Below are 72089 nucleotides of genomic sequence, written 5' to 3' on the forward strand. Positions count from 1 at the left end.
GGTTCGGATGATAACCTGAAGGTGGACTCTTTAGGCATAGATGCAGTTGGATGGCGGTCTATGTACTTTGTCGTAATGCCCAATTAAATCTCACTATACTCATCATGATATGTATGTGCATGGTCATGCCCTCTTTATTTGTCAATTGCCCAACTGTAATTTGTTCACCCAACATGCTGTTTGTCTTATGGGAGAGACACCTCTAGTGAACTGTGGACCCCGGTCCAATTCTCTTTACTGAAATACAATCTACTGCAATACTTGTTCTACTGTTTTCTGCAAACAATCATCTTCCACACAATACGGTTAACTCTTTGTTACAGCAAGCCGGTGAGATTGACAACCTCACTGTTTCGTTGGGGCAAAGTACTTTGCTTGTGTTGTGCAGGTTCCACGTTGGCGCCGGAATCCCTGGTGTTGCGCCGCACTACATCCCGCCGCCATCAACCTTCAACGTGCTTCTTGGCTCCTCCTGGTTCGATAAACCTTGGTTTCTTTCTGAGGGAAAACTTGCTGCTGTGCGCATCATACCTTCCTCTTGGGGTTGCCCAACGAACGTGTGAAATACACGCCATCAAGCTCTTTTTCTGGCGCCGTTGCCGGGGAGATCAAGACACGCTGCAAGGGGAGTCTCCACTTCTCAATCTCTTTACTTTGTTTTTGTCTTGCTTAGTTTTATTTACTACTTTGTTTGCTGCACTAAATCAAAATACAAAAAAAATTAGTTGCTAGTTTTACTTTATTTGCTATCTTGTTTGCTATATCGAAAACACAAAAAAATTAGTTTACTCGCATTTACTTTATCTAGTTTGCTTTATTTACTACTACTAAAATGAGTAATCCTGAAGTTGAAGTTCGCACGTTTAAGCAACGAGGGGGAGAATGTTTGAGAGATGCTTGGTATGGAATTAGCGATGCCCATAATAGATGCACTAAGAAGCACTCCACCATTATTTTACTCAGGAATTTTTATGTTGGTATCTCTAGCTGGAATAGATATGTTATAGTCTCGCAAAAGGTGACTTCCTAAGTACCCCTGCATTAGAAGCTAGTTGCATTATTGAGAGTTTATTTGGAATACCCCCCGTGGATAAAGTTAAAACTGAAATCTCTCTTGAAGATGTTATGAAAAAATTGGAAACCATAGAGAAAATTTTTCCAAGTATTGAAGCTAAATTGGAAATATTACTTGATAAAACTGATGAACTTGATAAATCCTTGGGAGGAATTGATGAAAGAATTAGTGTCCTAGGAACTAATGCTGTCCATGATGATCAAATCAATAGGATTGACGAACTTGAAAAAGCTATGGGAACCTTGGGTTCAACATTTTCTTCTCTTAAATATAAGGAGAAAGCTTATGTGGGTAAGGAGCAAAAGTTTATGTATGTCTCTAAAGTGCCTAGACCAAAGAAGTATTATTATAGGCCTAAAATTGACAAAGCCCTTAGTACCACTATGGATGGGGGAGCTCATGATAACGATGCATCCACCTTTGATAATACTTGATACACACTTTCTGCGCCTAGCTGAAAGGCGTTAAAGAAAAGCGCTTATGGGAGACAACCCATGTTTTTACCTACAGTACTTTGTTTTTATTTTGTGTCTTGGAAGTTGTTTACTACTGTAGCAACCTCTCCTTATCTTAGTTTTGTGTTTTGTTGTGCCAAGATAAGCCGTTGATAGAAAAGTAAGTACTAGATTTGGATTACTGCACAGTTCCAGATTTCTTTGCTGTCACGAATCTGGGTCCACCTCCCTGTAGGTAGCTCAGAAAATTAAGCCAATTTACGTGCATGATCCTCAGATATGTACGCAACTTTCATTCAATTTGAGCATTTTCATCTGAGCAAGTCTGGTGCCATTTTAAAATTCGTCAATACGAACTGTTCTGTTTTGACAGATTCTGCCTTTTATTTCGCATTGCCTCTTTCGCTATGTTGGATGAATTTCTTTGATCCACTAATGTCCAGTAGCATTATGCAATGTCCAGAAGTGTTAAGAATGATTGTGTCACCTCTGAATATGTCAATTTATATTGTGCACTAACCCTCTAATGAGTTGATTCGAGTTTGGTGTGGAGGAAGTTTTCAAGGATCAAGAGAGGAGTATGATGCAACATGATCAAGGAGAGTGAAAGCTCTAAGCTTGGGGATGCCCCGGTGGTTCACCCCTGCATATATCAAGAAGACTCAAGCATCTAAGCTTGGGGATGCCCAAGGCATCCCCTTCTTCATCGACAACATTATCAGGTTCCTCCCCTGAAACTATATTTTTATTCCATCACATCTTATGTGCTTTTTCTTGGAGCGTCGGTTTGTTTTTGTTTTTGTTTTGTTTGAATAAAATGGATCCTAGCATTCACTTTATGGGAGAGAGACACGCTCCGCTGTAGCATATGGACAAGTATGTCCTTGGTTTCTACTCATAGTATTCATGGCGAAGTTTCTCCTTCGTTAATTTGTTATATGGTTGGAATTGGAAAATGATACATGTAGTAATTGCTATAAATGTTTTGGGTAATGTGATACTTGGCAATTGTTGTGCTCATGTTTAAGCTCTTGCATCATATGCTTTGCACCCATTAATGAAGAAATACATAGAGCATGCTAAAATTTGGTTTGCATATTTGGTTTCTCTAAGGTCTAGATAATTTCTAGTATTGAGTTTGAACAACAAGGAAGACGGTGTAGAGTCTTATAATGCTTTCAATATGTCTTTTATGTGAGTTTTGCTGCACCGGTTCATCCTTGTGTTTGTTTCAAATAAGCCTTGCTAGCCTAAACCTTGTATCGAGAGGGAATACTTCTCATGCATCCAAAATACTTGAGCCAACCACTATGCCATTTGTGTCCACCATACCTACCTATGCTACATGGTATTTTCCGCCATTCCAAAGTAAATTGCTTGAGTGCTACCTTTAAAATTCCATCATTCACCTATGCAATATATAGCTCATGGGACAAATAGCTTAAAAACTATTGTGGTATTGAATATGTAATTATGCACTTTATCTCTTATTAAGTTGCTTGTTGTGCGATAACCATGTTCACTGGGGACGCCATCAACTTTTCATTGGTTGAATTTCATGTGAGTTGCTATGCATGTTCGTCTTGTCTGAAGCAAGAGAGATCTACCACCATATGGTCAAGCATGCATATGTTAGAGAAGAACATTGGGCCGCGAACTAAAGCCATGCTCCATGGTGGAAGTTTCAGTTTTGGACAACAATCCTCAAATCTCAAATGAGAAAATTATTAATTGTTGTTATATGCTTATGCATAAAAGAGGAGTCCATTATCTGTTGTCTATGTTGTCCCGGTATGGATGTCTAAGTCGAAGAATAATCAATAGCGAGAAATCCAATGCGAGCTTTCTCCTTAGACCTTTGTACAGGCGGCATAGAGGTACCCCTTTGTGACACTTGGTAAAAACAATGCATTGTGATGATCCGGTAGTCCAAACTAATTAGGACAAGGTGCGGGCACTATTAGTACGCTATGCATGAGGCTTGCAACTTATAAGATATAATTTACATGATGCATATGCTTTATTACTACCGTTGACAAAATTGTTTCATGTTTTCAAAATCAAAGCTCTAGCACAAATATAGCAATCGATGCTTTTTCCTCTATGGAGGACCATTCTTTTACTTTCAATGTTGAGTCAGTTCACCTATTTCTCTCCACCTCAAGAAGCAAACACTTGTGTGAACTGTGCATTGATTCCTACATACTTGCTTATTGCACTTATTATATTACTCTATGTTGACAATATCCATGAGATATACATGTTACAAGTTGAAAGCAACCGCTGAAACTTAATCTTCTTTTGTGTTGTTTCAATGCCTTTACTTTGAATTATTGCTTTATGAGTTAACTCTTATGCAAGACTTATTGATGCTTGTCTTGAAGTACTATTCATGAAAAGTCTTTGCTATATGATTCACTTGTTTACTCATGTCATATACATTGTTTCGATCGCTGCATTCACTACATATGCTTTACAAATAGTATGATCAAGATTATGATGGCATGTCACTCCAGAAATTATCTGTGTTATCGTTTTACCTGCTCGGGACGAGCAGAACTAAGCTTGGGGATGCTGATACGTCTCCGACGTATCGATAATTTCTTATGTTCCATGCCACATTATTGATGTTATCTACATGTTTTATGCACACTTTATGTCATATTCGTGCATTTTCTGGAACTAACCTATTAACAAGATGCCGAAGTGCCGATTCTTTGTCTGCTGTTTTTGGTTTCAGAAATCCTAGTAAGGAAATATTCTCGGAATTGGACGAAATCAAATCCCAGGGGCCTATTTTCTCACGAAGCTTCCAGAAGTCCGAAGGAGAGACGAAGAGGGGCCACGGAGGGGCCACACCATAGGGCGGCGCGGCCCCCCCCCTTGGCCGCGCCGGCCTGTGGTGTGGGGCCCCCGTGCCGCCTCTTGACCTGCCCTTCCGCCTATAAAAAGTCTCCGTGACGAAACCCCCAGTACCGAGAACCACGATACGGAAAACCTTCCAGAGACGCCGCCGCCGCCGATCCCATCTCGGGGATCCAGGAGATCGCCTCCGGCACCCTGCCGGAGAGGGGAATCATCTCCCGGAGGACTCTACGCCGCCATGGTCGCCTCCGGTGTGATGTGTGAGTAGTCTACCCCTGGACTATGGGTCCATAGCAGTAGCTAGATGGTTGTCTTCTCCCCATTGTGCTATCATTGTCGGATCTTGTGAGCTGCCTAACATGATCAAGATCATCTATCTGTAATTCTATATGTTGCGTTTGTTGGGATCCGATGAATAGAGAATACTTGTTATGTTGATTATCAAAGTTATGCTATGTGTTGTTTATGATCTTGCATGCTCTCCGTTACTAGTAGATGCTCTGGCCAAGTAGATGCTTGTAACTCCAAGAGGGAGTACTTATGCTCGATAGTGGGTTCATGCCTCGCATTAACACCGGGACAATGGATGTAAAAGTTCTAAGGTTGTGTTGTGCTGTTGCCACTAGGGATAAAACATTAGTGCTATGTTCAAGGATGTAGTCACTAGTTACATTACGCACCATACTTAATGCAATTGTCTGTTGTTAGCAACTTAATACTGGAAGGGGTTCGGATGATAACCTGAAGGTGGACTCTTTAGGCATAGATGCAGTTGGATGGCGGTCTATGTACTTTGTCGTAATGCCCAATTAAATCTCACTATACTCATCATGATATGTATGTGCATGGTCATGCCCTCTTTATTTGTCAATTGCCCAACTGTAATTTGTTCACCCAACATGCTGTTTGTCTTATGGGAGAGACACCTCTAGTGAACTGTGGACCCCGGTCCAATTCTCTTTACTGAAATACAATCTACTGCAATACTTGTTCTACTGTTTTCTGCAAACAATCATCTTCCACACAATACGGTTAACTCTTTGTTACAGCAAGCCGGTGAGATTGACAACCTCACTGTTTCGTTGGGGCAAAGTACTTTGCTTGTGTTGTGCAGGTTCCACGTTGGCGCCGGAATCCCCTGGTGTTGCGCCGCACTACATCCCGCCGCCATCAACCTTCAACGTGCTTCTTGGCTCCTCCTGGTTCGATAAACCTTGGTTTCTTTCTGAGGGAAAACTTGCTGCTGTGCGCATCATACCTTCCTCTTGGGGTTGCCCAATGAACGTGTGAAATACACGCCATCAATCTCCCCGGCAACGGCGCCAGAAAAATTGCTTGATGGCGTGTACAGCACACGTCCGTTGGGAACCCCAAGAGGAAGGTGTGATGCGTACAGCGGCAAGTTTTCCCTCAGTATGAAACCAAGGTTTATCGAACCAGTAGGAGCCAAGAAGCACGTTGAAGGTTGATGGCGGCGAGATGTAGTGCGGCGCAACACCAGGGATTCCGGCGCCAACGTGGAACCTGCACAACACAAACCAAGTACTTTGCCCCAACGAAACAGCGAGGTTTTCAATCTCACCGGCTTGCTGTAACAAAGGATTAGATGTATAGTGTGGATGATGATTGTTTGCAGAAAACAGTAGAACAGTATTCCAGTAGATTGTATTTCAGTATAGAGAATTGGACCGGGGTCCACAGTTCACTAGAGGTATCATCCGAACCCCCTCCAGTATTAAGTTGCTAACAACAGACAATTGCATTAAGTATTGCGCGTAATGTAATCAGTAACTACATCCTCGAACATAGCACCAATGTTTTATCCCCAGTGGCAACAAGACATCCATAATCTTAGAGATTTCTCGTCACTTCCTGCATTCACTAGAGACATGAACCCACTATCGAGCATAAATACTCCCTCTTGGAGTTACAAGCATCTACTTGGCCAGAGCATCTACTAGTAACGGAGAGCATGCAAGATCATAAACAACACATAGATATAAATTTGATAATCAACATAACAAGTATTCTCTATTCATCGAATCCCAACAAACGCAACATATAGAATTACAGATAGATGATCTTGATCATGTTCGGCAGCTCACAAGACCCGACAATTAAGCACAATGAGGAGAAGACAACCATCTAGCTACTGCTATGGACCCATAGTCCAGGGGTAGACTACTCACACATCACTCCGGAGGCGACCATGGCGGCGTAGAGTCCTCCGGGAGATGATTCCCCTCTCCGGCAGGGTGCCGGAGGCGATCTCCTGAATCCCCCGAGATGGGATTGGCGGCGGCGGCGTCTCAGTAAGGTTTTCCGTATCGTGGCTCTCGGTACTGGGGGTTTCGCGATGAAGGCTATTTGTAGGCGGAAGGGCAGGTCAAGGGGCGTCACGAGGGGCCCACACCCTAGGTCGGCGCGGCCAGGGCTTGGGCCACGCCGCCCTATGGTGTCGCCACCTCGTGGCCCCACTTCGTCTCCTCTTCGGTCTTCTTGAAGCTTCGTGGCAAAATAGGACCCTGGGCGTTGATTTCGTCCAATTCCGAGAATATTTCTTTACTAGGATTTCTGAAACCAAAAACAGCAGAAACAAAGAATCGGCACTTCGGCATCTTGTTAATAGGTTAGTTCCAGAAAATGCACGAATATGACATAAAGTGTGCATAAAACATGTAGATATCATCAATAATGTGGCATGGAACATAAGAAATTATCGATACGTCGGAGACGTATCAACTATGTGCTTTTGTTTTTCATTTTTCTGATTTTTTTTAATTTTGTGCCCATTTGTATCTTGGCCAAATCCTAGGTTTGACAATGATTTAAACTAGTTCAAAACATAAAAATTCAAAGGTAAGCATGGATCCTTCTTAGTCACTCTAAAATGAAGCTTTTGGGAGGTTTTTGAAATTTCCATGTTTGAAACCCAAAACCACTTCTCTTCATGCTTGACTTCATAAGACAGAGTTTAGGGGTTAGGGGTATAGATACATGATTTGTCTGGTTTGAATATGTATAGACCTTGTTTATTAACTTGAATGCTTACTATATGACATAAGAAAACTATGTGCTTTGGTTTTTCATTTTTCTGATTTTTTAAATCTTTGATGCCCATTTGAATCTTGGTCAAATCCTAGGTTTGACCAAGATTTAAACAAGTTCAAACATGAAAATGAAAAGGGAAGCATGTATCCTTTTTAGTCACTCTAAAATGAAGTTATTTGGGAGGTTTTTGAAATTTCCATGTTTGAAACCCAAAACCACTTCTCTTCATGCTTGACTTCATAATTCATAGTTTAGGGGTTAGAGTGTAGATAAATGATTTGTATGGTTTGAATATGTCTAGACCTTGTTTATCAACTTTAATGCTTACTATATGACATAAGAAGACTATGTGCTTTGTTTTTTCGTTTTTCTTTTTTTTTTTATTTTCTGCCCATTTGAATCTTGGTCAAATCATAGGTTTGACCAAGATTTAGACAAGTTTAACACGTGAAAACGAATAAGTAAGCCTGATAATCCCATTTGTTGACTCATTTAACTAGTTAATCCCATTTGTTGACTCTCTGTTGACCATCCACTTGAGGTAAAATTGAGTATATTGCACTAGCCAGTATTAGTACTCAAGGGGAAAACTGAGCACACAAAAAGTGCCACTCCAGGGTTGAAAATGAGTAACTAAATTTCCAGGGTTAGACTCGAGTACGCGTGTTGCGGTGCAGAAGTGGAAGACGTGCAATTGTTGATGCTTAGACACGGGTCGCGGTGCAGAAGTCGAAGACGTGCAATCGTGGACGCGTGTCGCGTTGCAGAAGCCCAAGACGTGCATACGTTCAATGGTGGACGCGTAGGACGCGGGTTGCATTAACCACCCCTCGCCATTATAGACGCCTCCTCGCACTATCTCTGTCACTCTCACTCGCTCATGTAACGCCTCCTCTCACGTCCCATCATCTTCTCCAAAGCAAAAAACCCTCTCCCTCTCTGCCAGCGAGATGGACAAAGAGAATGCGAATCCCATCGTCCAAGACGCCGTCGGCTCCAAGCGCGACACCTCCCTCTTCGACGCCGTCCCCTCAACGGTCATCGCCGCTGCCGGTGGCGGTCAGATCCCGCTGGGATGGGACCCCTATGAGGAGGTGCCGTACATCTCGCCTCCGAACCCCTACGACACCTTCATGGACGACCCATGGAACGAGGTAACTATGGTTTGCTCCCTTTTTTGTTCCCCATTCCTTTTTGAACCCTATTTTTGCTGGTTCCCTAGTAACTATTAGTGCTGATCTGTAGATGGATGAGTATTGGGTTAATATTTGCGCCGATTTTATTACATTTTGCTTTGATCCCTTCTTGATTTCGTTTAAGATTTGGAGTTCGGCCGTTCGGTTAATTTATGCAAGTAATAATGGGAACTCAATCAGTTAATTTATGCAAGTAATCATTGGATCTCAATCAGTTATTTTATGCACGAATCAAAAGATATCAACCGTTTAATTTTGCAAATAATCTGGAATCTGTTCAAATTCAGATCTCGAATCTGTTTCTTTGCCTATGATGAATCGTTGGGCAAACCATTGATGTGTACAAAGTTGTATACATATATATAATTGTGTCCACTCTAACTGAGGCTGGCTCTGTTTTTCCTTACTTTGTTATCATGCACGTTAGTCATCGTTGCAACTCATTCACTCATAGTTCCCGTTTGATATGGATCAGGTGTCTGGCAACGACGTCGGCAGCGACGACGAGGACCAGCACACCAAGACTCGCCAGGTGCTGCGGAGGCTGCAGGTCGACCAGTACGTCTCCTACTTCGCCAAGGGTGTCTACATGTGCTCCTTCTGCACTAGGAGACTCGGCGGCACTGACTTCAACTGCCTCCTCACGCATGCCGAGAACATCGGCAACACCTTCCCCAAGGTCGGCACAACGGTGAACCCCTACTCCTTCCGCGCCAAGCACAAGGCGCTCGGCTTGCACCTCCGCAGCTTCCAGCGGGTGAAGATCTCCGATGGGCGCATGCCTCCGCTCAAGCCCAAGGCTCCCAAGGGGACCAACAAGTGGAGGCAGAGGCAGATGGGGTAGGCGGAGTCCTGGACGTGTGCTACTGCTGCAAAGCAGCTTCTATTTCGTTGTTAGCTAGGGATCCCTTGTTGTTATGTTGTTAGTATGATGGTGTTGTGAAGAACCTCGAACCTGTTGGCTATTGTGTATGCAGCTTATTATATAGGGAGGGATCCTTATTATCTATCCCTATTCTACTATATTTTGTTGGCCCTACTTTGTTTTCTCGATTTACTATGACTGTGAATTTTGCGTACATTACCCTGGAGATTTGCTTCTAGATTTAACTACATACATATGAACCAGAGGGAGTACTAGATTTGCTGCCATATTGGGCAAACAACGAGGGCCAAAAGGCACAAATAATTGAAGAAAGATAGAAATGCAAGCTTCTCTAGATTTGATACTAATTTGGTGAAAAAAGACAAAGAGAAAGAGGGGGAAAAGGTGCTCTTAAAATGCCAATTTGCACCGAGAGAGACAGAACCCAGCTCCTGCTCACGTACAACCAAACGTGGTCTCGTCCTATTCCACGCGGTCCCTTTCTACTAGCCCCACGCGACGCGACCCCACACGACGCAGCCCCACACGTCAGATGGAACGTTCAACTAAAATGGGAATCCTCCCGTCTGAGCTCCTTCTGCGGGTTACAAATAAGGGCTTGGGGAAAACTGAGGAAAAACATAAGGCAATCTTATTGACTAATATAGCTGCTTAGTTAATAAAAGGATTAGCTACAATGTGCTCAGTTTTCCCATTTATTAAGGTATAAGACTGGCAGGAGAGAAAGTAATCGCTAGTTTCCTCATTTGCCCCTGAATGCTCGCACGATTAAAGCACCTTCCGCACTCGCTGGACTCCTCATTTCCTTAAACCTCCTCGTTTCTCGGGATAGACCAACAGTTTTTCAGGATCGTGGGTTAATGTGGCCCTCATGCTCCTGGTCCTGTTTAAAGTTCATATTTGTAATCTTATTCCCTTTGGAAGTTCAGCATTAAACTCTACTAGTACAACCGTGGTGGTCTTGTGACTAGTCGTAGTGGTAAGTAACATAGAGTAGTAACATGCACATGTTACTACTGTATGTTACTACCTTCATAGTGGTTAGTAACATCAAAGTAGTATCATATATGTCTTCATTAATTAGCTTATAGACTCATTGTATCTTGAGAAGTGTGATGTTACAGTAACTAGCTATGTTACTCCATCCTCCTCTCTCCTCGTTAACTCACTGCCACATAAGCAAATTTGCTGAGTTGGACACTTAGTTACTAGTGAAGTTACTCCCACTAGGAGTAGTCTGATGTAGTACTCTTTTGATGCATTTGTGATGTAGTAGTACTTTTTTGAACTGGTATAGTACTATCTAACAAAAGTACTCCCTACGATTCACATTCATTTTACACCAAGAAATATGGATCAGAGCTAGGGAGTAAATTAAACATGACATCTCGTGCATGAAGCTTGACAGATTGTTCAGGTTGGCTAGAATAGCAATACAATGCTGCTCATTAGGCAAATGCATGCCATGTACGATAGTATACATCCAGTAAAGAAGTCTATACTGACATAAAAAAAGACTACATTGGGGATGAGAGTCAATTGGGGCATCTACAATACAGAAAATCTTGCTCGTAGCTGATTTTGGCTAAGAGGGTTTTACACACATTACACGTGCCACTTTTCTTGTCTACAAAACAAGTTCCAATAAAGGAAGAGGAAAGAAGAGGACATTGTGGGCGAGGTTGAACACCTTTTTATGTGTTAAGCTGAGGCCTCGTTTAGCTGAGGATTTCTACTTAGGCCTAACAGCTCAACACACCCACAAATAAATCTCCTTGCGCGCACCACCGTCAGCAAAAATAACATAATTAGCACGCAAGATTAAGAACAAAGTGAATTTAAGTAACTTGGTTAGCTTTTCAAGCAATATATTCAAAGAAAGAGCACACATGTTCGGCTCGAAATAATCGTAAGAGAAGAACAATAAATCTAAGGCACCCCACTTCATCGGCAGAAGGGGCGCGACAACGCATGGATTCATACCTTGAGTCGACGCTGGCTCGTAGAAGGGCGGCCGCGCCTCAAGGATTCCGGCGACGTCTCCACCTCGGTCTCACATGTGACTTCTTCTCGGCGGGCGGTGCGCCGCGCCATGTAGAAGATCTATCAATAGAGGAGAGCCGGATGACGCTACTGACGCCTCAACCTTGATAGCACCGACCTGTAGCTCCGCACCGAGATGCGCCATGTGCAAGATTTAGCGGATGCGCCAATTTTAGAGATATGTCATGATCGTTGTAACAAATTTTAACGTGATGATTATTTGTTCCTGCACTCGGCCTTGAATATAAGTACTAGTACAGTCTCACAATTTTTTTATCATTATACTTTGCGAGATTTAGCGAATGCGCCAAATTCAGAGATAGATCATGATCATGGTAACACAATTTTCAATGTAATGATGATTTGATGTTGCACTCGACCTTGAACATAAGTACTAGTACGGTCTCACAATTTTGTATCATTATAATTTGCAAGTTTTAGCGGATGCGCCCATTTTCAGAGGATCATGGTAACAAATTTTCAACGTGATGATGATTTGATGTTGCACTCAACCTTGAACAGAAGTACTACTACTGTCTTACAATTTCTTTATCATTATACTTTGCAAGATTTAGCGGATGCAGCAAATTCAGAGATAGATCATGATCATGGTAACAAATTTTCAACGTGATGATGATTTGATGTTGCACTCGGGCTTGAACAGAAGTACTAGTACAATCTCACAATTTTTATCATTATACTTTGCAAGATTTGGCGGATGAGCCAATTTTAGAGATAGATCATGATCATGGTAACAAAATAACAACGTGATGATGATTTGATGTTGCACTCAGACTTGAACAGAAGTACTAGTACGGTCTCACAATTTTTTTATCATTATACTTTGAAAGATATAGAGGATGCGCCAATTTCATAGATAGATCATGATCATGGTAAAAAAAATCAACGTGATGATGATTTGATGTTGCACCCGGCCTAGAAGAGAAGTACTAGTACGGACTCACAATTCTTTTTATCATTACACTTTGCAAGATCTAGCAGATACGCTAATTTCAGAGATAGATCATGATCATGGTAGTGACCGATATTTAATGTGATGATGATTTGATTTTGCACTCGGCCTTGAATAGAGGTACTAGTACGGTGTCACAATTTTTTATCATTATACTTGGACCTTAGCCAAATTCAAAATCTCATAGCGGCAAAACTTCCCGCTCACAAAATACAAAAATTTCACACGCTTCAAAATTCCCATTCTACCCCTGAGGAGATGACAGCAAAGTCGGTTGGTGGGGGGGTCTGCCCGTCATTTTTTCGATCACCACCTCCCTAGCCCGGAAACCCTCCCAAAAAATACATTTCCCTCAGACCACCCACCGGAACTTCCCAAGTCCCTCTCTCTCCCACCTCCACGACCACCGCACCGGAACATCCCCGCCGGACTTCCCTGGCCTACCCGAGGCCTCGCGATCCTCGTCATCCGGCTGCCTGCCGGAGCCTCTTCATCGACGCCGTCATCAACCGGACCGGAGCATCCCCGCCGAACCTCGAAACCATATATCGTCCACCCCACCGGAGCCGCTTCGCCGGATCCGTCGTCCACCGCATCGGATCTTGCTCACCGACACCACTGTGCATGAACCGGATCAGCTTCACCAGCGCCGTGCATGATCTAAAATCTTCTACTGTCGCTTTTCTATTGCTTGCCTACAAGTTCTTGTTTAATCTTGGGGGAACCTGTTTGTGCTAACGACGCGCCGTTACGTTTTTGCAGATGAGATGAGTAACCATGAAATGTAATGGCCGTCTCTCCAACCCCAAGTAGCGCATGTAGTGTACTTCATCACCGGATCTATCAACCCCAGGAAGATCTGCTGTGACTCCCACAGAGTGCTTCTCCTAATGTAAGTCCCTTGTTTTAGCGCCATGTTCTGGGTTCAGATGCTTGTTTGTCTGAAGCTCTTTTAGTTCATTCCTAGCTATGACCGTAACACCTTGCTATTTTCTAGTTCATTGCTAACTTTAAGCGATTGAACATTTTGGTTTGCATTCCCTGCTCTGTAGATGTAGCCATCATAACTTCTATCTTGCTCAATCGTTGTTACAAAAATTATAGGCTGCTACTATTTTGTTCATGCCAATCATATTCTCCCTGAACATGTTGGTTTGCATTCCCTGTACTACAGGTGATGCCATGGTTATTTCTATCTACTTCTTCGTAAGCTAACAAAGTAACTGCCTGCTATTAGTTCCTGCATGCTATCGCTCTCCCATCCTGCAAGTTCACAGGTGATCCCACTATATTCCTTTTTTGGTCCATCCTAAGCCGTAGCATTAACTATCCTCTATGTGTTGCTCATTACAACTTTATATCCCGAAACAAATTGATTTGTTTCCCTCATCTACAAGTTCATGAGTGATGCATTATAACTCCTATCTGTTTTATTCCTAGCTATTATTGTAACATCCTGCTATTATTTAGTTTATGGCCAATTTTAAGTAATTGCACATGTTGGTTCGCATTCCCTGCTCTATAGCTTTTGGCATCGTAACTTCTATATTTGGTTTACATTCCCTGCTCTGTAGATCTAGCCATCATAACTTTATCTTGCTCAGTCGTTGTTACAAAAATTATGGCCTGCTACTATTTTGTTTGTGCCAATTTTTTACTCCATGAACATGTTGGCTTGCATTCCCTGTACTACATGTGATGCCATTGTTTTGTATCTAGTTGAACAAAGTAAGGACTTAATTTGACATACTATCACTCTGCTATCTAGCCTGTAGTACAAATAAACTTGTCATACTACTAGATAATAATTTTGTGTGCCATCTTGTTCTTCAAAAGCTGCATTATTGACTTGTTTCTCTGGCTTGGCATGACGCTCACATATGGAATGCTGAACATATTGGTTTGCATTCCCTCTTATAAAAGTTCACAGGTGATCCCACTATATTCTGTATCTGGTCCATCCTAAGCTCCAACATTAAGTATCCTCTATGTGTTGCTCATTACAAGTTTATATCCCGAAACATCTTGATTTGCATCCCCTTCACTATAAATTCAGGAGTATTATTTAGTTCACGGTCAATTTGAAGTAATTGCACTTGGCACATGTTAGTTCACATTCCCTCCTCTTTAGCTTTTGCCATCTTAACTTCTATATTTGGTTTACATTCCCTGCTCTGTAGATGTAGGCATCATAACTTCATCTTGCTCAGTCGCTGTTATAAAATTTATAGCCTGCTACTATGTTCTTCATGACAATTTTGTACTCCCTGAACATGTTGGTTTGCATGGGACTCGACAGTAGTAAGTCTGTTGTTTCATTCTAACGTGCTCTGTTATATTGGTTGTTGGTATGCGGCATGCACTCTTTGTTTGCTTATTGTGCGCATTACAATGATTTTGTTATAACGACGAAATGATGAGTTCCGAATTCTTTGGCAAACAATATTGTAGTGTCTTTGCCTTTCCATTGTTGCTTTCTTAACTTGTAATGTCTTTGTTTCAGATATAGGTGATGCATGGTCAATTTAAAAGATTGCCGAATCGCTTCATTGTATTGCTAGGTTTAATTACCATTTAATTTCTCTGGGATCTGTAATATTTTTTCAAAGCCTTGCAGCTGATGTAATATTTAGTTAGTTTTTATAGTTCTTTCGCGCATTTTTTCTATGGTGCTTGTGGTAAGTGAGGCTATCCGACAGAAATCATGTGTTCCGTGAATATTCTCAGTATCCAAATCACAAATTCCCATCCCTTAAACGTCCCAATTAAGCGAAATCACATATGTGCCGGCCCGCAAAATCCTAAAGCGCCTATTATGCTGGCATATAAACAACAACTAAACGGGCTGGCCCACTTACTAATTGGGCCAGCCCACTTGATACAAGGTGGACCCCACCCACTAATTGGGCTGGCCCACTTGCTTTAAGATGGACCCCACCCACTAGCTTGGCCGGCCCTATAACAGAAAAGTGGGCCCACGTGCTTATTGGGCCAATCCATTTGGTAAATGGGCCGGCCAGTTAGCAGGAAAGTGGGCCCCATAAGCTTATTGGGCCGGCCCGCTAACTCGTTGGGCCAGCCCACCAGATTTGCGGTGGACCCCACATACTAACTGGGCTGGCCCGTTAGCACGAAAGTGGCCCCCACAAGCTTATTGGGCCGGCCCACTAACTTGTTGGGCTAGCCCAATTGCTTTTGTGGTGGACCCCTCTTACTAACTGGGCCGGCCCGTCACCAGGAAATTGGGCCCCATATGTTTATTGGGCTGGCCCGCCAACCTGTTGGGCCAGCCCACTTGCTCTATGGTGGACCCCACTTACTAACTGGGCCGGCCCAGTTACATGAAAGTGGGCCCCACCTGCTTATTGGGCCAGCCCACTATCTTGTTGGGCCAGCCCACTTGCTATATTGTGGACCCCACATACTAACTGGGCCGACCCTTTAACAGGAAAGTGGGACCCACCTGTGTTCTTTGGGCCGGCCCACTAGCTTGGTGGGCGAGCCCACTTGATCTATGGTGGACCCCACTTACTAAATGGGCCGGCCAGATAGCCGGAAAGTGGGGCCCACATGCTAATTGGGCCGGCCCACTTGCTTTATTGTGGACCCACTTGTTAAATGGGCCAGCCCGATAACAGGAAAGTGGGCCCCTCATGTCTAGTGGGTCGGCCCTTTTGCCTGTTGACCGGTCAAACGAGTGCATTCGGCCCGGGCCACATGATTAGTGGGCCATCCCATTTAAATTTTGACCAGTCAACCTTAGAGGTTAGGCCCGGCCCACGTAACTAATGGACCAGCCCAGCTATATAGTTGACGGTCAAACTAAGTCAGCTGGCCCGGCCCGCAAACTAAATGGGCCGGCCCGCTTAAGTCGTGGCAGGCCTCGTGTGGGCCTACCATCTACCACGGGGTTTCAGCCGGTTAACGCCGTTAACTGCCAGTTAACGGCGTCTGCCACGTGTCAGTTTGCATGAAGTCAGCAGTCAATGGGCTCCCGAAAACACATCTGCAACGGTCCGATTTTCCGTGGCAGAAGGGCGCCCAAACGCGACGGACCGAAAAAAACGTGGTAGGACTTTTCCTGACGCAGTTTGGACCACAGAACCCATATCGCCGGGTAGGCCCATAGGCGACGAAAAATGGCCCTTAGCGGACGATTTTGGGACGTTGTCTATTTGAACTTTTCTTGTAGTGGTGGTTGTGTATTTTGATGATATATTAATCTACATCTGCAATGAATTTGATCATACTATACATATTCGACATGTTTAGCAAGTGTTGCGTGATAATAAACTCTATGGTAATCTTGAGAAGTGCACATTTTGCAAAGATAAGGTCATATTTCTGGGTTATGTTGTCTCTCAGCATGGAGTATAAGTAGATGTGTCTAAAATTGAAGCTATTCAAAATTGGCCTACTCCCATGAATGTGAGTCAAGTAAGAAGTTTTCATGGTCTAGCTGGGTTTTATAGAAGATTTGTGCCCAACTTTAGTACTATTGCTGCACCTTTGAATGATTTGACTAAAAAGGGTGTTATATTTGAGTGGGGCGCAGCCCAAGATCATGATTTTGATGAACTTAAGAGATTGTTAACTTCTGCACCGTTGCTTGCACTTCCTGATTTCAATAAGCAATTTGAGATTGAATGTGATGCTAGTGGTATTGGAATTGGTGGTGTGCTGATGCAAGAGGGTCGCCCAATTGCATATTTTTCTGAGAAACTTTCTGGTGCTAAGTTGAACTATCCTATATATGATAAAGAATTGTATGCTTCAATTAGAGTTCTTGAGGTTTGGCAACATTACTTGTGGCCAAAAGAATTTATCATACATTCTGATCATGAAGCTTTAAAATACCTGAAAGCTCAGTCTACTTTGCATAAGCGTCTTGCTAAGTGGGTTGAGTTCATTGAGTCTTTTCCATACATTATCAAGCATAAGAAGGGAAAAGATAATATTGTTGCTGATGCTCTATCTAGGAAGAATATGCTATTAACTCAACTTGATGTTAAAATTCATGGATTAGAAGTAATATGTGATTTGTATGCCACTGATCATGATTTTGCTGAACCATATCGCTTGTGTGCTATTGGTAAAGCATGGGAAAAATATCACATACATGATGGGTTCTTGTTTAGAGCTAACAAACTATGTGTTCCAGAATCGTCGGTGTGTTTGCTCTTATTGCAGGAATCACATGCTGGAGGTTTGATGGGTCACTTTGGGCGTGAGAAGACGCTACTCATGCTAGTTGACCACTTTTATTGGCCAAAGATGAGGCGGGATGTGGACATGTATGTGAAGAGGTGCATTACTTGCAACAAGTCCAAATCCAAGCTGAAGCCTCACGGTTTGTATACTCCTTTACCGGCACCTACTACACCTTGGGAGGATATTAGTATGGATTTTGTGTTGGGTTTTCCGCGTACTAAAAGAGGCCATGATTCTATATTTGTGGTAGTGGACAGATTTTCTGAAATGTCACACTTTATTGTCTGCCACAAGAGCGACGATGCGTCGCATATTGCTAACCTGTTTTTCAGGGAGATTGTACGACTACATGGAGTCCCGAAGACTATTGTTTTTGATCGTGATGTGAAGTTCATGAGCTACTTCTGGAAGACACTTTGGGGAAAGCTGGGGACAAAGCTACTTTTCAGTACTACTTGTCATCCCCAAACTGATGGTCAAACTAAGGTGGTGAATAGAACCTTGTCACAACTGTTGAGATCCATGATAAAGAAGAACCTGAAGGAGTGGAAGAGTGTTTGCCGCATGTGGAGTTTGCTTACAACAGGGTGGTACATTCTACCACGGAGCTGTGTCCTTTTGAGGTGGTGTATGGTTTCAAACCCATTACTCAACTTGACTTGTTGCCTTTGCCCATACATGAGAGAGTTAATATGGAGGCATCCAAGGGGGCAGATTTTGTGCGAAAGATCCATGTGAAGACTAAAGAGTTGATAGAAAAGAAAAGCAAGAGCAATGCTGCAAGGATGAACAAGAAGCGCAAGGAGATGTTGTTCAAGCCTGGTGATATGGTATGGCTACATTTTCGCAAGGATAGGTTCCCGAAGATGCGGAAGTCCAAGTTGCTTCCTCGTGGTGCTGGTCCTTACAAAGTGCTTGCCAAGATCAACGATAATGCATACTCGATAGATCTTCCACTTGATGAGTTTGGTGTCAGTAATTCTTTCAATGTTGTTGATTTGACACTATATGACAGAGAAGACCTTGGAGCGTCGAGGTCGACGCCTTTTGAAGGGGGGGAGATGATGAGGACATCCCTACCACACTACTACCTCCGTCATTACAAAATGAAGATGAAGCTGATGTGAAGCTCAAGTCCAATGAAGTTCGGATTGGACCTATTACAAGGGCTCGTGCAAAGCTACTTAAACAACAGGTGAACTTGTTCCTAAAAAATATTGTGATTGATGAGAACTTTATACTGCCTAAGTCCTGTTATTTATGTATAATCATGTATGAAGAGGAGACAAGCATCACACGAGGAGGAGAGGAGCAGCTGGACGTGAAGATGGACGTGAAGCTGGACATGGAGCTAGACATGAATATATTCCATGGACGCGCGAGGGAGGAGCGGGAGGCATGCGCGAGGGAGAAGCCAAAGTCCAGGCCGGTCCAGCATCCGGTCAGACCGGCCGCCACGCCGGCGCGCCTGGTCCCTGGCCCGGTCCGACCGGGCGGCACGCCGGATATGGCCCGGCGCCAACCGGACGACAAATTGATGCCAACCGGGAGGGTTACTGCGCGACACTTCACCCGCCCGGTCAGCACTCGGTCCCTGGCCCGGTTTGAACCGGCCAGCCCGGTCCCAGGCCCGGTCAACCGACCCCTAGACCGCTCATGTCCGAGTCTGTCTCGACCAGATCTATTCTGGGTCGGTTATTTTCGTACTTTTTCGACCTGAGGTCGTCCCGGACGCCTATATAAGTGCCCAGGACGCCCCCAAAGTTGCTTTAGACCACGTTTAAGATAAACCCTAGTTCTTAGTTGTTTTCTCTGCAAAACTATTGAATCCCCTACATCATATTGCTTGATATTGGTGTAGATCTGAAAGTCTTGTGTAATCTGCTGTTCCATTGGGAATTAGAAGGTTTCAACTTACTGCTTCGTGGTCGGCGGTTACGTGCGCATGTGTGTGGAGTTGCGAATATCTTGCAGGGTTGAGAGTTGTTGCATTAGCGACAGGGACCAATCGAGAGATCTCGTTGCGTCATACAAGTTATCATCCACTTCATCATCTGTGATTCTCCGCTGTGTTCATCTCGTGATCATCATCACCACCGTTGCTTATTGAGAAGATCGGGCCACCCCTTATCACGATGGCTGGTGAACATGTGTCATACGTGTATGAAAGGTGCAGTATCGCACACGTGTCCACGGTGCACTGTGCAGCAGTGTACGCGTATCTGTGGGCGGTAACACGAAAACGTTGGCAATTTCATATGAACATATAGAGACCCTCTCTCTATCCACCTCCCCAGTCCCAACCCTCCAAGGGAAACAACTTTGTTCATACCAAAAAAAGAGGGAAGAACCCTCGCCCACTCAACCGCTTCCCACCATCGAAGATGGAGAAGGAGAGCGCGGTGTCTGTCACCACTGTGACGCCCCGGAACCGGTACCATGAGGATTCCAGCGATCCCGCCGAAATCCGCACGATATCGATTCAGAGACGCCCTCCGACACGACGTGCGCGAAGAATCACACACGTGATGCCAGAGGAATTAACACGAGCGGTAACATTACAACAGGATTACAATAGAGCCCACAAGATACATATATACAACAACGACTCCTACGAGTCAAGATACAAATAGATACATACAAAGATCCAAATCATACAGAAGATCAAATACGTCCGAGTACGGACAAGATACAAATTGGACTAAGAGTCCTGAAGATAACCAGCGGCGTCCATAACCCTGCCCAGGCCAAGCCAGAAGGGTAACCTTGCTAACGTCATCATCTCGTACCTGTCAAAGTCGGGCCATCGGTTGCCGACAAAAGGGGGGAGGAGACAAAAAGAAAAGAAAGGCGAGGGTAAGTACCATTGGCACGTACTTGCGAGACAAGACCAGCTATGCTCGCTGGTGGGCGGTATAAACTTCACCCGGCTATATGTGGAGTTTAGCGGCAGCAAAGCTACTATCCAATAGAGACACGCTACAACATCCGTCTACTCAGAGAAGATAAGAGAGCGCACAAGGTAACAGATAAATACTACACAAACATAACCCAGCTGATTACACATATCCCCTTCAACAATTGCGAAGAGGCAATGTAAAAGGCACTCAACGGTGGACAAGTTTTATTAGGTATCGGTTGTAGTAATGCTAAATTACTAATCAAGTTATTAGCAAATTATTATTAACAACATAAAGGTGTAAGTTGTTCTATGATCAAGCTATACAATTCCAAGTCGTCCATAACCGCGGACACGGCTTATCGATAAGATGTACACCCTGCAGGGGTTGCCCAAATGTAACCATACGCATGCTCGAACCCACTTACTACAGGTGGAGTCTCACAACAAGACCGTTCCCAATGCAAGAGAAAGTTTAATGGGAGCCACCCAACTAAGCTACCCGTGACGAAGTTCGGCCGTACTCCGATACGGACCCAGAGGTTTGTGCCAACGGCTAAGCTAAGTGTGAACAACCTGCTGTCGCTAATCGTTCCACGATATGAGTACAGAACATAATATAAACACCCGAAGGCAACAGAAGTAAATCGTGCATCGTGCATATGAGCAAATAAAACCAAGGTTGTGGCTCCCAATAAACAGACTCGAGGAAAGGTAGTGGGTGATGGGGGTCCCACTCCCCCACGTACGGGTAGAGCGCTCAATCTCGGAACAGATAACAAGAACTCGGGTCCTAGGGGACATTAGCGAGTCAAAGTTCCGATGCTTTCGCAAAGGGACTCACAGATGCCTCTGCTTACAATTTTAGTTGTTAACAATAAAGTAAAGTGTGATTATCTCCAACAAAAGATATAGCATGTGATAACCTCCCGACAAGATATCCCGAACATCTCGAGATATCAACAAGACCCTAAACTCGCCTACGACTCGCAAAGCTGGCAAACAACAAACAATAGGTAGGGCGAGGAGGTGTATCTCGGACATATAGGTAACAGGTGGATAGGACACGTGACACAACAGAATCGCAACATAGGGATAGCAATAGATCAAAAGAGCATGTAAATGTAAAATAGGTGAAGGGGTGGGCTCGCCTGTGAAAAGCTGCAGAAGAACTTGTCGAAGAACTCGTCGTATCTCACATCAACACTTCGTGATCCTATCCGGGAAGAAGCAAATGCTGGAACAAACAACGGATGCAAGTCTTACTACTACGGATAAAGAAGATCCAGCATGATCAAGATGATATGCATGACATGACAAGGATGATGCGATGCACTTATCCAATTAATCGGAGTCGGAACCCCGGATAATCAAATTAGGTTGGAGTTGCATTCCTACCGGCAAATTTAAGTGTTTATTAGCATGGCATAACATGGCAGGGGTGCGCTACTTCAATATTAAGCGGAGCGGGGAAAACCATAGTTGGAAATCCAAAATACTCCGCATATATGTTAGGTGAACATGCATAACTATCATCGTGGGACATGATGCAAGATGTAAACAAGCATATGGATGGCATATTCATGTTCAGCACATTTTTCTGATCAATTTTCATATAGAACATATTTTTATTCGAGTTACAGATTAAAAGTTATTAACAGATTAGTGTTTAGTATTTAAAATAGGAAAACAGAAATTATTTAATTAGGATAAGGGTTCAGTTTTAATTTCGAAACAGGGGGAAGGACCCCGGGTTGGTTTTGAATACAGGCAGGGGGTTTTCTTGCAAAGAACCAGAGGCAGGGACTGCGGGTTAGGAATCAAAACTGCCAGGGGCCTCTTTGCAAAACGAAACGGATCTGGATCTGAGGATGGTTTCTCACCGGGCGGGGATCTAGCCCGAGGCGCTGACGGGTGGGGCCGGATGGGTTGACGTGGACGCCGCGCTGGCCAACCATGCGTGCACGCACACAAGGCGTTCGACGCCGTGCACGTTCCAGACGCGGGCGGTCACCGCGGGGGCGCGGACGCGCGCGTGTCGAGGCAGTGCATCCCTGGGCGCGCGCGGGTGTGCGATGGCTTCGTCTCGGTGCGCTGGACCAGAAACGGGTGGCGCCGTCGTCGGGGGTCACCGGAGAGGTCGCCGGCGACGAGGAACTGTGGAGGAGGTGGCCGGCATCAACAATAGAAGACGATAGAGAGGGATCTAGGGGTCGGGACAAGGTCGAGGAGATAGCCCTGCTCACCGTGAAGCTCAAGGAGTAGACGGCGGCGACGGAGGTTGTCGGTGGCGGCCGGAATTGGAGGAGTTGCTGGTCGGGGCCGGAGAAGGGAACGGCGGATTGGCGATGATTTGAGGGGCCCCAAGGCGATTCCTTGCACGAGGTGAACCAGGAGAGGTAGGCGAAGCTCATGGTGGTGGCGGCGCGGTGCGGGGCAGCCGGAATCGGCAGGGAGACGACGGGGAAGGTGCGGTGGTTCTCTCGGTTGCTTCACAGAGAAGAGAGAAAAAAAGGGGAGAAAGCAATTGGCGGCGCGAGGGGAGGAAGAGGGGAAAGCTAGGGTTTCCAGAGGGGATTAAAAGGAGGAGAAAGGGAGGCGCGGCGTGGTGCGGTGGTTGGAGAGGGAGGACCACTGGGAGCTCGCACGCGCCGTGCGTGCTCATCCCGTCGTTTTCCTGCGTGACGAGGACGGAGGAAAAAGAAAGAAGGAGGCCTTTGTTGAAGGGGTACGCGGGCCGGTGGGCTGGGCTGCCAGGAGGGAAACTTGGGCCACCGGCTAGAGGAGGAAAAGGCCAGAGGAGAGGGAAGAGGCCAGGTTAGAGGTTAGGTTAGGTTTTCCTGTTTTCATTTTTACAAACCATTTGAAAATTGAATTCAGTTCTGTTTTGAATTTGAACCAGAAAGAGAGTAAGCTTCAAAAACTAGTTTTCAAAATATTTAATTTATTTGTAACCAAAACAAAACACCTTCATATTCAAAATTTATTTGTTGTAAAGGCTTAATTATAAAATAAGAATTATGAGAGAGAGACTTAGGTTTTATTTAAAGGAAAAGACAAGGGGGGTTTATAAAATAGTTTTATTTGATAAAATCATGGATGATATGATGCATATGCTATGATGATGCATAAAAGAAAAAGAACAGACAAAATCTAATAGGGGTGCTACCCGGGGCCGTTACAATCGACACCACTAACAAGGAACCTCGCCCCGAGGTTCCACGTCAAGCCAAGGGGGAGTTGTTTAAACTATCGAGTCTTCTTGTACCATGTTGACAATCACCCGACCTCGAGGTGGAACCTTCTTCTGGCGAAGTGTTGATCTTCTCGACACCACTAACAAGAAGTCGTTGTTCCGGTGTTGATGATACGCCTCTGTCGGAATACTCCGAAGATCGGACCTAATAGGTGAGGCAAAGATCGTCCAACCCATGTCGGAACCTGAGACTCAATAAAACTCAGATAAGAGAGAAGACTCAAAACTCGCAAAGGTAAGAGGAGAAAGAACAGAGGTAAGGAGAAAAATCAGAACTAATCAGATCTATCCAACGAATTTTCAGAAAATAGGTTTTGACACTAACGTACGTCGGCAAGGTTATCCTACAGGTTGGACTAGTGGGGTACCGTCAACCTGGGCTCTGATACCAACTTGTGACGCCCCGGAACCGGTACCATGAGGATTCCAGCGATCCCGCCGAAATCCGCACGATATCGATTCAGAGACGCCCTCCGACACGACGTGCGCGAAGAATCACACACGTGATGCCAGAGGAATTAACACGAGCGGTAACATTACAACAGGATTACAATAGAGCCCACAAGATACATATATACAACAACGACTCCTACGAGTCAAGATACAAATAGATACATACAAAGATCCAAATCATACAGAAGATCAAATACGTCCGAGTACGGACAAGATACAAATTGGACTAAGAGTCCTGAAGATAACCAGCGGCGTCCATAACCCTGCCCAGGCCAAGCCAGAAGGGTAACCTTGCTAACGTCATCATCTCGTACCTTTCAAAGTCGGGCCATCGGTTGCCGACAAAAGGGGGGAGGAGACAAAAAGAAAAGAAAGGCGAGGGTAAGTACCATTGGCACGTACTTGCGAGACAAGACCAGCTATGCTCGCTGGTGGGCGGTATAAACTTCACCCGGCTATATGTGGAGTTTAGCGGCAGCAAAGCTACTATCCAATAGAGACACGCTACAACATCCGTCTACTCAGAGAAGATAAGAGAGCGCACAAGGTAACAGATAAATACTACACAAACATAACCCAGCTGATTACACATATCCCCTTCAACAATTGCGAAGAGGCAATGTAAAAGGCACTCAACGGTGGACAAGTTTTATTAGGTATCGGTTGTAGTAATGCTAAATTACTAATCAAGTTATTAGCAAATTATTATTAACAACATAAAGGTGTAAGTTGTTCTATGATCAAGCTATACAATTCCAAGTCGTCCATAACCGCGGACACGGCTTATCGATAAGATGTACACCCTGCAGGGGTTGCCCAAATGTAACCATACGCATGCTCGAACCCACTTACTACAGGTGGAGTCTCACAACAAGACCGTTCCCAACGCAAGAGAAAGTTTAATGGGAGCCACCCAACTAAGCTACCCGTGACGAAGTTCGGCCGTACTCCGATACGGACCCAGAGGTTTGTGCCAACGGCTAAGCTAAGTGTGAACAACCTGCTGTCGCTAATCGTTCCACGATATGAGTACAGAACATAATATAAACACCCGAAGGCAACAGAAGTAAATCGTGCATCGTGCATATGAGCAAATAAAACCAAGGTTGTGGCTCCCAATAAACAGACTCGAGGAAAGGTAGTGGGTGATGGGGGTCCCACTCCCCCACGTACGGGTAGAGCGCTCAATCTCGGAACAGATAACAAGAACTCGGGTCCTAGGGGACATTAGCGAGTCAAAGTTCCGATGCTTTCGCAAAGGGACTCACAGATGCCTCTGCTTACAATTTTAGTTGTTAACAATAAAGTAAAGTGTGATTATCTCCAACAAAAGATATAGCATGTGATAACCTCCCGACAAGATATCCCGAACATCTCGAGATATCAACAAGACCCTAAACTCGCCTACGACTCGCAAAGCTGGCAAACAACAAACAATAGGTAGGGCGAGGAGGTGTATCTCGGACATATAGGTAACAGGTGGATAGGACACGTGACACAACAGAATCGCAACATAGGGATAGCAATAGATCAAAAGAGCATGTAAATGTAAAATAGGTGAAGGGGTGGGCTCGCCTGTGAAAAGCTGCAGCAGAACTTGTCGAAGAACTCGTCGTATCTCACATCAACACTTCGTGATCCTATCCGGGAAGAAGCAAATGCTGGAACAAACAACGGATGCAAGTCTTACTACTACGGATAAAGAAGATCCAGCATGATCAAGATGATATGCATGACATGACAAGGATGATGCGATGCACTTATCCAATTAATCGGAGTCGGAACCCCGGATAATCAAATTAGGTTGGAGTTGCATTCCTACCGGCAAATTTAAGTGTTTATTAGCATGGCATAACATGGCAGGGGTGCGCTACTTCAATATTAAGCGGAGCGGGGAAAACCATAGTTGGAAATCCAAAATACTCCGCATATATGTTAGGTGAACATGCATAACTATCATCGTGGGACGTGATGCAAGATGTAAACAAGCATATGGATGGCATATTCATGTTCAGCACATTTTTCTGATCAATTTTCATATAGAACATATTTTTATTCGAGTTACAGATTAAAAGTTATTAACAGATTAGTGTTTAGTATTTAAAATAGGAAAACAGAAATTATTTAATTAGGATAAGGGTTCAGTTTTAATTTCGAAACAGGGGGAAGGACCCCGGGTTGGTTTTGAATACAGGCAGGGGGTTTTCTTGCAAAGAACCAGAGGCAGGGACTGCGGGTTAGGAATCAAAACGGCCAGGGGCCTCTTTGCAAAACGAAACGGATCTGGATCTGAGGATGGTTTCTCACCGGGCGGGGATCTAGCCCGAGGCGCTGACGGGTGGGGCCGGATGGGTTGACGTGGACGCCGCGCTGGCCAACCATGCGTGCACGCACACAAGGCGTTCGACGCCGTGCACGTTCCAGACGCGGGCGGTCACCGCGGGGGCGCGGACGCGCGCGTGTCGAGGCAGTGCGTCCCTGGGCGCGCGCGGGTGTGCGATGGCTTCGTCTCGGTGCGCTGGACCAGAAACGGGTGGCGCCGTCGTCGGGGGTCACCGGAGAGGTCGCCGGCGACGAGGAACTGTGGAGGAGGTGGCCGGCATCAACAATAGAAGACGATAGAGAGGGATCTAGGGGTCGGGACAAGGTCGAGGAGATAGCCCTGCTCACCGTGAAGCTCAAGGAGTAGACGGCGGCGATGGAGGTTGTCGGTGGCGGCCGGAATTGGAGGAGTTGCTGGTCGGGGCCGGAGAAGGGAACGGCGGATTGGCGATGATTTGAGGGGCCCCAAGGCGATTCCTTGCACGAGGTGAACCAGGAGAGGTAGGCGAAGCTCATGGTGGTGGCGGCGCGGTGCGGGGCAGCCGGAATCGGCAGGGAGACGACGGGGAAGGTGCGGTGGTTCTCTCGGTTGCTTCACAGAGAAGAGAGAAAAAAAAGGGGAGAAAGCAATTGGCGGCGCGAGGGGAGGAAGAGGGGAAAGCTAGGGTTTCCAGAGGGGATTAAAAGGAGGAGAAAGGGAGGCGCGGCGTGGTGCGGTGGTTGGAGAGGGAGGACCACTGGGAGCTCGCACGCGCCGTGCGTGCTCATCCCGTCGTTTTCCTGCGTGACGAGGACGGAGGAAAAAGAAAGAAGGAGGCCTTTGTTGAAGGGGTACGCGGGCCGGTGGGCTGGGCTGCCAGGAGGGAAACTTGGGCCACCGGCTAGAGGAGGAAAAGGCCAGAGGAGAGGGAAGAGGCCAGGTTAGAGGTTAGGTTAGGTTTTCCTGTTTTCATTTTTACAAACCATTTGAAAATTGAATTCAGTTCTGTTTTGAATTTGAACCAGAAAGAGAGTAAGCTTCAAAAACTAGTTTTCAAAATATTTAATTTATTTGTAACCAAAACAAAACACCTTCATATTCAAAATTTATTTGTTGTAAAGGCTTAATTATAAAATAAGAATTATGAGAGAGAGACTTAGGTTTTATTTAAAGGAAAAGACAAGGGGGGTTTATAAAATAGTTTTATTTGATAAAATCATGGATGATATGATGCATATGCTATGATGATGCATAAAAGAAAAAGAACAGACAAAATCTAATAGGGGTGCTACCCGGGGCCGTTACAACCACCTCCAAAACTGTCGGCGCGGCCGCTGAAATCCAGGCCGCCGTCCCAGTTTCCGACGTCTAGGCCCTCGTCTCCAGAAGCAATGAAGAAGACGATAGCGGGTAGTGGCTGCTAGATTGGGACCCGTACTTGGAGGATCCCTACATCGCGCCGCCGAACCCCTACGACACGACCATCGTCGATGATTTTCGGCCGGCTGTGCTCGGATCTAGTAACTAGACCATGCTCGCATATGGTGCCTAGGGTTTGTTGCTAGCACAGATCTATAATTTCCTTGCATCTGCTCGCATTTTAGATTTAGGGATTTAAACTCACTCAGTTAATTTGTGCAATCAATTAAACTCACTTGGTTAATTTATACAAGTAACTAATCTCATATATGCAAGTTATATATGCAAATAATTAAACTCAGGATATTATTATTTTAAGATTTGGGAACTGTCGTGCCTTTGATGGTTTTTCGCTAGTGATGAATTTTTGGGCACTCAAATGATTCATATAATCAAAGTGGGGTTAGTTATCCATTGGTATGTACAAATTCCTTATGCATTAAGTCCATTTCCGAGTGCATACATGTGTCCAATGTTAAACTGAGGTTGCCTCATTTCTTTTTGCCATGTTCATGTTAGGATGGCTAAGCAGGGCTGATGGAGCTCTTGGAAAGAAGTCAGTATCCAGCATATCCCTAGTCTAGCACTGTGATGTGAAGTCAGAAACCCATTAACAAGCAAGGCTGTAGTGAACCTCTTCCTTAAGGGATTGTGGAATGCACACATCCCAGAATACAGTTGGGTGATCCATTAAGATAAGAAAGAGCGATGAACAACCTAGTGACGCGGTGGAAAGCATCGATACGAGGAAGGTGAAAGATCAGATACGATTTCCTTCATCGGATACTCTTTTTCCTTCGGATTGTGGAATGATAGGAAGGGCCTAATAGTAGTGATTTAGTGCGATGTGGGGATCATCCACCGATGATGAATTGTTGGGCACTCAAATGATTCATATATTTAAGGTTGGGTTACCGAACCATTGGTGTGTACAAATTCGTTGTGCATGATCTTTGGTTCACCATCTCTATCTCTGAAAATAAGTATGTCCAATGTTAAACTGAGGCTGCCTCATTTGTTTTTGCCATGTTTATGTTAGGATCATCTTTTAGTTAACTCTGACCATCACGTTGCAATTCACTCAGCTTGAATGTTGCTATGTAACAGGTAGACCAATGATGACGCTGACAGTGGCACTCAGTCCTTCCACATGAAGGCTCGGCATGTCTTGAGGACGCTCGAGTCGGGCCAACTTGATGGCCGCTGGGTAGGATACTTGTACATTTGCCCCTTCTGCGACAAGTCGATCGGTCGTGGCTTCAACATTGTCATGATGCATGTTGAATCCCTTGGCTCCACCTGCCGTAAGGTGGGACATACCGTCAATGTGTATGCCTTCATGGCTAAGAACAAGGCATTCATAATTTACCTGTGTCGCCTTGACAACCAGGCCTTCGAGAGGGATGAAGAAGGTCAAGGGTCTTGGCAGCAAGAAGGAGAGGAAGCGACAACAACTGGAAACGATGAGGAGGGGTAGAAGAATGGATGTCTGTTGAACTGTGTTTGTGCGTGATGCTGCTTCATAAGCAGCCCATTTTGTTGAAACTATGTATCGTGTATTGAGTGCTGTTAGTAGCCTATATGTTATGAACCTTTATGTTGCTAATGTATATATATAAGCTAGGTTATCTTGTATCTGTATTTTGTTTCTATATGTTTGCTACCAAATTGGACGAAACTGAAATATGTAAGCTAAAGAAAAAGAGACACTACTCCAAACAAATTGGACAAAAAAGAATGGATGATGTGAGAGAGAGAGAGAGAGATAAAAAGTGCCTTGATTTGTTTCGAGAAAAAGAGAGATAGGAGGTTAGTGAGATAGAGAGAAAAGTTGCTCCGTTTTGCTTCCCAAATTGTCTAGGGAAAGGACATGTGCGACGGACTCACATGCCATGGCCCCTACGTAGACCCACACGCTGCGGTCCTACGTGGATCCACATATCAGCATAAAGGTCAATGCCATTGACCCGACGACAATGTCCATCTATCCTTCTTATGAGATTTTCAAATAAGGATTTGGACAAAATTGAGGAAAAGTATAAAGGCAGGTGAAAACTGAGTAGAACTAAGGAAGGAGGGGCACAAAACTAGATATCTCTTTCTATAAATAGTTATTCATAATAACTGATGTATTTAAGTTTGTTATTTTATTCTGCAACTATATAGGTGATATAAAGTGACAAAGTGCGAAGGTTTTTTATATTTCTATTTTTTTTTACACTAGTTGTGCTTATATTTGGTCTCGCTTGAAATAACATTTTACCAGAACAGGCTCGACGAGCACACCGGAGGGAATTGCGAAACCGATATAGTATCTCCATTGAAATAACACGTTTTGCACCTAAAAATGTTTTTTGAAAAATAATTAGGAACAAGCCAAAGAAAACATCAAGTCCAAATTTGTCCCGCTTCCTCTTATACTGGCATGAAACCGTACAAAATACGAGAAATTCCTAAAAGGTATCATCAGAAGGTATGTGAACCATAAAAAAAACGTGTCTACTATTTTCTGTAGATAGGGTTTACACAAGTCCAGATTGCACTTCATGTAGATGATCCACAAAAAACTCGGTTTTGGCACTCAAAAATGAAATTTGGTGCAAATAAATTGAAAAATTCCTTTGCCAACATTGTTCGTCATTCAAAGGTACACACGTGTGCACAATATAAACTCGTTTCGACAAATTATACCACGGTTAAGTGCATGATCTAGCTAATTTTCCTCAAATTAACACTACTAGAAAAAGATCTAGCCAAGGATGACTAGCACTCGCGCACCACTATACTAGTGAGCCACTGCTATATAGGAGTAGCGCACCACAGAGATGTGCTCCACTGGTAACCATGTTACCAGTGGCGCACCTTGTGAGCAGTGTGCCACCACTATGTGTGGCCATGGTTTGACCAACTCCCCACACTTAGCAATGGCGCACCAAGCATAGGTGTGCCACTGTGTGCCGATAAGGGCATAGATGGGTAGGAGTTATCAGTAGCGCACCACGTGTTGGTGTGCCCACTACTACCTGTGGCGCAACTATATGTGGTGTGCCACATGTAACTCCTACCCACCCATGGATCGTCTTTACAATTTTGAAAAAAATAAAAGAAATAGATAGAAATTTCAAAAAATAAAATTCTTCAAGATGCCCATGTATTATGGCATCTAGTTTAATGAAAATTAACAAACATGAATTTTGACTTTTTTTTGCAAAATAGCGTCATGTTTTAGTAAAACAGGATTTTTGGTTGCATACGACTTCGATGAAAAACTTTTTTGTATGAATATGTATCTACACGAAATTTTACATCCGATTCAACGCCCTCTAGGCGTTTAGACAATTTTTAGATTCATCAACATCGAAAAAGAAACATGACATTTTTAGGTTTTAGATTTCAGGCAGAATTTTCAAAAAATAAATAGCAATGGCGCACCAACTCATGGTGCGCCACTCGTAACATTCCTGCCTCGAAAATTCAAAATGGACGGCTACTTACCCCTTCTATTCCCTCCTCCCTCCTCCTCCACACATTCCATCTCCTCATCTCCTCTCCTCTCCTCCTCCTCCTCCTCCTCCTCCTGCTCCTCTCCTTTCCTCATTCCTTCTACTCCTCCATCCACTCCTCCTTCCTCCTCTCCACCAACCTCCGATGACCCTCTAGCGACCCTCCCTGCAGCCTCCATTACCTCTGGCCTTCATCCTACATCCTCTTCTCCCTCCTCTCCATGAACCCTCCTTTCCTCCATCCTCCATACTCACCTCTCCTTCCCTCTCTCATCCATCCTCGCCGATAGCTAGGCCATGAGCATGGATATGAACGGGACAAATAATTCAGATAACAAAAACGAGATAAAATAATGAGCAAAAAAGTTAGAAAAAATGTGCCAGATAACCTATTTTTATGTCATTTTCGTACTTACAAAATGATTTTTTATACTCCCTCCGATCCATATAACCTCTTGCCGATTTAGTACAACTTTATACTAAACAACGACACTTATTATGATTTTGAGGGTATACAAAAAAGTAGAAAATTTCATTTGGCGACATTATTGAAACGACAATATGCACTTATACAATAATTTTAGGCTCATTATATAAAAATATACAATGAAATGGAGAAAATCAATATATAGAAAAAGATCTTCATAGCCTTGTTATGGCGCCATTTGTTGCGACCGCGGTTGCCACGTATCGCCGAGTGCTTTTTACGTTTTTTTGTCAGAGTTGTGTGTTTGCCGATTATTTTTAAAAATCTTTGTCGATTGTGATTATTTGCTAAGTGTTTTTTTTTTTTTTTTGTGGTCATGTTTGCCGAGTATTTTCTTGTTTGACATCCAGGCAAACAGTCTGTTTGTGGATTCTGAACTAACACACTCGCTAAAAATAAATTTCCCGGTAGTGATGGTCGCAACGTTCATTTGAGTATAATTCTTGTTTTAAAAATTGACATAGACGTACATAAATCTTAGGTGAGTTAGGGTTAGCAGAAGCCAAAAGCTTATTAATATATATATATATATAGGGAAGCCGATTAAATGATACAATATTGATACAATGATGAAATACATACCACACCAACATGCATACACGATTAGATTAACATTACAAATCACAATAGGCACAGGAAATACACGAGTTTACACACATAGGATAGATTAATTCCGTAGGAGGTACCTAGTTGCCGATTCGATCAGTTCTTCTTCATCAACTCCAACGCCGACGTGACGAGCGAGCTAACATTGATGGTGTGTCGACTGAGCCCTACGCTTCCGGAGAAGACATTGAAGCACTCGAGCTGCGATGTGGTTCCAGCGACGCGTCTCAGCTCGCCCTCCATCCCGAGCTCGACGAACAGGGCCACGTAGCGAGCGTCCGACCGCATCATGGCGACGGCGAGCTCGATGGTGTACCGGCGGACTCGAGGCACGTCCATGGACGGGCGGCTGTACTGACGCAGCACCTGCACCAGCGTCCCCGCCAGGACCGTGTCCACCACGCTCGCCGTGGCGAGGCTTGCTTTGAGCTCCCTTGGCTCCATAAACTGGACCATCTGCGCCGCAAGCCCGAGGAAGATGTTGAGGACCTTCTCCTTCTCCACCATGATTGTCCTCAACACCTTGGTGGCGCCGGCCGTGACTCCTTTCAGCTTGATCTGCCATTCGTCGCCAGCATAGGAGCATAGGTTGTGCAGGATCCTAGCGGCACCGACGATGACAACAGGGTCGTTCAGCGCGGCAACGAGCCTCCCGACCCCTCCGCCAAGAGCCATTATGATCGCGCCACAGTTGTTCTTGCTCTCCAGGGCCAGCATCGCGAGCGCCTCGCCGGCCTCCACCCGGATCGCGTCTGCATGTCGAAAATCTGCCGCCGCCACTGGAGACAAGAACATGGAGACAAGCACTCTCACCACGCCGCCCGTCCCGCCGATGACCTCCCTCGCCTCCTTGTCCATGGCAAGGCTCGTCAGTATCTCAATGCCCAGCTGGTGAAGCTCGGACTGGACCTTCTTGTCATGGTGCTGCAGCACCTCCCTGACGTTGCTCACGGTAAAGACGATGTCAGTTAGCTCCCTCCGGAGCAGCTTCCCGGTGTTCCCCGTCGTCCCAGCCAGCCTCTTCACCACGCGGAGCGACTGCTTCACCGCCTTGAGCCTCATGTCCCTCGGCGTTGTCGGGGCCAGGCGCCCATGGTCGATGCTGGAGTAGGAGATGATCTTGTCGAGGAGGCCGCGCGTGTTGCCGATCTTGTCGCAGTTATCGTGGTCGTGAGCCAGCTTGTTGAGGATTGAGAGGCCGAGGATGTTGAGCTCGTCGAGGTCAGCGTAGAGTAGCGAGGCGACGGACTCGATAGCGCCGGGGATGCCGGTGATGCGGAGGGCGATGTGCTTCCTCTCTGTGAGCATGGACACCACTACCGCCGCCGATCGCCGGACCTCCCTCTCCGCCGAGTCCTTCCAGCTTAGCATCTCGATGAGCCTCTCGATGGTGGGCGCGGACACGCCTATCTTACGGAGCGCGGCGTCGGCGAAGCGGTCGGACTCGGCGAGAGAGACGAGGATGCCGACGCCAAGGATCTGCTCGTCGTGGGAGCCCATAGTGACGAGGTCGTCGGCGTAGGAGACGAGGTCCATGTGAAGGCCGTCGAAGATGCTACCGTTGAGGCAGCATGAGTAGGAGTCATAAAAGAAGCGGCGGACGGCGACCTCGCCGCCGCAGGCGTCAGCAAGGTTGCAGTCCTCGGCGACGCGCTCGAGAAGGCGTCGGTGGCCCATCTTCCACTGCCACAGCGCCTTCTCGGCGAGGAACAGGAGTGCCTCAGCGAGCGCCAGGCCGTAGAAGATGTTCAGCGCGGCGCTCCGATTGGTGCGGGCCTCCTCACTGCCGCCATAGTGCTGGTGGAGGAGGCGGATGAGGGAGAGGGACACGCACGCCGAGGCGGAGACGAGCTGCATCCAGGAGAAGGCGCGCACAATAGCGCAGGACACGGGCCGGTGGCGGCGCCAAGTGGCCTGGTGCTGCCATTCCAGCTCGTGGCTGCGGCCCAGGATGCGGGTGCCCTCGATTAGGAGGAGGCCCGTGATGCACCAGAAGTCGGTCCGGCCCAGCGTGATGGCGAACCCGCCGAGGAGGACGACCGTGGCCCAGACGAAGGCCAGCGTGCCGAGACGGCTTGCGGCTTTCTCGAGGACGGCGAGCTGGAGGGCCAGCACGGTGAGGCGGCGCTCCGGAGACGGCACTTCTTCAGCGGCGTCGGAGCGGGTGCGCACGTGCGGCATGGCCTTCTGCGGCTCGAACAGCGTCGGCAGCTGGTCAGGAATCCTGACGCGGATGCTCGCCGGGACAGCGAAGCTAGCACGACGATCCATTGCAACCAACCCTTTCTTCGATCTGTTGCTTCACTGTGTGCTTATTAATTACCGATGCCAGTGAGTGTGTGAGTCTCGGCACTGCATGCACTACGTATTTATAGGCGTTCAAATGATATGTAGTAACAACGTACGTGAGAACTTGTGGGTATATTGTTGATTTTTTGCGTGGTGACGATAGCGTCTGTTGGGAATTCCTGGATAGAGACTATTCTTAATTTTTCTTGTTACGAGAGAATGTTGCCGTTAAGGCAGGAGGTTGCCCCTAAAGTTGGATTTTTTCTATAGATAGCACCTGTGGCTCATTTGGCTGGCAAAAAGTATCCAATGGGGCTGCTACAAATAGTCTACTAAATCAATAGCGATTAGATTTGTTTCTAAATCATTATCATATAATTGTGCTTTTTTCACGGTTAACAAAAATATAGAAAATAAAGGATCTACAAACTATTCATCAAATTTAAATAGGATTATTAATCATTGCACACAAATGTTACCTGCCATAGTTTTCCCTCTCTCTCTTCCAGAAATAGAGTTTGAATTCCGACAGCAACGTGTGTGCAATGATTATCTTGCTTACTCTGTCATACTCTAACGACCTCCAGGTTGTCAAAATAAATCAAGCCATATGATTACCATATATAAACACCCGGTCACGCCATTGTTGTGAACAACCAAAGGTTGCTGCAATGCAAATCTCTCCTCTCCAGAAAGAGCAAGTTTTCTTCTGTTGGGCCGAACTACGCTTATTTTCCTTCAGTTCTGATGCCGTAACATCGTCTCGTCTCGGTGGCTACTTCTGTTCCATTGATGATATGAAGAATTGCAATATCCAAGTTTTGATGATCAAGGACCTTGTGACAACTCTGTGAAAACTATGAAATACAGCAAAGTTTTTTTTTTTTGGCAGAGGCAAGAGAGATGGCTGCTTCTGACTCATTGATGATACGAAGGATTATAATATTCAAGTTTTAACGATCAAGGACCTTATAACAACTAGTTCGTACACACCACTACTACAATAGACACACAACACTTTGACATGGTTCGCCACAAGAAGACCGCTAGTGTCAACACCCGGATTTTTAAGTCCGAATGCCTATTATGCCATACATCGCAATCCCAGGAATATTGTTGTTGCGAGGCATAATAGTTAAGTATCACAGTCATCATTCATTACAACCCATAAGTCTTACAAATTGGAATCACATGATCCATATTACACGAATAGTTGATCTATTGATCAACGAATAAACACAAGTTCATAGTTCAACATAGCGGAAGCGTAAGATACAAGGACTCTCTAGTCCACAGGCCAACGCTTGACGTCGGAAGGCGCTTAGTTGTCGTAGGCGTCCTGCTGGTCATCTCCTTGGTCATCTTCATACTCTGGCCATTTGAATAGCCAGGGACAAAGCCGTGAGTACGTTGAGTACTCGCAAACTAATACTAATGTAAGTGCTAGACATTCTAGTATTGTTTACTAAGCTCTAGTTTATTTGCATAAAGCTAGTTTTAGTTCACAAAGTTTGAGAAAAGCTTATTCAAGTGCTAACTAACTCAAGTGGGAACATTAGTGTCATTCCCACCATTCAAGTGGTGATTTCAATTCAATTCACCACAAGTCATTTCACCATCATCCTTTTCAACCTCATTTTCAAAGATATGACATCGGAAACTGTATGGCCTTTCCAACCGTCCGTAACCGTGGACGCGGCTATTCGAATAGGTTTACACTCTGCAGAGGTTGCACACTTGTGCCACAACATTTGATTTCATCCGTCGGGATTTCCCCGAATCATCGTAACACAGTACGCGGATCATCAACCATAACCTTTCACTTACGAACCCTAGTATGAGCACCTCTCCCCATGAGCTTGGCCTCCCAGTGAAGACAGACAGTCAGCCTGGGAACTGCACAGGGCTTGGGCCGGACATTCACCTCATTTCGCATCATATCATATCCTTTCTTTTGTGGTAGAGGCAGCTTTCGGCATAACCCCGATGACGCTTGTTTAGAGGGAACCCATACTAAGACGCATAAACTTCCAGTTAAGCCCTACCCATAATCAGGTATTGTGGGGGTACTTAATAATTGGAAAGGTATCGCATTCAAACCAACATCATTGTTTATCAAAAATCACCATCTTCTCTTGATCATATTCACCTTCAAAAATCATTCAATGGAAAGCATCTTCATTCCAAGGTTTCAAAAAATCCTTCAAATTCACATTGTTCCCATCTAGAGTAGTCAAGTTTTAATTCATTAGCACTAGCTCTAATTCATGAGGGGTGCTAACTTGCTTTGCTTGGAGAAGACTAACTCACTACTCTAGTAATCAACTTGTACTTTGACCAAAGTTAACTATAAAAGTAACTCATTTAGAAAACAAGTAAAAACTGGTAAAGTAAAAACTTGGGATGGGTTCATATAAGAAAAGATAAGAAACATGGTGCCTTGCCCCAAGGGGCTTTGCACTTTGCAAGAATGTTAGCTTGCCTTGGTAGTTCTCAAACTGTTCCTCCTCCTCCTCTTGGTAGCAACCTTCTTCTTCGGCGTACTCTCCGGTGCTACCGTCTAAATTTGAATACGAGTATAATTACTCACTAATTCAATGGCTATTCCATACATCACATATAACACACAAACTAGTCTATGCACACAAAATAAATTAACTAGGGTGCATGGGTTGTGGGGTTTAAATAGAATTCACTTCTTTGTATTTCATATGTAAAAGATAGTTTCCATAGGGTTCTTGAGAAATAATTTCCTCTCATTGAAATCTTCTTAAGATTTAATTTCTCAAACAATCATGGATGAACTCATATTGACCTAAGTCAAATGTTCATCATCAACTGGGAAAATGATTTAAATGAGGTGGATCACCTCATACTATTTAAATAACACTATCTTTGATTTAAATCTCAAATAATTCATATAAGAGAGTTTGGGACCAGGGGTCCAAACATCCCATGAATTCATGTGAGACAAGTTTAAGTGAAGTGTAAGACTCCACATAATTTACTTTAATAGTTTTGGACAATATCAACTGGTTAAACTAGCCATATCATCCATTAATTAAACTATGGCATGATCATGCAACGTGACCACACCATTTTATTGCATAAACAAATAGTGTAAGTCAAATGTGAGCTATTAGAGTTGGAATTAACTTAATATCTATTTTGGTTGATTTTTAAGAATTATTTGAATAGGGAAAAGTCCTTGTCTTGTTATTTTCATCACATTAATTCTACAAAGAATCTGGCCATGAGGCCAATGGCATTGGCTAGATAATTTCAGTAGCTTTCCAACCATATAAAGTTCACTAAATTTGGTTTAGCCAATTTGAATCTATTGAATTTCAAAGTTGAGGCAGTATTGAAATTGATTTGAATTAACTAAATTGAGTTTGAATTAAAAAGGCCGGCGGGAAAACTAAACGGGCCAGATTCAATTTAAACGGCCCAAGGCCAGCCCAGCCACGGTCCAGTGCCGCGCGGGCTGCCTGACAGCGGGGGCCACCCGTTAGTGGGCGTTTAAACCCAAAACGGTATGGGCGAAGCGGGGGCGTTGGATTAGAAATGGATCGGAGGGCCGTGGTTCATCGTCGTCTCTGACGAGAACCCGACGATGCGGCGGCGGCAGTAGGGGGTGGGAGAGCTCACCGCGGCTCCAGCAAGGTATGGCAGTGTGCGCGAGGTAGATGTGGACGACGGCGAAGCAGCTGGTAGCAGTGGCGGAGCTCGAGGTGGCCTGGATCAATGGCGATTGCTCCAGGGCTTCCGCGGCTCCGATCTTGCAATTGGCCTTGCTCCGGCGACGATCGAGGTGGCTAACGGTGCGAGGAGAAGTGGTGAAGGATGGGGAGTGAGATGGTGTGCTCCGTTGTTTCCAGGGAACGCGGTATTTATAGAAGCGAGTGAGGGTTGCGGGGCAGGGTGGTGGTCGACATGCTCGCGGCGTCTCCGGCGAGCGGTCGAGCTAGGCGAGGGCGCGGCAGTGCTCTACGTGTCCAGGCAATGCGTTTGGCGGCGACAGCGCGGTCGGGGGAGGCTTGGTTGGGTCGCATTGCTTCCACGACGGCCGTGGCGTTTACGGGAACAGGTCGTCGTCTCCGGCGCCGGCGGTCACGGGTTGGTGCTGGGCGAGTGTCTGGTGGGGCTGAGGTGTCACGGCGGTGCTCAACCTGTCGAGGGAGGGACCAGGGCGTGCTCGAGGTTGTGGCGCGGCGCGTGTCCAGGGCGCGCTCTCGTGCGACGTCCACGGCATGCTGGCCGCCATGGGCGCGCGCTGGTCTGGCTAGTGTCGAGCTCCTCCTCGACCGTGGCTTGTGCTAGGTGATGTAGAGGAGCGAGGTGGCGAGCTATGGCACGGTGGCCAGGTTGGGGAAGGGAGGGAGAGAGGTGGAGGTGGTCGGGCTCGGGGACATGGCCGGCATGGCCATGCCCTAGTTGCTCTCCTCCTCTCCTTAGCCTCTCTATGTATCAATTATGGTTTAAGGGGACCAGGGAACCAAATGGGGTAGGTTAGGGTAGATGAGGTTGAGTAGATTCACTATTTGCAAATAGTGCAAATAGTGCCATATTTGGAAAATTGCAAATTTGTCCAAATTTGAATTAATTCAAAAGGTGAAAGTTTTTGAAATGGGAGTGTTGCTATTAGTTGTAATTGACCAGAGGTGATTTGAGGTGGTGGTGGAAAAATTAGAATTCAAAAATTGCAAAAATTGACAAGTGTGAGATTGTTCCACTTGTTAAAATGTTGAATCTTTGGATGAGCCTTGCGCATGATCAAAGATGAATTTGGCATGATGATCTTCATCAAAGTTGTTCACCTTGATGCTGACTTTGAAATGGTGCAAAGAGTTAGCTAAAGTTGGTTTGGGAAAATTGAATGGCAAAGGCTCAAAGTGGTGATCAGACTAGAATTGTCAAAATTGACCATTATCATATGTGAGTGGGAATTGTGTTTGAATTTCATTTGAAATGTGAAACTTTGATTCCAAAAGTTGTAATAAGTGTTTAATAACATTATTCAACTAATGGTGAAGACCAAATAGGTCTAGGGTCAAAATTTATAAAAATGCCATAGGGCATATGTGGGGGGTTTTTAGGGTTTTGCATTTTATGGAATTTCTTCCTCTTTGATTTATTTGGTTGGTGATCTTCATATGATCACACTAGGGTTTTAGAGCATATCAAATACAAGTAATAACAATCATCATGGCATATCACTCAAATGCACAAGTCCTATGCATGGTACTATATGCAGAATAGAAAAGTTTTTGTTGGTTTGAAATTTTACTTTCTGGAATTCTCTAACTTTCTTTTTATTGAAATTTGGGATGTTACAAACCCTTCCCCCTTACAAAAGATCTCGTCCCGAGATCGAAAAGAAAGTTAGGTACTAAAGAGATCTGGGTACTCCTTCTTCATGAAGTCTTCGCGTTCCCATGTGGCTTCATCCTCGGTATGATTGCTCCATTGGATCTTCAGAAACTTGATGCTTCGGGTGCGGGTGGTTTGGTAAGCTTCTTCCAAGATGCGAATTGGCACTTCGCGGTAAGTCAGATCCTTGTTGATATCCACCAATCGGTGATCGATGTTCTTGAACACTTCGGTCTTCTCCGGGACTTCAAGGCATTTCCGGAGAAGGGAGATGTGAAACACGTCGTGCACAGCCGACATTTCTTCAGGCAACTCCAGTTGATAAGATACTTCACCTCGGCGGCTAAGGACTTGGAAAGGTCCGACATAGCGGGGTGCAAGCTTTCCTTTCAGTTGGAACCTTTGAATTCCTTTCAAGGGGGATACTTTGAGATAGACGAAGTCTCCGATCTCAAAGGTCATCTCCCGGCGTCTCTTGTCAGCGTAGCTCTTCTGTCTGGATTGCGCAGTCTTGAGGTACTCGCGGATCTTGTGGACTTTCTCTTCGGCTTCACGAAGAACATCTAGGCCGAAAACTTGGCTCTCTCCGACTTCCGACCAGTTCAGGGGGGTACGGCACTTCCTTCCGTACAAGGCTTCAAAGGGGGCCATCTGTAGGCTGGCTTGGTAACTATTGTTGTAAGAGAATTCTGCGTATGGTAGGCAGTCTTCCCACTTGGATCCGTATTCCAGTACGCATGCTCTAAGCATGTCTTCCAGTATCTGGTTTACTCTCTCAGTCTGTCCGTCGGTCTGAGGGTGATAGGCGGTGCTGAAATTTAGGCGGGTGCCTAGTCCTTCATGCACTTTCTGCCAGAACCTTGAGGTGAACTGTGATCCTCTATCTGACACTATCGATTTGGGGGTTCCGTGCAGAGCGACTATTCTGGAGATGTAAAGTTCAGCTAACTTTGGGCCTTGATAGGTGGTTTTGACGGCGATGAAATGGGCGACTTTGGTCAATCTATCGACAACTACCCATATTGAATCATTGCCTTTGCTGGATTTGGGAAGTCCGGTGATAAAGTCCATTCCTACGGAGTCCCATTTCCATTCCGGAATCTGGAGGGGTTGTAACAGTCCGGCGGGTCGTTCATGTTCTGCCTTGACTCTCTGACAGATGTCACACTTAGCGATATAGCTACCGATCTCTCTCTTCATTCCGTGCCACCAAAATTGTTCTTTCAGGTCTTGGTACATCTTGGTACCTCCGGGGTGGATTGAATAAAGGGTGTCATGGGCTTCTTGCAGAATGACTTGTTTCAAGTCAGAGTCCGATGGTACGCAGAGACGTTCTTTGTACCAAAGCACTCCGGCTTCGTCTACTGTGAATCCAGGGGCTTTTCCTGCGGCTATCTGTTTCTTGATTCCGTCAATGCTAGCGTTGTCTTTCTGGGCTTCCTTGACCTGACCAACCAAGGTGGGTTGCAGTTCTATGCTGGCTAGGAATCCTTCACTAACAAGTTCAAGTCTGAACTGTTCAAACTCTTGGTGCAAGCTGGGCTGTTCGGTTGCGAGCATGGAGTTCAACTGGCACGGCAGTCGACTCAAGCATCCGCTACCACATTGGCCTTGCCGGGGTGGTAGTGAATCTCCATGTCGTAATCCTTGATCAGTTCGATCCATCGGCGTTGTCTCATGTTCAGCTCCTTCTGGGTGAATATGTATTTGAGGCTTTTGTGGTCGGAGTAGATCTCGCATCGATTACCCATGAGGTAATGACGCCAAACTTTCAAGGCTAAGACCACGGCTGCAAGCTCGAGGTCGTGGGTTGGGTAGTTCTGTTCATGTTGCTTGAGTTGTCTTGAAAGGTAGGATACAACCTTGCCTTCTTGCATAAGTACGCATCCAAGTCCAGTCTTGGAGGCGTCGCAATATACATCAAAGGGCTTTGCGATATCTGGCATGATCAGGATTGGGGCTGTTGTCAGTCTACTCTTGAGTTGTTGAAAGCTCTCTTCGCATTTGTCGGTCCACTCAAACTTTCTGTCCTTTTTCAGCAGTTGGGTCATTGGTCGAGCGATGCTCGAAAAACCTTCTACAAATCTGCGGTAGTATCCGGCTAATCCAAGAAAAGCGCGGACCTCGGTTTGTGTGGTTGGGGCTTGCCATTCCATAACAGTTTTGATTTTGGCGGGATCTACAGCAATTCCTCCTGCAGACAAGATGTGTCCGAGGAATCCAACTTCTTCCAACCAAAACTCACACTTGCTAAACTTGGCATACAACTTGTGCTGTCTAAGGGTTTCTAGGACAATCTCCAAATGCTATTCATGTTCCTCTTCGGACTTGGAGTAGACGAGGATGTCGTCGATGAACACAACGACAAACTTATCCAAAAAGTTCATGAAGATCTTATTCATGAGATTCATGAAATAAGCGGGGGCATTGGTCAGTCCAAACGACATGACGTTGTACTCATACAACCCATATCTGGTGGTAAAGGCAGTTTTTGGAATGTCGGTGGCTCGAATCTTCAGTTGGTGGTATCCAGTTCTAAGGTCAATCTTGGAGAAAACTCGGGATCCGGTGAGTTGGTCAAACAAGTCTTCGATCTTGGGTAGGGGGTATTTGTTTTTGATGGTGACATCATTAAGCTTACGATAGTCCGTGCATAAACGATTTGCACAATCCTTCTTGTCAACAAACAAGACGGGGGATCTCCAGGGGGATGCACTTGGTCTAATCAAACCTTTGGCGAGCATGTCATCTATTTGCTTCTTCAGCTCCACAAGCTTGGCTGCGTTCATGCTGTAGGCTCTCTGGGCTATGGGTCCAGTTCCGGGGATTAACTCGATGATAAACTCGATATCCCGATCCGGGGGCATACCGGGTAGATCATCCGGAAACACATCAGGGTAGCGACAAACGACCCTGATTTGATCCAGAGTTGGCTTGGATACACTTTGGTTGCAGGTGAATTTTCTGGGTAGTTTTTCAGAGACGTGCTCAACTACGATACCGGTGCTGCTAGTCATGGTTATGGCTTTCTTGGCACAGTCTATCAATCCATTGTGCTTGGACATCCAGTCCATTCCTAGGAAAACTTCCAAACCTTTGGTTCCAAGTATGATTAGATTTGCAAAGAAATCTACATCATGGATTTTGATTGGCACATTTTTGCAAAATTTTCTGGCTTTGGTGGTTGATCCGGGGATTTGGACTATCATAACATGCTTCAAACTGAGGGGTTGAATTTTACTTGTTGATGCAAAGTCTTCGGTGACAAAGGAATGAGATGCTCCGGAATCAAACAACATTCTGGCAGGGATGTGATTGACAGAAAACATACCCAGTACAACATCTGGTGCTTCCTGGGCTTCTTCGGCGTTCATGTGGTAGAGGCGGCCGTTGCGGTTGTTGGGGTTGTTGGGGGCGAACTTCTTGCCGGTGGAGACACGGCGTTGCTGCTGGGCAGGTGCAGCGGTGTTGCCAGCGAGCTTGGCAAGATGCTTGGGACACTCGTTGGAGTAGTGCCCCACTACACCACACTCATAACAAGTGATAGTGGTCTTGTCCTGCTTGTTCGCAACGGGAACGGCATTGCTTCCAGTTCTGGGAGCGGTGTTGGTGTTGGTGTTGTTGTTGTTAGGGGCTCGGGGTGGAGCGCGGTTGTAGTTGTTGTTGTTGTTGTAGTTGTTGTTGTAGCCTCCTGGCTTGGAGTTTCCTCCACTCCGGTTCTGATAACCGGGGCGAGAGTTCTGCATCTGGGGTTTGTTGTTTCTCGGAGTGAACCCTCCGCTTGAGCTAGGGCGAAACTTTTGGGGGTGGCTTGATCCACTCTGATTCGCCATGCGGCGCATGCGGTTTTCATTGGCTTGGTTTAACTTGCCCTCCATCTGGATGGCGGAGTCAACAAGGGCTTCGAGGTCGGCGAAGGGGATGTTGACGAGGACAGTCTGCATCTCATCATGCAGTCCGTTCAGGAATCTCTCCTTCCTCTTCTCAACGTTGTCGGTCTCATCAGGGGCATACCTCGACAAAGTGAGAAACTTGTCGCGGTATTCAACCACCGTCATGCGACCTTGTTTCAGCTCACGGAATTCATCCCTCATCTTCTTGATAAGACCTGGGGGTACATGGTACTTGCTGAACTTGAGTTTGAAATCCTCCCAAGTCATGAATTGACCTCCGTTCATGGCACGGGTGCTTGTCCACCAAGCGCGGGCTGGTCCAGCGAGATAGTGAGTGGCGAACAGGACTTTCTCGTTGGCTTCCACTCCGGCTACCTCCAGATTGTTCTCCATAGTCTGGAGCCAATCGTCGGCGTCGAGGGGCTCCTCGGTCTTGCTAAACACCGGAGGGTTGGTGTTTTGGAAGTTCTTGAGCTTGGATCCGGGGTGGTCATGATTTCCATGGCCTTGGTTGGCGATGTTCTGCAAGGCGATGAGGTTGGCTTGGCGTTCGGCTCTTTCGGTTTCCTGGTCTGCAAGCATGGTTTGCAGAAGTTGCAGCATCGCGTCATTGGTGCGATTCGGAGGGGCCATCTGAAGATGTAGAAGATTATGAGATAAGAGGGAACATTCTATGGTTCATTTTGGTTAAGTTTGAAAAATATCTGAAAAACTTGTAATCTTTTCATGGTAAACATAACATTCATTCATTCATGCAACACATAGTACAAACTACACACATACTCCAATGGTTTTAAGAACCATTCTCATGCTACGATACAAGGGACGGGGTACAACTCACACCTACTATAAGTGAACTAGTGCAACTACTCCTCATCATCGACATCGATCGGGACGTAGTCGTCGGGTCCTGCCTCCAGGAACTCGTAGTCCTCCTCCTCGATGTTCTCGTCCTCCTCAAAGTCGTTGTCGTCGCTCAGGAAGGCGTCTCCTCCCTGAATATCGATGCCTCCATCGTCATCCTCCAGCTGGCAAATCTGATCCTCCTGGGCCTTGACAGTGGCCTCAAGTGACGCGATCCGGGCGCGAAGGCGGCGAATCGTAGCGTCCTTCTTGGCACGCTGCTTGCGAAGGCTCTTGCGGTCGTTGTTGAGTAGCTTGATCGCCTCACCCTGCTCGGTGATGTGAGCATGGGTCTGGTTCGCGTAAGCGCGAGTGGCGTCGAGGTCCCTCTGAGTCTGGTAGAGCATGAAGTCCAGGTGCTCAGCATGGTGCCTCAACTCCGGGTGCGGCTGCAGCTCCATGGGCACTCCCGCGGCATCACGCCTCACAAGGTGGGCGTAGCGAGAGGCGAGGATGCTCACCACGTTCTGTCCACAGAGGCGCGCAAGTGCCTCCTGTAGGCCACGTGCGAGTCCGTCGAGCCAGTTGCTCTCACGGAAGGAGAAGAGGATCCTCTCAGAAGTGGGAGGCTCCATCTTGCCCCTCAAGTCGGCAGTGATCACCCACTGCAACTCTCCTCCGGGCGTGTCGTCCAGCTAAACCCCGTGAAACTCGGGGTGTGGGCGCCCAAGGAAGTCAGAGAGGGCGTTGAGGTCGTGCTCGAAGATCAAGCTTCCTCCGTTCCCAAGGTGGTAAAACTTGGTGTTGATGGCTTCATTCAGCGCCATCTGAAAGAGAATTTGGATGAGTAAGTTAGAGAGTGCAAATTGTGGCAAAGTTTTAAGTTGATTCAAATAAGATAGAACATGATTCATCAAATTTTGGCAAAGTCTCAAAGACAAGAATGTAGTAAATTTTCACAAATAGTTTCTTGCATTTGATTTCAAAGTTAAGTTTTTCAGAACGCCCATTCTAACTAAGGTCTTCTAAGGTCAAACAATGGCTCTGATACCAACTTGTCAACACCCAGATTTTTAAGTCCGAATGCCTATTATGTCATACATCGCAATCCCAGGAATATTGTTGTTGCGAGGCATAATAGTTAAGTATCACAGTCATCATTCATTACAACCCATAAGTCTTACAAATTGGAATCACATGATCCATATTACACGAATAGTTGATCTATTGATCAACGAACAAACACAAGTTCATAGTTCAACATAGCGGAAGCGTAAGATACAAGGACTCTCTAGTCCACAGGCCAACGCTTGATGTCGGAAGGCGCTTAGTTGTCGTAGGCGTCCTGCTGGTCATCTCCTTGGTCATCTTCATACTCTGGCCATTTGAATAGCCAGGGACAAAGCCGTGAGTACGTTGAGTACTCGCAAACTAATACTAATGTAAGTGCTAGACATTCTAGTATTGTTTACTAAGCTCTAGTTTATTTGCATAAAGCTAGTTTTAGTTCACAAAGTTTGAGAAAAGCTTATTCAAGTGCTAACTAACTCAAGTGGGAACATTAGTGTCATTCCCACCATTCAAGTGGTGATTTCAATTCAATTCACCACAAGTCATTTCACCATCATCCTTTTCAACCTCATTTTCAAAGATATGACATCGGAAACTGTATGGCCTTTCCAACCGTCCGTAACTGTGGACGCGGCTATTCGAATAGGTTTACACTCTGCAGAGGTTGCACACTTGTGCCACAACATTTGATTTCATCCGTCGGGATTTCCCCGAATCATCGTAACACAGTACGCGGATCATCAGCCATAACCTTTCACTTACGAACCCTAGTATGAGCACCTCTCCCCATGAGCTTGGCCTCCCAGTGAAGACAGACAGTCAGCCTGGGAACTGCACAGGGCTTGGGCCGGACATTCACCTCATTTCGCATCATATCATATCCTTTCTTTTGTGGTAGAGGCAGCTTTCGGCATAACCCCGATGACGCTTGTTTAGAGGGAACCCATACTAAGACGCATAAACTTCCAGTTAAGCCCTACCCATAATCAGGTATTGTGGGGGTACTTAATAATTGGAAAGGTATCGCATTCAAACCAACATCATTGTTTATCAAAAATCACCATCTTCTCTTGATCATATTCACCTTCAAAAATCATTCAATGGAAAGCATCTTCATTCCAAGGTTTCAAAAAATCCTTCAAATTCACATTGTTCCCATCTAGAGTAGTCAAGTTTTAATTCATTAGCACTAGCTCTAATTCATGAGGGGTGCTAACTTGCTTTGCTTGGAGAAGACTAACTCACTACTCTAGTAATCAACTTGTACTTTGACCAAAGTTAACTATAAAAGTAACTCATTTAGAAAACAAGTAAAAACTGGTAAAGTAAAAACTTGGGATGGGTTCATATAAGAAAAGATAAGAAACATGGTGCCTTGCCCCAAGGGGCTTTGCACTTTGCAAGAATGTTAGCTTGCCTTGGTAGTTCTCAAACTGTTCCTCCTCCTCCTCCTCTTGGTAGCAACCTTCTTCTTCGGCGTACTCTCCGGTGCTACCGTCTAAATTTGAATACGAGTATAATTACTCACTAATTCAATGGCTATTCCATACATCACATATAACACACAAACTAGTCTATGCACACAAAATAAATTAACTAGGGTGCATGGGTTGTGGGGTTTAAATAGAATTCACTTCTTTGTATTTCATATGTAAAAGATAGTTTCCATAGGGTTCTTGAGAAATAATTTCCTCTCATTGAAATCTTCTTAAGATTTAATTTCTCAAACAATCATGGATGAACTCATATTGACCTAAGTCAAATGTTCATCATCAACTGGGAAAATGATTTAAATGAGGTGGATCACCTCATACTATTTAAATAACACTATCTTTGATTTAAATCTCAAGTAATTCATATAAGAGAGTTTGGGACCAGGGGTCCAAACATCCCATGAATTCATGTGAGACAAGTTTAAGTGAAGTGTAAGACTCCACATAATTTACTTTAATAGTTTTAGACAATATCAACTAGTTAAACTAGCCATATCATCCATTAATTAAACTATGGCATGATCATGCAACGTGACCACACCATTTTATTGCATAAACAAATAGTGTAAGTCAAATGTGAGCTATTAGAGTTGGAATTAACTTAATATCTATTTTGGTTGATTTTTAAGAATTATTTGAATAGGGAAAAGTCCCTGTCTTGTTATTTTCATCATATTAATTCTACAAAGAATCTGGCCATGAGGCCAATGGCATTGGCTAGATAATTTCAGTAGCTTTCCAACCATATAAAGTTCACTAAATTTGGTTTAGCCAATTTGAATCTATTGAATTTCAAAGTTGAGGCAGTATTGAAATTGATTTGAATTAACTAAATTGAGTTTGAATTAAAAAGGCCGGCGGGAAAACTAAACGGGCCAGATTCAATTTAAACGGCCCAAGGCCAGCCCAGCCACGGTCCAGTGCCGCGCGGGCTGCCTGACAGCGGGGGCCACCTGTCAGTGGGCGTTTAAACCCGAAACGGTATGGGCGAAGCGGGGGCGTTGGATTAGAAATGGATCGGAGGGCCGTGGTTCATCGTCGTCTCTGACGAGAACCCGACGATGCGGCGGCGGCAGTAGGGGGTGGGAGAGCTCACCGCGGCTCCAGCAAGGTATGGCAGTGTGCGCGAGGTAGATGTGGACGACGGCGAAGCAGCTGGTAGCAGTGGCGGAGCTCGAGGTGGCCTGGATCAATGGCGATTGCTCCAGGGCTTCCGCGGCTCCGATCTTGCAATTGGCCTTGCTCCGGCGACGATCGAGGTGGCTAACGGTGCGAGGAGAAGTGGTGAAGGATGGGGAGTGAGATGGTGTGCTCCGTTGTTTCCAGGGAACGCGGTATTTATAGAAGCGAGTGAGGGTTGCGGGGCAGGGTGGTGGTCGACATGCTCGCGGCGTCTCCGGCGAGCGGTCGAGCTAGGCGAGGGCGCGGCAGTGCTCTACGTGTCCAGGCAATGCGTTTGGCGGCGACAGCGCGGTCGGGGGAGGCTTGGTTGGGTCGCATTGCTTCCACGACGGCCGTGGCGTTTACGGGAACAGGTCGTCGTCTCCGGCGCCGGCGGTCACGGGTTGGTGCTGGGCGAGTGTCTGGTGGGGCTGAGGTGTCACGGCGGTGCTCAACCTGTCGAGGGAGGGACCAGGGCGTGCTCGAGGTTGTGGCGCGGCGCGTGTCCAGGGCGCGCTCTCGTGCGACGTCCACGGCATGCTGGCCGCCATGGGCGCGCGCTGGTCTGGCCAGTGTCGAGCTCCTCCTCGACCGTGGCTTGTGCTAGGTGATGTAGAGGAGCGAGGTGGCGAGCTATGGCACGGTGGCCAGGTTGGGGAAGGGAGGGAGAGAGGTGGAGGTGGTCGGGCTCGGGGACATGGCCGGCATGGCCATGCCCTAGTTGCTCTCCTCCTCTCCTTAGCCTCTCTATGTATCAATTATGGTTTAAGAGGACCAGGGAACCAAATGGGGTAGGTTAGGGTAGATGAGGTTGAGTAGATTCACTATTTGCAAATAGTGCAAATAGTGCCATATTTGGAAAATTGCAAATTTGTCCAAATTTGAATTAATTCAAAAGGTGAAAGTTTTTGAAATGTGAGTGTTGCTATTAGTTGTAATTGACCAGAGGTGATTTGAGGTGGTGGTGGAAAAATTAGAATTAAAAAATTGCAAAAATTGACAAGTGTGAGATTGTTCCACTTGTGAAAATGTTGAATCTTTGGATGAGCCTTGCTCATGATCAAAGATGAATTTGGCATGATGATCTTCATCAAAGTTGTTCACCTTGATGCTGACTTTGAAATGGTGCAAAGAGTTAGCTAAAGTTGGTTTGGGAAAATTGAATGGCAAGGGCTCAAAGTGGTGATCAGACTAGAATTGTCAAAATTGACCATTATCATATGTGAGTGGGAATTGTGTTTGAATTTCATTTGAAATGTGAAACTTTGATTCCAAAAGTTGTAATAAGTGTTTAATAACATTATTCAACTAATGGTGAAGACCAAATAGGTCTAGGGTCAAAATTTATAAAAATGCCATAGGGCATATGTGGGGGTTTTTAGGGTTTTGCATTTTATGGAATTTCTTCCTCTTTGATTTATTTGGTTGGTGATCTTCATATGATCACACTAGGGTTTTAGAGCATATCAAATACAAGTAATAACAATCATCATGGCATATCACTCAAATGCACAAGTCCTATGCATGGTACTATATGCAGAATAGAAAAGTTTTTGTTGGTTTGAAATTTTACTTTCTGGAATTCTCTAACTTTCTTTTTATTGAAATTTGGGATGTTAGAGCTAGCCTCTCTTGCCTTTGCCAGAGCCCGCCGGTGCAGTGTCATCGTGTTGAGCAGGCACCTTTAGCAGTAGAGGGACAAGCATCTCCAGTCAAGGAGGAGGAGCAGTCCCTCCCGCCGACTTACAACAAAGCCAGCTCCTCCCCATCGTATTCATGCTGGTCCTCTGACGATGACGAAGGCGGAAGAAATTTGGAGGATGACAAAGATCTAAGCTCAAATATATTATAACCTCTTCTTCAAGATGAATTGTGTGTGTGCATCTAGTTTTCTCCATTTTATGCTTGAACACATGATTTATTATCTATCACCGTACGTGGTTGTCTCTATATCGCAGACGAATAGCTTCAGTGAGCCGCGTGTGATACTTGTGATGCTAGACGACTAATATTATTGACATCACGTGCATAACTCCAACAATGCACACGGTTGGAAAGATGGTGTGCAAAATATTGGCCCATCAGCCCAACTGACCCAACCCTTGCAACTTTCTTATATATAAATCAGAACCAGCAACCTTATCCGGTCTCACTCCACTCCAAAACCGCCCTCCTCTTTAGACTACAACTTGTCGGTGAGGCGGAAGCAGCTTTTGGCCAGAGATCTACCTTGCTAGAATGCTGATGAACTCCGGTGCGGCACGTTGGCCGTGGAGTCGCGTTGATCCACACGTTCGTAGCCAAGACCTTCCGCTGATACGTCGGGTTAAACCGGCTCGTCCTTGACCTCCACTGTGGCCACAGCGGGGCGAGACTGTGCCCTCGCCCTCCCGCAGGTTTATGTTATTAGTTTTTTGCATGTTTACCTTCTATTTTGTAGTTCGGGACTAATCTTAGCGTCGGTGTTTTTGGTGGCAATATTGGATTATATAGTGAGTTAGATCCATGTTTTATTTATGCGGTTAGATCCATTATTTGTTTATTGCGGTGTGTTACTTAGATCTACATTATTGTTTTATATTGACATGATATGTTATCATGTATTAATATCTACATGTAGAAATGTGTTAATTAGATGTACAAATTTCTTTACATTTATGTATTATCTCTAGCCAACATTTCATATGCCTAGCTAGTCTGGATGTACAAATCTGTTTACATTACCATTTTTGATACATGTTTCGCATGTTTAACTCTAGGTAGTATTTTATAATATGGATGCAATTTTAGGAACACTGCATAAAAAAGAGTTGATTACCGATCTTATGTCATGGTCTTAGCATCTATTAAGAATAAATAGACAAAGACGTAACCAAAAGGAGGGTGTGAGAGGTAGTGCGTCTGCTAGAATTTTCTTAGAAGGTACTGCTCGTGACTTCCACTCTACTTGGCACTTGATGCAGCCTCCTCACACTTTTGACATAAGAGTAAGTCCATTAATTTCTTAGGTCCTCACATGCATTTCTATCTTCTCTTTGTTATTATTCTCACATGATAAATGTTTTGTTTAGTTTTGCAAGATTGTGCTTAGGGTGTCAAGCTCTACAATATGGTTGTTGTGAGGTACCAAGTATCTCTATTTCATATAGCACAGCATGATCATGAGAGTCGCGTGTGGTTAGGGAACCACCTCCAAGTTCCTTTCTAGTAAACGTGCACGAAACCGCTGACAAGATTCAACAAAGGCTATAAACCAGTCTTGGGAAGACAGTGGCAGATCTTTCCATAGGAACCTGTCTACGAGGCAAAGACTTAACCAATAGTGTCTCATTGGTATAGCTCGCAATCAAATGTATATCGTAATGCATGTATACAAGCGTTGTATCAAATTTACAATCAAATATATAGAAATTTTGGTAATGTGTTTTGATAAAATGTTGCATGAGTTACTGGTATGTAGGTACTACTACATAGAATTGGGTAAAATCATTTGCAATGATTTTGGAAAAGCGCACAATTAGCTTTAAACTCACTGTCTCCGATTGTCAGAAACACACACGAGAGAAAATGTAAAGCGTGTGACAATGTTTCATACTTCCTAAATGATTTATATCGACAAACTTTTTTTGCGATAGATGGACCCATTCGCATATGGTTCTATAAACCGTGTGTGATGTAGAATGTGTGAAAATTAGTTCTAAATTTTTTATGCAAATTAAAATTTAAAATTATTAAAATTCAAAATAAATTATTTAAGAGGTCGTTTGGTATCCATCATTTGGGCCTGGAATTCTGGAATTCATTTTGGAATTCCATAGGTGGGCTGTTTGGTTGTCACAAAATTGGGTCATCATTTCATTTAGGAAATCCAGCAAAATGACACCATGGGTAAACACAATTCCAAGCTGAGACCTGTCATTTGCAATTCTTGTGGAAGCCATTTACAAATTCAATATTGAATTATGTTGTCATTTGCAATTCCTGTGACAACCAAACAAGTGTCCATTTCTGGAATTACAATGTAAATGAAATGAATGCATGTATTCATTTCAAAATGCTACAAATGAAATTAAATCCTGGCTTCCAAACGACTCCTAAATGTTATGAAAAATCAGAACTATTTTTACCACATGGTTATTATATTTTAGTGATCTGCAAAATTTCAAGTTCAAAGATTTTATGGTGTGAGAGGTAGAAAAAATAAAAATAAAATAGAGAGAAAAAAAGAGCTAGCGCAAATCTTGATGCTCTATGAACAGTCTAGATACAGGTGTGCCGTGAGCATGTGCTTGTGAAGAAAGTAATTGGGGATATGGAAAGCATCAAATGTTCAAACTTGCTCCTGCAACCTAATGTGACATTCATACGAAAAACCGGAAGCTTGCCTGGTGGAAAGAAGTACTACAACCTGACGATGTTGGCCAAGGAAGACGGCAAGGAGGAGCAAACAATAGTTGTCCGCTTGTTGTTGTGCCTATCCCCCTTAGTCTATGGCCGATGGGACCATGATGCTTGTTGTGGCTCTATGGGGACATGATGACCCTCGCTCGTTGCTGGTGGCAGATTGTGTCGCACTCGCTGGGCAACGATATTTCCAGCGATATATGCGCAATGGATGTCTACAAAGACCCTAGGAACATAATGTGGCGCGGCCGCCATTATCATCCGTGTGGAGGTTGGGGTGGGGAGAATGTTTTGCAAGCCTACGCAAGAGAAACAATTTTGGTGGAGAGCCAGAGAGATGTGAATGGAACGTGGAAGAATGCCAAGCACTACGAGGTTCTAGTGGGTTTTGGACTTCATGCGGGAAGAAGGACCCAATCAACCAGAGGCCTCAAACTTGTGGATTCTCTTGGTCGCTTTTGACCGTGCCAGCGGTCTGTTCTTTGCGCTGGAGCACTTGCAAAAGCGATACGGTTTCTTCTGTCGTTTCAGTAAATTGGCGCATTTAATTCCCTTTGCTAATTACATGTATTTAATTCGGGAGCCCCTACACAGGCCGGAGCAAGTCAACACCATTTTTTCTCGCCTTAATAACATGCATTTAATTACACTTGTTGATGCCGCGTATTTAATTTCTGATCAGCTGCTATTCGCATGCTTTTGATTTATGTACATCACGATTGGATGTATTCCTTTTTTGCTTGCGTCCTTTTTATCAGACCCTATTTTTCTATTATCGCACCTCCTACTTTTTATCTCTAGCAGTACTAAGAATAATTTCGTCGATGCAAACTTTTCAATTCTCTTTTGGCTCTTCTCGTTTTTGTTGTTATGTATTAAAATTCATCTTATTTAGACTTAACTTTTTTGTAATTTTCTTTTTCGGGTCAGTGTTTTTTCGGGGGGAAATAAGGGGTAGAAAAATCACTTGTAACTCAAATAAACATTACTTTCAACCTAAATGAACTAACACTTTTTATCTTAAATGATGATATTAATGAACTACCACTTTCGACTTACGTGAACTATTTGTATCGACAAGCCCTGTTAATATTACAACATAATCCGGTATTTTTTATGTTACATAAAATATTATAAATAAATTTATCTTTTGGAGATGGTTACGTAATTTTAACACTTACCGTTGATAAATAATGGATAAAGGGTTGATAACTTCTGATCCAAAAAAAGACATGAAATTATTCTAAATGAAATTATCTTTTGAGATCGTTAACTTTTCACATTTTCCATTCATAAATAACGGGCAGAGGGATGATAAATTGTGAGTTAAAATAGTCACCACAATATTCCAAATGAAATTAACTTTTAAGATTGATAACTTTCAACAATTACCATTGATAAATAACGGACAAAAAGTTGATAGCTCGTGAGCTAGATAGTCGCTAAAATAATCTAAATGAAATTAGTTTTGGGTTTGTGTTGTGGGTATACTTTATGGGTATATCAACGGCCTGGCCTAGATCCGGCAAGCCCGGGTGGCCCATAGTTGGTGGTGAGGCATGTGGCCCATCGGGCGGCCCAGTTGCTGTAGATCATGAAGGATGAAGTCCAGCCCAGGAACAAGGAGCCGGATCCTAACCGACCTATGAAGGAGGCTGGATCCGTGAAGGCCCATAAAGTATCCGGATCCAGCACGTATTTGGAGGAAGGCGGATCCTTGACGTACACGGCAAGATATTGTACCGTAGTTAGGTAACTTGTATTCCGGTTAGGACTCTTCATGTAAACCCTAGATCCGTGCGCCTATATAAGCCGGATCCCGGGAGCCCTAGAGGCACAACCACAATTCATTGTAATAACGCGAAAGCGTCCAGACAATTCCAGACAAGCAGCAGTAGGCCCTGTCATCGTGCAGGTGTTCGGAAGCTGGGTAAATCGCGTACCACCGTCCCGAGAGCACTCCGCCCTATGGCCCCTACTTCTTCTCCCCCTCGTGAGGATCCCTCCTCCGGGGTACCGTCGATTAGGCAACGACAGTTGGCGCCCACCGTGGGGCCTGTGGCGTCTGGAGGCCGGAACCGGGAGGGTTCCGCCGTGGGAAGCTACGACGACACCATCGCTGTGGGGCGCGTCCTCTACGCCGGAAATCTGCCGATCGTCCCTCCGGATGAGTGTTGGATTCCGGCTAGGACAAACCCCGTCAAGCTCTCCATCGTCCCAATTGGCGGCATACACATCTTCATCGGGGAAACCGTCGATTCCGACGGAAACCCACTGGTAAGTAACGCAGACGCGACCGCCGCAGAGCTGGACGCTGTCGCGAAGATCCGATCTGAGATGCAGGAGCCTCCCAAGGAAGATTCCGCCTCGGATCTGGAATTTTCAAAGCCCACCCAATCCGCCCCTGAGCAGGAAACAACAGTGGAAGACCAATGCAGATCCGCCTGGGTCTCCCAGGTCTTAGAAAAGCAGAGGTGCCACTTCGTACACTTCTTGGCCCATACCGCCGGAACCGCCCCTCAAGAAGACGGAGCTGGTCCTGAGCAGGTAGAGGCACCGGAAAACGACGCGGATCCGGATCAGGCTGAGCCTGTCGGAGAAAGTGAAACTCCGGTTGAAGAATCGATTTTGGGCAATCTGAGCCCAATTTCCGGAGATACCCCCTCCATGGATACTGACGAGTTTAACCGCAAGCTAGGGGAGTACGGTTTCGGTGATCAGCCTGAAGTCGACTCCGCCCAGCCTAAGCAGGTTCTCGCAACTGTAGCAGCGCTGGGACAACCTGGATCTGAAGAGGCAACCAACCAATCTGACCCTCAGCCATCCCGCCAAGGATCTCCAATGTCACGGGAGCGACCCCGCAGGGATTCTTCCTCGGAGGAACTCCTATGACCTGAAGAGATGGTTGCACGAGCAGTTCTTAACAAACCTATAACCTCGGGCGACGCCGCAGATCCGGAGGCTCTAGAGGCCACTAGAAAGGAAATGCTGGCCACAGCCAAGAAGCTCGCCAGTACCGCAGCCGCATTAAGGGATGAAAGGGAAGAAGCTGCAGGTTTGATGGACCAATTCGACAGGCAGGATCGCGAGATTGCTGCCACACTCGAGCATGTCAAGAGCATGGCGCAAGAGTGGGAAGTAAAGATGACCTATGCGCAGGCGGAGGCCGATCGAATTGTTAGAGAAGCAATTCCGCCTCGCAGAATCAACTTCGCCACGCCCGCAGAGCAGCAGCCGCTGGAAACCCCAAAGGACAACATGCTAAAAGCTGCGGAGCTATTGAAGAAGAAGGACGAAGAGGTTGATATCAACTACCTCCGCAAACTTGTCGCTTCAGCAATGCAGCAGCAAAGCAAGGCGGATACTTCGCGCAGGTTAGAATCCAATCCGGATAACTGTGTATCTACCGCGCAGAAGGACGCTCGCGCCGATCGGCATCCCGATGATGAATCACACACCGGATCCTCGGAGCGCAGAAGAAGAACCAGGGAACACCCAAATCCGATCCCCGTTCCGTCAAACACGCCTTCGTCAGATCCAAGAAAGGGAAAGGATGCAATGTACTCTGGACGAGACAAATATCGCAACCCCTCTCCTCCGCCTAATGGTTACCCGCGACCCCCTCGCCGCCGTAGTCCAGCCGGAAACACCAGGCCCCCAGGGCATGGTGGGATTGTTATCCGCGACAACATGCTGCCAAGAAACCGAAACAGGGAGCGCTCGCCGAAACCTCGCCGGAACCAGAACAACGTTCGTGAGCCCGAGCCTAGGAGGAGTCGGAATGAGGAGCGCGACCCAGAGCCTCGCCGGAGCCGCGACCCGGAGCCTCGCCGGAGCCGGAACGACCAGGGCAGCCAGCGCCATGGCGAAGGCAGCCACAGGAGCCGGAGCTAGCACCGGGAAGGCAGAGGAGAATCAGACGGCGGAAGCAAGAAATCGGACCGACCACCTCGCAGGTCTCCCTCACCACCACCTAGCGTTGGCGGCGGAGGTGGAGGCGGAGGCGACGGCCGGAGATCTCGCTCTCGCTCACAATCTCCTCGCCACGGCCCGCGCGACGCGCGGGAACGCCTTAACGAATACAGAACTGACTACATTGGTCCGAAGTGCTTTGGCAGGATGATTCGAGAGGAACCAAAGCCAAGGATGAACCTCAAGCTACCCGGAAACCTGAAGCATTATGATGGCACCGAAAGGCCGGATACCTGGATTGAGGATTACTATAATGCAGTAACCTTTGCCGGAGGAACCACTAACATCGCGTGCCGCATGCTCCAGTTGTACCTTGTAGGTCCAGCCCGGATCTGGCTCAGTGACCTCGAGAAGAACTCCATCTTTTGCTGGTTCGACCTGAAGACCGCTTTCGAGAAACACTTCAGAGGCACCTACAAAAGACCTGCCACGGCAAGCGAGCTGCAAGCCTGCATCCAGAAGAAGGGAGAAACCTCAAGAAACTACCTCACACGATGGTTGGCATGCAGGAACGAGTGCGAAAACGTCGACCACACCACCGCCATGTACGCTTTCATTGGTGGACTGCAGAGGGGAGGATTGCTGAGGCATACGCTCACTCGTTTGGCTAACTCAAACAAGCTGACTTTGGATGAGATGATCTCCATTGCCAGTGATCATACTGCCGCTGATGATGACGTAGGCGGTGATCTCGCAGCCACAGCAATCCCCCTACATCAACAAAAGAAGAACCGTGATAACGGCAACAGCAGCAGCCATAAGCGCAAGAACCCTGATGACCAGAAGAGTGGCGGATCCGAGATGGTCGCCATGGCGTTTCAACGCGGAGGTTCAGGAGGCGGAAGAGGACGCGGCCGTGGAGGCGGAGCCGGCAGGGGTCAGCAGCATGCCACTGAGGTCACGGCTGGTGGATCCCGCGCCCCGCAAACCTACGAGGAGTACAGAGACATGCCCTGCCTGGCCCACCTGGATCCAGTTACAGGGAAGTCAACTCACACCAACCGTAACTGCAAGTGGGTCAATGATCTAAAGAATGACCCGGAGGCAGGTTACAAGCGAGCCCGGAAGCACCGCCCACGCGGCAAGGGAGGCAAGGGCAAGAACAAGGACAAAGAGGAAGATAGTTCCGAGGCGATGGATGAGGATGATAACTCGCCGGATCCCAAGGTAGGATCCGTAGGTAAATCCAACCCATTCGAGAAAAAGAGCGTGGGGGCTTACCACACTTTCCTCGGAACCCCAACAGTCCGCACTGCCAAGTCAGCTACCCGGATCCTGAACGCCACAGTTCCGGCTGTGCCGCAGTATGTCAGGTGGTCGGAAATCCCGTGCACATTTGATAGGGAGGATCACCCTGCCATTGTGCCAAAAGAATGCTACGCCTTGGTTGTAAGTCCCCGCATAGACGGGTATGACTTCTCCAAGTGCCTCATGGATGGCGGAGCCAGCCTGAACATCATGTACCTGGAGACTCTAGAGCGGATGAACCTCACCAAGGAACAGCTCAAACACAGCAACACTGAGTTTCATGGCGTGGTTCCGGGTAAGAAGGCGAATTCCCTCGGCAGCATCACACTTCCCGTGGCTTTTGGCGATGTTCACAATTTCCGCGAAGAGAAGATCACGTTTGAAGTTGTGCCCTTCAAGAGCTCCTACCACGTCATCTTCGGCAGGCCCACCTACCACAAGTTCCACGCAAGAGCGTGCTACATCTACAACAAGCTCAAGATTCCGGGTCCTAAAGGTATGATTACCGTATCCGGAGACTACAAAAAGGCTCATGAGTGCGAGTTAGGTGAAGCCGCCTTCGCAGAGTCTGTGATATCTGGAGAGGAGCTGCAAGGCTACAGAGCCGCGGTGGATCCGACTGAGATGCAGACCACCAAGAAGCAGATCTCCGAACAGAAGACCTCCTTCAAGGCCGCGATAGAAACCAAGAAGCACGACCTCATCAAAGGCGACCCTTCTAAGCAGGTTTCAGTCGGAGCCAACATGGACCCCAAATAGGAAGACGCGCTCGTCGAGTTCCTCCGCGCTAACATGGATATCTTCGCATGGCAACCTTCTGACATGTCCGGAGTACCTAGGGAACTCGCCGAGCACTACCTCAACATAAATCCGGGGGCTAAACCGGTGAAGCAAGCTATGCGACGCTTTGGAGATAAGAAGCGCCGCGCCATAGGAATGGAGCTAGCTAAGTTACTAGAGGCAGGTTTTGTAATAGAAGTTATCCACACCGATTGGGTCGCAAATCCCGTCCTTGTACCCAAAAAGAACACTGAAATACTAAGAATGTGCATCGATTAATCCGGCTTGAACAAGCATTGCCCGAAGGATCCGTTCCCCTTGCCGCGCATTGACCAAGTCATTGATTCGACGGCGGGGGCGGAACTTCTGTGTTTTCTTGATGCGTATTCCGGGTATCATCAGATCCGGATGAAGGAGTCCGACCAAAAGGCGACTTCATTCATTACCCCGTTTGGTACTTACTGCTATGTTACCATGCCTTTTGGTTTGAAAAACGCAGGTGCCACATACCAACGTACGATGCAGCGGTGCCTGAAGGACCAAATCGGCCGGAACGTGCATGCTTACGTCGGCGACATCGCGGTCATGACCCGGAAAGGATCCGACCTGATCAGCGACCTCACAGAAACCTTCGACAACCTCCGCAGGTACAAGATGATGTTAAATCCGCTGAAGTGCGTCTTTGGCGTGCCAGCCGGAAAACTCCTTGGCTTCATAGTCTCTCACAGAGGCATTGAGGTTAACCCGGAAAAGATCAAGGCAATCCTGTGTATCAAACGGCCAACTTGTCTCAAAGATGTGCAACGACTAACTGGTTGCATCGCAGCAATCAGTAGGTTTGTTAGCCGTCTTGGCGAGAAGGCGCTACCTTTGTACAAGCTCCTGAAGAAAACAGACAAATTCGTCTGGGACGACGCAGCCGACGCAGCTCTCCGGGGGTTGAAGGAAATACTCACCTCCCCACCTATCCTGGCAGCCCCAGCAGAGTCAGAGCCGATGCTCCTTTATCTGGCAGCTACCAACAAAGTCATCAGCCTCGTCATCGTGGTGGAGCGAAAGGAAGAAGGTCATGAATATGACGTCCAAAGACCTGTCTATTACATTAGCGAGGTACTGACGGAGTCAAAGCAAAGATACCCTCACTTTCAGAAGCTAGCTTATGGAGTGTTCCTAGGCAGCCGGAAGCTGAGACACTACTTCCAAGAGCACCCAGTAACAGTTGTGAGCAAGGCTCCGCTGTCAACAATTCTCAACAACGCTGACGCAACAGGGCGTACGGCTAAATGGGGCATCGAACTATCCGCCTTCGACATCGCTTACAAGCCTAGGACTGCGGTTAAATCCCAAGTCTTGGCAGATTTCGTCGCAGATTGGACAGAAGCTCCGGATGCAAGTCTGGAGCCGGAACCAGAAACATGGGTCATGCACTTCGATGGATCCAAGCAGCATCAAGGCTCAGGAGCCGGAGTCACCCTGAAGTCCCCTACCGGAGAAGAACTGCAGTATGTTCTGCAAATCCACTTCGAAGCTACAAACAACATGGCGAAATACGAGGCTCTACTACACGGTCTGCGCATCGCTAAGGAAATCGGGATCAAGCACATCATATGCTGTGGAGACTCCGACCTGGTGGCACAACAAGTAGCCGGAACCTGGAACGCCAGAAACTCCGTCATGGCGGCCTACAGAGACGAAGTTGACGAGATCGCCAAGTGCTTCCTCGGATACAAAGTCAAGTACGTCAGGAGAGACGATAACACAGTGGCAGACATGCTATCCAAGATCGGATCCGGCAGGAAGCAAATTCCGCCTGGCATTTTCCTGGAGCATCTCCGGATACCCTCGGTGAAGGGCGCTAACCCGGAAAACCCAGAAGTGGCAGTGTCTCCGGCTAGGGAAGTGATGGCTATCATTCCGGCTTGGACACAGCCTTTCCTGGACTACCTCATCGATCAGAAGTTGCCAGAGGACGAGGTCCTCGCGTGACAGATCGTCAGACGAGCAAGATCCTACACAGTTGTTGATGGACAGCTCTACAAACGAAGTGCAACAGGGGTATTTCTCAAATGCGTCTCCAATCAAGATGGCATTGAAATCCTCAGAGAGATCCATGCAGGGGACTGCGGGCATCATGCCGCCTCCAGGTCACTCGTTGCAAAAGCTTTTCGGCTAGGTTTTTACTGGCTCACAGCTAAAGAAGATGCTGACAAAATAGTCAAGACCTGCCGAGGTTGTCAGTACTACGCTACTCAACCAAACGCTCCAGCCCAAGAGCTGAAGACCATACCTATCACCTGGCCATTTGCGGTCTGGGGGCTCGATATGGTTGGTAAGTTAAAAAGATCATCTCCTGGCGGTTTTGAATACCTTCTGGTCGCTGTTGACAAATTCAGCAAGTGGATCGAGGCAAAGCCAGTGAGGAAAGCCGATGGTGCTACGGCACTAAAATTTGTCTGCAGCCTCGTGATGAGATTTGGCATCCCACACAGCATAATCACAGATAATGGCACAAACTTCGCTCAAGGAGAATTGAAGGATTACTGTGAGACGGTAGGGATTCGACTGGACCTTGCATCTGTGGCTCATCCACAGTCAAATGGTCAGGTTGAAAGGGCTAACGGCCTTATATTATCAGGAATCAAACCGCGCCTTGAAGAACCGCTGCGACGAGCAGCTGGAGCTTGGGCTGACGAGTTGGAAGCTGTTTTGTGGAGTTTGCGAACTACCCCTAACAGATCAACAGGGTTTACCCCATTTTTCCTGGTATACGGATCCGAAGCCGTGCTCCCCTCCGACATCATCCATGATTCACCGCGAGTTTCCGCCTACAATGAAGAAACAGCTGATGAGGCCAGACAGCTATCTGTGGACCTGATCGAGGAAGCTCGGAACTTAGCTGACCAGCGCTCCGCCATCTACCAGCAGAAGCTCCGACGCTATCACAGTCGTCGAGTTCGGAATCGCTCCTTCATGGCAGGAGACCTGGTCCTCCGCCTTCGACAGGTGAAAGACCATAAGCTGCAATCTCCCTGGGAAGGACCCTTCGTCGTTAGCAAAGTGCTTCATAACGGGTCGTACTACCTTGTTGATTTCCGTGAGCTGAAGGATAGACCTGCTAATTGGCACCGGAAATGCAAGCGTGAGGATCCGGATGACATCTACGACGAGACAGATCGCCCTTGGAACATTGCACAGCTACATCCTTTCTACACTTAGCATATTTTTTCCGAGTTACAAACTCTGTAATAGTTATACATGATCAATGAAATAAAGCTTATGGTTCACTCTTTGAGTCTTTTACCTCCTTTACTTGTTCATTTTAGATCATGTATGTTTTTTCCGACTAAAACCGCAGAGCTGGATGTTTCCGCCTAGGCGTGTATGAAAGTTGTGATTTTCAAAATCGTCCCTTAGGACGTAAGCCTAAGTTTTCTGGTGGAAATTTTTTTTCGTTGCGAACTCGTGGATTCCTGGTAGCGACTTCCGACACCTAGGCTGGGGGCTTGTTTCCGCGGTTATGGACGGACGCCATTGGGCTTCGTCACCGCAGGCGAGCGTTTCCGGCCAAAGGTTTTCCGGCTCGTGGAAGGTCAAACGAGTAAGCCAGAAAATTAATAAACCAGCACTTGCTTTTAACAAACGAAACATGCAAATAATTCTAACGGATAGCATAATTGTTTCGTCCCTAGATACTTAAGAATTAAAGTTATATTACAAACCCTCGCTGGGGCCAAAATGATGCATTGTTTCTCCCGCAGGAATAAAAGTTTTCACTCCCCCTTAGCCGGAGAAGTCTTGCCCTCTGGATCTTTTTCCTTGGCGTCTTCGGCCGGAGATGACACGTCTTCATCACTTTCTTCCTCTTCTTCAGAAGCTGCAGCGCTGGTCTTGGGTTCCTCTTGGGGAGCGCCCTTGGAGCTGGTCCAGGTAAATTGGCTTCCGGATTTCGCAGGTCGCGCCTCCGCGCCGCGCTCCTTTTGAAGTTCGGCTTCCAAGGGCTCGTCCGCAGGAAGAACGACCTTGTCGTAGAATTCATCATGCCGGATCCTGCGCGCGATACGGGTGTCGTAGCCGCTCACTGCATCCAGGAGCGCGTTAACATCCGCATCCGGAGGAACGCCCGTGGTTACCTGCTCAAGATCAAGCTCCGAGTTATGTGCTAAGCACATAGTTAAGGTCATTGCAGCTGCGCCTCGGGCTGATGATGCTTGTAGATCCGTCACCAGCTCCGGAAGAACGTCCATTTTTCTAACAAGTTTGCGAACGTTGCAAGTGCGACTCCTCTTGATGGATAAGTTGTAGCATATCTTGCGGGAGGCGGAGATGAGATCTTTGCAATCATCGCCTGCAAGTTGAAGAAGATCGTCTCGTGGGAACAAATTCCGACGCTTTTCCGGATACCCAAGCGGCTCTGCATAAGATAATCAGGATATAAGCACGCAATTTGAACACAAAGAAAAAAGTCGGAGCAAACATCTAGACAAGGTTTCAGCATAGTACCCAAGATGTTCTCGTTGAGCAAGTCCCAGTGATGTTCCGCGGTCTCCATATATTTGTGGAACCCATAGAGCTCTTTCTGCTGCCTCTTGATGGTCTCGCTGTCAGCATTTCTTTTCAATATAAATTCGCCCTTTTCCCTGATGTGCTCGGAGTTTTTCTCCGCCAGCTGTTTCTTGGCCTGCTCCCTCTTTAGTTCCGCCTCCTTTAGTTTCGTTTCCAATTCTTGGTACGAGGAGCGCAGGTTCTCAAGTTCCGACGAGGCTGTAGCAAGGGAAGAGGATGCGCCTATAATAACATAAGTCAAAAACAAGTTCAAAGTCGGAATGTGAACTAATGACAAAAACGACGGAAACCAACCTTGGGCGTCCGCCAGTTGCTTGTTCAGTTCCGCATTCGCATCTTTCAGAGTCCGAATATTTTCCGCCTGATTTAGAGTAACGCGGCGCTGAAGGGCAATGTTCTTGTGCAGCTCGTAATGCAGCGCCTGCTGTTCCTGTAAAACATAGACAGGGCAGGAGTAAAAATTCGGCCTGTAACAGTGGTTTCCTTCAAAGCATTATTGCCGGAACCTTTCCGCCATAATGCTTGGGGGCTACTGATCCAATTTAAAAACTTTCCCGGAAGTAATCTTTCTCTAAGCATCTAAGCGCTAACTATTATTTGAGTTTCCGCCTACATGCTTGGGGGCTACTGGGGAGTACCTTTTGCTTGCAGATGAGTTTGTCGAAGAACTGGCCGACATCCTTCTTAAAGTCCTGGATTTCCGATGTCGCGGTGTCAGGCTTCCCCCAGGCGTTGTTCAGCATGGTGTTGAGCAAATCTTGTTCAAGCTCCCATTTCTCCGCCTCGGTTAACTTGTTGAAAAACTTGGTAGCATATGCCTTGGGGGTGGAAGTGATGTCAGCCAGATCTCCAAAGTTTTTTGGAAAAACGACGACGTCGCCAGCGCCGTTTCCGGCCTTCTCAGAAGAAGTGACTTCAGCCTCTCCTTGGCCTTGTTCTTCTGCGTCTTCTTGGGCAGGGCCTTTGGCCTTAGGATCTTCTCCGCCCACTTTCTCGCTGCTAACCGGAATTATTTCCGGTGGAGTGTTTGCGGCAGGAGGGGGAGATTGATTAGCCTGAGGGGGAGACGGCCGAGGAGTAGGGTGGGAGGTACTTGGCGGAGCTGGAGTAGTAGGACCAACTGCCGGAGACTTTTTCATGTATTTAGTAATAGGCTCTTGGCTGATGGTCCGCGTGGCAGTGGTACTCGGATTCCTGCAAACAAGTGAAAGGGATCGAATAAGAAATAATTTCGCCAAAATAGAGGTGCACCATATTCGGAAACTTACGGGGCGCCGGGGATGATGGGGCGCGAGCGTTTGCCAGCTGTTGAAAGCATCTTCAGGCGTTCACGTTCCGCTCTCCTCGAGTCTAGCGGAGGTGGCCTTACGGTCTTGGACTTCTTGGCGGAGGCCTCGCCGCTAGCTCCGGCTTCTGAGCCGGAAGCTTTGGCGCGGGGACGCTTCGAAGGTCGAGGGGCCGCCTTGCGGGGTGCCTGTTCCTCTTCCTCCTCTTCGTCTTCTGGAACCTCCTCCGCCGCGTCGCCGCTGACAGGGACACGAAGAATGGTGCGGAAGTTTTCCTCCGCCAAAGTGTTGAGCTGGGAGGAATATGAATAAAATTCAAAGTTAACATCCAAAAACTTGTGAAGTTTGAAGCAACGAAAAGAACAGAGCTTACCGGAGGACACTGGTCGTTTGTGTAGATATCCTTGATCAGTTCCGGGACCGGTTGGCCCCGGCCTATCTTCACGAGCGTTTTGATTCTCCTCTTGAGGGAATCAGCTGGAAGGTCGTGGCGGGTAGCCCGAAGCAGGTCGTCCGCCCCGGTGTATGCGCAGATTAACCGCGCATTATGCCGAAGTGGCTGGATCCGCCGGGTGAACCAGCTAAGGGTAAGCTGAGCTCCGGTTAGCCCGTCATGGACTAGCCAGGAGATTCTCCGCGCTGCCTTCTCCAAGATAGGGGTTTGGGCGAGCGAGGGAACAAAGCTCCAGCTTGCGAGCTCTTCCGGAGGCTCGTTGATGAACTTGGGCAAGCCATCGTGGATATCCGGAACTGAGGCGTTCTTTTCATAGAACCATCCGGCGTTCCAGTACCGGACGGATTCATGCGAATCGTGAGGAGGATACATGCGGCCAGGTCGGAGCATGAACGTCATACTCCCACAGTTCACCATTGCTTTGTCTTTCGTTTCCTTCTTCACCCGGAAGAAGAACTGCCATAATCTGACATCTGGTCGGATCCCGAGGTGCCCTTCGCAAATAGTTACGAAGTTGGAGAGGAGGAGGTATGAGTTTGGGCAGATGTTGTGGGGCTGGAGCCCGTATGTGTTGAGGATGGAGAGGAAAAACTCCGAACAAGGGAGTGATAGTCCGCGTTCCACCCAAGCCTTAGTCATGACAATTTCTCTGGCTTCGGGCTTGGGGACGTCGGAATCGCGTACGAAGCTCCAGTGAGCGGAGATCATACCCTCGTTCTGGAGCTCTCTAAGCTCCACATCAGTAGTTTCGCAGGGCCACCACTGACCCCGCTCTCCTTCACGGATCCGGGCCTTGGACGCCCTCTTGTTTTCCGCCTCCTGTACTTTGGCTGCCATCCTAGCTTGTCCCTCGAGTTCTTCTTGAAGCTCTTTGAGGGAGGGGATCCGGCTTTGGAGCGGTCTTTGGAAGATGCGGAAAACGGTTGAGCTAACCTAATGTCGGAAACATATGGTGGCAGGTATGCTATGGGATCCGGACATATTGGTTCTAATGGATTGGGATCCGGGCTACTCGGAGAGCTACCAGTACAGTGCGATGAATCAAGTGGCATGCTTCCGGCTGCACCCATGCAAATTATTTGAGTATCCGGATCTACACTAAGTTTGTCTTCCACGAGGCCGGCGCACGTACCGTTAATAGCGCGGTGGCTCGACGGAGCTCCGGTGAAGTCGAGGTCGCCGGACTTGCAGGAAATCACCTCGCGTGACCACAAATCGGCGGCGGGAAGGATTTCCCGTTCAACCGAAGGGGTCTTGGCGCGAGGAGAGGCTTGGACTGGCGGCGCGCGGAGTTCACCGTGGCAAAGGTTCGCCGGAGATGAGATCCGTCGGGCGGCGCAGCGCGAGGAAGAAGACGATGAGGGTGAGAAGGTGAAAGAATGAGAAGTTACCGCGGGCGAGGGTTATATATAGACCTCGCGCAGAGATTCGTGTTTCGGATCTAACGGCGGAAACTGAACAGTCACGCCGTTGGATGATCGACACGTGTCTTAGGTCAAATAATGGTAAAATGACGTGGAGGTAACTTAACTGTGCGCTCCCGAATTTCCGGCTAAAAGATTCGCATCTCCGAAGATTTAGCGCGGGAAAAAAGGAAGTTGTGCGCGGGAAAAGTGGGATTTCCGTTTCATTATCGATCTAGAAAAAAGGAAGATTTCCGAATAGATGATACCGGAAACAAGAGAAAGTTTTGAAGCTCTTCAAGATTCTCTTCAGATCCGAGCTGAATGAAGTCGGAGGAATGATGAATCTCGGAGAACTTCGGGGGCTACTGTTGTGGGTATACTTTATGGGTATATCAACGGCCTGGCCTAGATCCGGCAAGCCCGGGTGGCCCATAGTTGGTGGTGAGGCATGTGGCCCATCGGGCGGCCCAGTTGCTATAGATCATGAAGGATGAAGTCCAGCCCAGGAACAAGGAGTCGGATCCTAACCGACCTACGAAGGAGGCCGGATCCGTGAAGGCCCATAAAGTATCCGGATCCAGCACGTATTTGGAGGAAGGCGGATCCTTGACGTACACGGCAAGATATTGTACCGTAGTTAGGTAACTTGTATTCCGGTTAGGACTCTCCATGTAAACCCTAGATCCGTGCGCCTATATAAGCCGGATCCCGGGAGCCCTAGAGGCACAACCACAATTCATTGTAATAACGCGAAAGCGCCCAGATAATTCCAGACAAGCAGCAGTAGGCCCTGTCATCGTGCAGGTGTTCCGAAGCTGGGTAAATAGCGTACCACCGTCCCGAGAGCACTCCGCCCTATGGCCCCTACTTCTTCTCCCCCTCGTGAGGATCCCTCCTCCGGGGTACCGTCGATTAGGCAACGACAGGTTGGTAACTTTTCGTACTAACCGTAGATAAAAATGAGCGGAGGGTTGATAACTTGTGAGCTAAAAAAGAAGTCAAACTACTCTATATGAAATTTTACTAGGTTGGTAAATTTTCACATTTACTGTTGATAAAATAGTGTGCCGGTGATTGATAACTTATGAGCTAAAAAAATCAAAAAAAAATATTCTAAATGGAATTAGCTTTTGGGTTTGTTACTTTTCATATTTAACTTTGATAAATAACGGGTAGAGGGTTCATAACTTGTGAGCTAAAAAAGCACCAAAATATTTTAAATAAAATTTAGCCGTTGGGTCATTAATATTTCACAATTATCGTTGATAAATAACGGTCAGAGGGTTGATGACTTGTGAGCTAAAAAAGTCACTAAATATTATAAATAAAATTAGCTTTTCGAGTTTGTAACTTCTCGCTTTTACCATTGGTAAATAACGGATAGAGCTTTGATAACTTGTGAGCAAAAAAAGTTGATAAAATATTTTAAATGAAATTAACTCTTTGGGTTTGTAAGATTTCATATTTAACGCTGATGAATAACGAGCAAAGGGTTGATAACATATGATCTAAACATAATCTCCAAAATATTCTAAATAAATATAAATTTTGTGGTTGATAATTTTTTATATTTACCGTTAACAACTTGCATAGATGATTCCTAAATTTTACGCCAAACAAATTTCTAACTGTCACTAGTTTCGTTTGTATGAAAAGTTCACGTCTTTTATTTTTACCATGTGAACGGTAGGGTATAAAATACACGTGTTTCTGTTTCTTGCATGAAACATATGTAGCTCACGTGGTAAGCACGTCGCTCAGGTATAGAGGTCGCGGAGGCGCGGGTTCAATCCTTCGCAGCTAGCTTGCGCGGAGAAAACCCGAAAAGGTGGGACATGCCAAAACGGAAAGTTTCAACGCGCTGTCGAGAAGGCGGGACAGAAAAGGTAAGTTCGTTGGTCGAAATTTGATTGTGGAGCTCATGAGAGATCAAATGGATGAAATGGCTCTTCTCATGTCGTCTGGACGGCGCTAGCATTCGCTGACTTCTTGTTGGCTGACTTTGGCTGATTTTTGGGTCACTAACTTGTGGGCCCTACTCGCATGGAGCCCATCTGTTAGTGACCCTAACTTCGTTGGTCGGAATTATACTGCAGGGACAACCGCCAGCTAGAGCTTCCCTCTAACTTGACCTTTTTTTTGAAAGGGGGCAAAAGCTTTGTCCCATTCATTGAATAAGAAAGAGTTATGGTTTGTTACAAGCCGAGTACAAACTCGGAAAACAAAAGATCACTCTCGCGGCATGATAGAACCCAAGTGTGTAGCACCCGCCGCGCTCCAAAGAGCCGCCTCTTCTTTAATTTTAGCTACAACAACCATCGGCATGGTAGAAACCTTACGAAAAACCCTCGCATTGCGCTCGTTCCAAACTTGACCTTAGAGTAGCTAGCCTTGGGACTTTTGGCTAGGTGTAGAGCTCATGAGAAATCAAATGGATGAAATGGCTATTAAAAACTTAAAAACTTCAAAATATGCTCATTAACTGATCCATCCTTCAAATATGTAAGGCCCCTCAAAATTTGACCATAAATTCGAAATTTGAACCAAACTTTGGCCATAAATTCAATTAATCTGTTTCAAAAAGAAAAAGAAAAAGAAAAAGCATGAAAAAACGTGGAAGTGAAGATGACCGTGGGGCCGACGTGTTTCGGAGGCCCGCCATGAACTGTCCAGATTCGGGAGGTCCACGGGCTGTGGCTTGCAAATATGAAAACAAACAAAAATAATGTTTTCTAAAAAAACTTATGTCACGTCAAACGAAAGCCTCGCGTAACCGGAGTGTGTACCGACATAGCGACGACGCGGGCGGAGGACGACTGATTCGTCGAGAAGCAAAGCAAAACCGCGTTCACGCCGCCACCCGCATCACCAGTTCAACGCCCGTCGGCTACTATATAAATTCTGAAATTCATCAGCCCAGACGAGAGACCACGAATTCCAACCGGAAGAGAAGAGAGGAACAGAGCTACTGATCCATCCTTCACTTGAGACATCAGCAGTTCGCTACTGCCTGCGAAGTCGGGCAAGAGCAAGAATTCGATCGATGAAGCAGCATCAAGAAGAAGCGCACGACCACCTCCTCGCGGAGGCGCCGGCGCCGGCTGCGACCACCACCAAGGGATGCGCCACCTTCTGGGTGTGCGCGGAGGAGGAGGACGAGGCGCCGCGGCGGTTCGCGGTGCCAGTGACGCTGCTCGGGCACCCGCGGATCCTGGAGCTGCTCGTGGAGGCGCACGAGAAGTACGGGTACGCGCACGACGGCGCCATCGTCGTCCCCTGCGGCGTCGACAGGTTCCAGGAGGCGGTCGACGCGGCGAGGGCCCAACAACGGCACCACCACCACCATCACTTCAGGATCCCTCACCTTGCCACCTGCTTCAGGCCGTCGCATATCGTTGCTTAGCATCGTCGGCGCACCACGTCTTTTCTTTCTTGCTTCTTTTGTTCTTGGTGTGGTAATCGAATTGGTACAACTTCTTGATTCTTTATGTAATCGATCGATGGAGTGTAATGTTGAAACCTCAAGGTTGATCGATTGACTAATTATATCTGTATATTTTGCGAACTACAGTTCCACGAATCGTTCCATTGTTTGTCAAAGAAAATCATTCTCAGTTTTAACTCTGTTTTTTTTAAGGAATACGGTAGGGAAGCTCCTACAGTGATTTTGTATTTAAATAATAAGAATTCAAATTCGTGTCCCTGGAGATTTGAACCTGGGTGGTTAGGTTGTACATCCACTTAACTAACCAAATGAACTAGGCTCACTTCGTATTGAAAGTTTTGATCTCATTGCTCGTTTATAATGAGATGCTTGTTGTTCCGACTGTTGACTCGATCCCGATCGAGCTGGCTAAGCAATTCCACCTTTGCTTGAGCATGATCATTGAGGCAGAGGAGATTTCTGGTTGATAGAGGAACATATAGAACTGTTTACCGTCATTCGTATTATTGCGTGAATGGATTTGGAATATCAGAAATGGTATCTGCAATTTGGGTAAAGATGAACATCGATCGAAACTGTAATAGAGAGGAAGAGGTGCAAACTCTTTAGAAATCGTTGTTTCTTTTAGCTCACGGAAACAAACACTGTTTGCCCTAGTTTTTTTTTGGTGTCATCCGCCTTGCCGAGGGTGAAACTGTTTCGCGATTCTTGGTACCATCATACTTGCAGGGCATCTTTAAATAGCATGATTAAGAAACACAGACATGAAGGCAAGTACGAAGAAGGTGATTGCAAAGCACATAAAAATGGCAGGAACTAGTAATAAAAGCCATTGTAGTGAAACATTTTTTTTTTGAAAAGACAACACTTACGAAAATTTAATCATGCTTGCCTAGCACATTGCATTTGCCGATATCTTCTGTTGTATACTCCGTATGACTCGGATCTTCCCTAAACCCAAAAGATTCATTGGTTACACTTTCGAAAATTTAACCATGTTTGCCGAGCACATGAAGATTCATTGGTTACACTTTCGAAAATTTAACCATGTTTGCCTAGCACATGCGTTTGCAGATATCTTCTGTTGTATACTCCGTATGGCTCAGACCCAAAAGATTCATTGGTTACACTTTCGAAAATTTAACCATGTTTGCCTAGTACATGCGTTTGCAGATATCTTCTGATGTATACTCCGTATGACTGGGATCTTCCCTAAACCCAAATGGTTGCTTGGTTGATTTGTACACTTAAAAAATTTAACCATGTTTGCAGGTATCTTATGTTGTCTATACTCCCTATGACTCAGAACTTCCCTAAAGCAAAATGATTGATTTGTATTCTAGAAAAGACTTAATTATGTGTCCTTTTTTGTTATCTTGACTATGTTTCAATTAAAACCTTAGCAATTGTATTTATACTACTCCCTCAGATTCATATTACTTGTCACTAGTATGGGTATGGATGTACCTAGAACAAAAATATGTCTAGATACATCTATATTAGTGGCAACTAATATGGATCTATATTAGTGGCAACTAATATGGATCGTACTGGCTATTATTGCCCGCGATATTAATCAATAGGTTTTCTGGTTACTCACATTTACTTTAAGAAATGCACTTCTTTTTTAGTATTCTTTTTCACGGAAGACCAAAACATAGATCTATATTTACTAAAGCACAAACAAGACAATGACCTTGGACCCAAAAGTATTCACATTACAATATT

At 46.2% G+C, this 72089-nt stretch overlaps 3 protein-coding genes and 1 long non-coding RNA gene across 4 annotated transcripts in view; 1 reads left to right on the forward strand and 3 right to left on the reverse strand.

Annotated features, from left to right (window-relative positions):
- Positions 1-20295: 20295 nt before the first annotated feature.
- On the reverse strand, positions 20296-22158 carry LOC139832825 (uncharacterized). The gene is made up of 2 exons (XR_011747385.1): positions 21806-22158; positions 20296-20544 (listed from the first exon to the last, which is right to left on the reverse strand). It is a non-coding gene; the product is annotated as an uncharacterized lncRNA (long non-coding RNA).
- Positions 22159-32632: 10474 nt separating this feature from the next.
- LOC127307070 (uncharacterized) lies at positions 32633-35004 on the reverse strand. Its single transcript, XM_051337767.1, has one exon. It carries the CDS (start codon positions 34949-34951, stop codon positions 32777-32779), a length of 2175 nt encoding a protein of 724 aa, XP_051193727.1. The 5' UTR covers positions 34952-35004; the 3' UTR covers positions 32633-32776.
- A 34823-nt stretch (positions 35005-69827) lies between these two features.
- On the forward strand, positions 69828-70496 carry LOC127310268 (auxin-responsive protein SAUR32). The gene has a single exon (XM_051340951.2). The coding sequence runs from the start codon at positions 69960-69962 to the stop codon at positions 70317-70319; it is 360 nt and encodes a 119-aa protein (XP_051196911.1). The 5' UTR covers positions 69828-69959; the 3' UTR covers positions 70320-70496.
- Positions 70497-72058: 1562 nt separating this feature from the next.
- LOC127307071 (E3 ubiquitin-protein ligase PRT1) overlaps positions 72059-72089 on the reverse strand; it is a 4959-nt gene continuing 4928 nt past the window's right edge. The window contains exon 8 of the mRNA XM_051337768.2: positions 72059-72089. This exon is cut by the window's right edge and continues 387 nt beyond it. The gene's annotated coding sequence lies outside the window, so the exon portion shown is untranslated.

Source organism: Lolium perenne, chromosome 6 (assembly GCF_019359855.2).
Source record: "Lolium perenne isolate Kyuss_39 chromosome 6, Kyuss_2.0, whole genome shotgun sequence".
Taxonomy (NCBI): domain Eukaryota; kingdom Viridiplantae; phylum Streptophyta; class Magnoliopsida; order Poales; family Poaceae; genus Lolium; species Lolium perenne.

Excerpts from the sequence above, each read along its gene's own strand:
- LOC127307070 (XM_051337767.1), bottom strand. The coding sequence starts at position 34,951 with ATGGATCGTCGTGCTAGCTTCGCTGTCCCGGCGAGCATCCGCGTCAGG.
- LOC127310268 (XM_051340951.2), top strand. The coding sequence starts at position 69,960 with ATGAAGCAGCATCAAGAAGAAGCGCACGACCACCTCCTCGCGGAGGCG.